Source organism: Pseudophryne corroboree, chromosome 4 (assembly GCF_028390025.1).
Source record: "Pseudophryne corroboree isolate aPseCor3 chromosome 4, aPseCor3.hap2, whole genome shotgun sequence".
Taxonomy (NCBI): Eukaryota; Metazoa; Chordata; class Amphibia; order Anura; family Myobatrachidae; genus Pseudophryne; species Pseudophryne corroboree.
In genome coordinates this window covers 228,417,888-228,489,976 of record NC_086447.1, presented here as the reverse complement: position 1 = coordinate 228,489,976, position 72,089 = coordinate 228,417,888, and the positions used below count along the sequence as shown (strand labels likewise).

Below are 72,089 nucleotides of genomic sequence, written 5' to 3'. Positions count from 1 at the left end.
GCCTGGTTCTGGAACATCAAAGATGGCTCATCCTCGGGGATTTCAATGCATGGGTGGATGATGAGCTCTCACGCCTTGGCCAAGACCTCCTGTGCATAATGAATGGTCTGGGCTTCACACAGGTCATTCCTTCTGCCACACATAAAAGTGGTCACACTCTCGATCTTGTCTTTCAGATTGGATTAGAAGTCACTGCCCTAAAAATAAACCCAGTCATCTGGTCAGACCACTACTCCATTTGGTTCTCAGTTGCAACCCCTCAAATAAGATCTCTGCCCGTGGAGTTGACCAGGTATCGTCCAAGGAGGGGTATGACTTCCCAGGATCTTGCAGCAAATCTGGATCTCTCTGCTATACTGGGTGCCTGTGAAGATCCCTGTTCCCTAGTCCATTATTATAATAGGGATGTTATGGCTGCAATTGATATTATCGCCCCTGTGCGTATAAGACCTCGTAAACCACAACGTCAACTCCATGGTTCGACAACAGTGTTAGTGAGCTCAAGAAAAGGGGGCGTAGATTGGAAAGACGATGGAGGAAGACTAACCTAGTGGATGACAAATTAAAACTAATAAAGCATAACAAAGAATATCAATCGACAATCACTGGTAAGAAATCACAGTTCCTGTCAAATGAGATCACAGCAGCAAACAATAGGCCAGCTCAACTTTTGTGCACAGTGGAGATGCTTTGCAAGCCAGCATGCCTGCAGACTGATGAAACCCTCTCCCAGGCAAGATGCAACGAGTTTGCACACTTCTTTGCAGATAAAATATCCACCATCTGGGCTGGAATCTCCACAGTGCCATCAAAGGAGTGCCAAACTACAAAGCCTGCCAATATAAGCTACCTGCCTTCATGGACAAGCTTTGACCCAGTGGATGTAAAGGACACTGCTGAAATTGCTCGGATTTTGCGTCCCACCACCTGTGATCTGGACCCGGCCTCAACCAAGCTTCTAATGGGTTGTATGGATATAATTGGTCCTGTCTTTGCAAAAATTGTTCAATGCTCTTTGCAGACAGGCATTTTTCCTGGACCCCTAAAGGAAGCAATTGTTAGACCGCTTCTTAAAAAACCTAATTTAGATCCCGACTGCATGACCAACTACAGACCGGTATCAAACCTTCCTTTCCTAGGAAAGGTTATTGAGAAAGTTGTTGCAAATCAACTGGAAACCCGCCTGACAACCCATGATATTTAAGATCCATTCCAATCAGGATTCAGGAGAAGACATAGCACTGAAACAGCCCTGGTGTGTGTGTTAAATGATCTTCTGATGGCAAGAGACAGAGGTGACTGTTCAATATTTTTCCTTCTGGATCTCTCGGCAGCATTTGATACCGTGGACCATGGTCTTCTGATTGAGCGACTGATACATTTCTGTGGTCTGGATGGCACAGTCCTAAGCTGGTACAAATCATTTCTCACAGGCAGGTCACAGAGAGTATCATCTGGATTATACTCATTACCACCAGTGCCATTGCCATGTGGTGTCCCACAAGGTTCTATACTATCCTCCATGCTTTTTGCAGTATATATGCTCCCATTGGGCGAAATAATCAGGCGCCATGTCCTGGTCTACCACTGCTATGCAGATGAAACACAACTGTACTTGTCCTTTGCTCCGGTCACTGATAACCCAATAGCAACCCTAAATGGGTGTCTAGCTGAGCACCAGTTGGCTGTGACTGAACCCAGATAAAACATAGGTCATTATGATACGACAGCAACATCAAAGGACAAGACTGCAGCATAACCAACCAACTGGACTTACACTCGGGGATTCTGAATTACAGACCAGTGATACAGCCACTGTCGCACACAGTATATAGGCATGCCACATATCAGTGTAATCAGAAGAAGCTGCTTGTGCATCCTAGTCACATAGCAATGCAAATAAGATGCATTTTTATCAAAAATAGGCACCTAACTTTAGCAGAGCTGCCAGCTGACTCACGCCAGGCATCTCCTGCTGCATGGCGCATTGAGGCAAGATGTATGAGGACACATCTGTATCCAAACAGAGGCAGAGGTCACAGTGTTAGCAGCTATGTAAGTGCTGCGTGTGTGATCGGGTTGGTTGTGCAATAGTGTTCGGCATATGTGTAAGGCGCATTATGTGTCATGTGTATAAATGCATTAATAATGTGCGGCAAATGTGTAAGGGGCACTGTGTGTGTCATTATGTGTATAAGGGCATTAATAATGTGTAACATATGTGTAAGGGGCATTATGTGTGTCATTATGTATATAAGGGCACTACAAATGTGCGGCATATGTGTAAGGGACATTATGTGTATAGGCATTAATAAAGGTTGGTATTATGTGTAAGACGCATTATGTTTATAAGGACATTAATAACATGTGTCATATGTGTAAGGGGCATTACTGTTTGGTGTTATGTGTATAAATGCATTACTAATGTATTTCATTATGTGTATAAGTTGCTGTACTGTGTAACGTACCGTATATAAAGGGCAATACTATGTGGTCTAATGTGAATAAAGAGCAATATGGTGTGGTGTGATGAGAATAATGAGCAATTCAGTGTGATGTTATGTGACTAAGGGGCCCTACTCTCAGGAGTAACGTATATAAGGTAAAGTGGTACTATTGTGTGATGTAACATGAATTAGGGACACTATCACATGATAAATTGTGAATAAAGTTGCACTACTGTGTGGCGTAATTTGAATTGTGTGGCCACACTATTGTGTGGCCATGCCACTAGCGGTGGTGCTAGGGGGCACCAGCCAAAATCTTGCCTAGGGCATCACATTTGTTAGGGCCGGCTCTATTCCTATTCAAAAATAATAACACATAATAATAATAATTCATATCCATAATAATAACAATAATAATAATAATTTGAGATTAGTACAAAGGATAGTAGATATAAAGATAAAAATATGCGACTCAAAATGACATTTGATATTGAGCTCAAAATATTAGGCACAAGACGAGCTATTGGTAATAATGTCAAATAACTGTGTACCAAGAAAAATCCATAAATAGAAACTTTATCATATCATTATATAACTATGAACTACAGATAAATTAACCAGAGGTTTTATATATATATATATATATATATATATATATATATATATTGGAAAAAAAAAGGAATTAAGACCACTTAATTGCGCTATAATCTGATAGCTCAAACCACTGAGAAATACCCCCTGTCAGAAGAAGTACTACACATAGAATAGGCAAAGAAAAGGGTTCTCTTGGGAGCTTGACCACCACAGATATCTTATATTATAAAATCATTTATTAAAACAACATGTTATATATATACTTCCATAACATGAATAACAGGATCACACATGTCACTTGAGTAATACATTCATTTGTAATAATCTATTGCAAGATGTTTTCAATCATTCGGTGAAGTACTTATTCCTCAACACGAATAAGCATGTATGATCTATTCACCAATTCATGGAAACGCACAATCGTTGAAACCCAACGTGTTTCGTCCATTAGGACTTCATCAGGGGTGCACATCTGGGTGGGTCACAAAAAAATATATATCAAATGTCATCCCTTACAATAACATCAAACACATACATTTATTTTTCCATATATTTCATGTTCATGAAACCATTTCATTATTAGAATAAAAACAGATACATCATATGAAATATACAAAAGAAGGGGTAAAAAGGAAGAAAACGAGGAGAACATCGGAGGAGGAGAGAACATAAGGAGGTGAAAGTAAGGGTCGGAACCCTACTGAGCAGGTCAACTACAAGTGCCAAATTAGAGACCAATGTGCTGATATTCACTTGTATTTTTTATCATATAACTATACTGTTCAGTAGACATAGATTAATACACGATTCGCACAATGACTGTAAAAATAGCATCTGGTTCAAGTAATATTTAGTTGGTTGAATGAATTGTACATACCAAAGAATGGCTTCACCAAAAGAAAAACAAACAGAGCATGAACTCGCTGAGAGTGTGTTCCTACAAATTAGAATTATACTCCCATTAGAATGAAAAAATGTCTTAAATATGGAACATCGTTCTATTAGAGGTGATTCTTAACAGATATAGTGGTGGCCCCAATAAATAGACTAGTATTGCGATGTTCATAATCTTAAAACGTCATTAAATAAACCACTAGTCAATTTTCAATGGATTCTCCCACTATTGCTGAGGTGTGTCTCCATTACAAAAAGTCATATGTGGTGAATTATTACAATTTAAATCAAACCATATCCATATTGCATCTACATATACATACATATGGAAGTTTATAAAGGACCATGCTGAAAGGATAGACTGTTCCCAATTTGAAATCTACTATGACGGTTCATATGTGGCCAAACACCAGGCTCCTCTACTACATATATATAAGACCTTAATTTTAGGGTATGTGCTCTCATTTATGAGGATATTGATCTACCCAAAATTAATAATTAAGACAGCATAAGCTCACCTGTAGATACTAATAGACCATCAAATTATGGATGTTGGCCAAATTAAATCAGTAGTACATCCGTGTGTTTCCTATAGGATTATGGAATGCTTAATTAGATACTAACAATAGGCCACCTCCAGTATAATAACAACTTAAACTAGGGAATGTGGCAACCGGATTATTTTGGCAAAAAAAATCATAAAAACATTGTTGATAATTTAAGAGACAAGCTCACCTTCCAAAAACTCCTGTTTGGACTTCACAAATATAAAAGGGCAATTCTGATGGAATCAAAAAGTATTATCCGATCAAACCCTATAAAAATGGGATATCTTAGTTGGAAATAGGACATGTCTAATACAATTAGAGACTGGATGGAATAGGGCATTTACCTGGCGTGTTGTCTCAAGGTCCAGAATTGCCCTTTTATATTTGTGAAGTCCAAACAGGAGTTTTTGGAAGGTGGCTTGAATAAAAAATAACATTGTCTGTGAAACCCCTTACATTATTAATTAGAATTCCGGCACGGGAAAAAGCCATCCCCTTGGTGTAGAATAACCAGTGAACTGTCAATATTGGTAGAATAGAAACCAAATGTATAAATCTGACTGCATGGTTGAGAGGAAGAATGTTATATTTCAATGGTTTTAAGAATATCCAAGATGGATACAATAAAGAATGAAACCACAGGTAGAAATGTATATGTACATCCTTTATTAATGCCTGGCAGTGAATAATTAAACAATCACAATGAAAACAGACAAAACTATAAAAGAGCAAGGGGGACTATGACAGCGGTCATAGATTAGAAATGCATGTTAAGGCACACTCTTCTCTTTCTTTTATCACTCTATACGTTTTTAATATTTCACAGTGTTTCAAAATAATAAAATTTTAAAGCATATCAATAAACAATTATGTTAAAAAGTGTAAAAGGTCTTTAGTGCACCTACGCAAGTACTTACCTTGTCTTGTGTTTGTGTTTATGGTTTTATTGGGGTAGTGGGTAGCACCTCATAAAAAAATAAACCTAGGGATTATAATTTGCCTTAGAGAAACCATGTATATTGATGAGAATAAGACCTCATATTTCAAAACATCATTAAACCTACTGGTGCTGTATTATTCATGATTGTGTTAGACAGACACATATGTATAGAAAAAAAATAATAATAAAAAAAAAATATATATATATATATATATATATATACCCAGTTTTAGAGCAATGGGGGTAATTCAGGCCTGATCGCTAGGCTGCATTTTTCGCATAGCGGGTGATCAGGTCCAAACTGCACATGCGTATGTACCGCAATGCGCAGGCACTTTGCACGGGTACAAATCAGATCGTTGTTCAATGTTGGGTTTGTGCGAAAGATCCGTTCGCACGGGCGATTGCAAGGAGATTGACAGGAAGAAGGTGTCAACTGACCGTTTTCAGGGAGTGTCCGGAAAAATAAGAGGTGTCCATGCGTTTGCAGGGAGGGTTCCTGACGTCAATTCCGGTCACGGACGGGCTGATGTGATCTCAGCGGCTTAGTAAATCCTGGGTTGCGCAGAGACTGTACAAAATGTTTTTGTAAGGCCCTGCTACACATGTGTTCGCACACTTGCACAGCTAAAATACACTCCCCCTGTAGGCAGCGACTATCTGATCGCAGCAGTGCAAAAATCGCTTGCTAGTGATCAGGTCTGAATTAGGCCCAATGTGCTGATATCTGTGGTGTGCAATGACATAAACATTTTCCGATATGTATAATGTTTACAGATTAATATGATTTTATTGCCAGGGGCTCATGGCTGATGGGCGCATCAGGAGACACAGTTGTCAGACACTCTGGCCAGAATATTGGAAACATCCATCACTTAAATATTAAAATTGGATAGCTTAGTTACCAGTGTACAACAGCAAGGCACCTAACTCTAGCAATATGAATATACAGCATGCATGAGTATTTGAGCAGGTGTCTTCAGTATTTCTTTATTCGTCTATATTTGTAATCACTTATTGCTTAAAACTGAGTAAGAGAATCATTTGAAGAGAAAACATTGCATATAATCTGATTCCGTCTTAACATCCAGAAGCTTTTTAGTCATAGTGCGAGTTTCTCAGGCCAGATCATTGTACTTACAGTGACTGGAGCAAACAAAAGTGCTTTGTCAGCAATTCCAGTTTTCTTTGAAAGTAAATGTTCTCAAAGGAATGCTGAGGTTACCAGCTGTACAGTGTCACATCAACCAATGCAAAATAAACCAACCCAACCACAGATTATATATGCCCTGACCTTTCTTGTTATTGAGGTTATATAGTTAAATGAAACACGTGTTTTGCAGAAGAACACGTGTATAAGTGGCAGCACTCCTGGGAAATGCCTGCTAGACTGTGGAGACTCAGGGGAGGATATAACTGCTTACAATATAGTGGCAGATACAGCCACTTTGTTATGAAAATAAGAAATTCTAAGAAATGGTTTCGAATAAGAACGTACTGAGGAAATTGGTGATGAATCGTGTTTGGCACAAGGACGCCAGATATGCGGTCTGATTCAGAGATGGACACAATGTCAGTGTCAGATGCTTCTGCCTTGAAGGTCATTTATTCCTGGCGGCAGCGCCACGGGCTAACATTAGCAGCTCCGTAGCACAGAGACCCACACTCGCTAATGTATGTGCGTGCAACTCGGACCCTGGCCCTCATTCCGAGTTGTTCGCTCGGTAAAAATCTTCGCATCGCAGCGATTTTCCGCTTAATGCGCATGCGCAATGTCCGCACTGCGACTGCGCCAAGTAAATTTGCTACGCACTTAGTAATTTTACTCACGGCTTTTTCATCGGTCTGGCGATCGTAATGTGATTGACAGGAAATGGGTGTTACTGGGCGGAAACAGGCCGTTTTATGAGCGTGTGGGAAAAAACGCTACCGTTTCCTGAAAAAACGCAGGAGTGGCCGGAGAAACGGAGGAGAGTCTGTGCGAACGCTGGGTGTGTTTGTGACGTCAAACCAGGAACGACAAGCACTGAACTGATCGCAGATGCCGAGTAAGTCTGAAGCTACTCAGAAACTGCTACGAGGTGTGTAATCGCAATATTGCGATTACTTCGTTCGCAATTTTAAGATGCTAAGATTCACTCCCAGTAGGCGGCGGCTTAGCGTGAGCAACTCTGCTAAAATCGCCTTGCGAGCTAACAACTCGGAATGACCTCCCCTATACGCAACATTGGGAAGACCGACTGTAAGCATATACATTTGGGGGAGTTAATGGGGAGTGGCAGCAAAAAAAACACAGGCACATTTTGCCAATTTTTGGGGCATATATATGCTGTCAGCTGCAGTATTGTACGTAGAGAAACATGGCGCCAGTGTCGCTACTGCCGCAGCCAGTCTGTGCAGCCATAGGTCCTGGGCCGGTTCTAGCCCTTTTTGCGCCCCGGGCGGGAAATGGGGCCATGGCTTCATACAGGGGGCGTGGTCAGTTACGCCCCCTGTACAGTAGAGTAGCGAAGCTGAAATGCTGTGCGGTGCGCGATGATGTCATCGCGCACCGTACAGCAAAGGTCCTCTCCACAAAGGGAAACTAGACGCGTAACGTCTAGTTCCCTTCACAGCGGGACCAGCGGGGGACACAGCGGGCAGCGGGGGGCACAGCAGTAGCGGATCTTGCCATGGTGCCTGTATGACCTCCCTACAACACTTGGGCATGCTCCTGATGAGGTGGCGGATGGTCTCCTGAAGGATCTCCTCCCAGACCTGGACTAAAGCATCCGCCAACTCCTGGACAGTCTGTGGTGCAACGTGGCGTTGGTGGATGGAGCGAGACATGATGTCCCAGATGTGCTCAATTGGATTCAAATCTGGGGAACGGGCGGGCCAGTCCATAGCATCAATGCCTTAGTCTTGCAGGAACTGCTGACACACTCCAGCCACATGAGGTCTAGCATTGTCTTGCATTAGGAGGAACCCAGGGCCAACCGCACCAGCATATGGTCTCAAAAGGGGTCTGAGAATCTCATCTTGGTACCTAATGGCAGTCAGGCTACCTCTGGCGAGCACATGGAGGGCTGTGCGGCCCCCCAAAGAAATGCCACCCTACACCATTACTGACCCACTGCCAAACCGGTCATGCTGGAGGATGTTGCAGGCAGCAGAAGGTTCTCCTTGGCGTCTCCAGACTCTGTCACGTCTGTCACATGTGCTCAGTGAGAACCTGCTTTCATCTGTGAAGAGCACAGGGCGCCAGTGGCGAATTTGCCAATCTTGGTGTTCTCTGGCAAATGCCAAATGTTCTGCACGGTGTTGGGCTGTAAGCACAACCCCCACCTGTGGACGTCGGGCCCTCATACCACCCTCATGGAGTCTGTTTCTGATCGTTTGAGTAGACACATGCACATTTGTGGCTTGCTAGAGGTCATTTTGCAGGGCTCTGGCAGTGCTCCTCCTGTTCCTCCTTGCACAAAGGTGGAGGTAGCGGTCCTGCTGCTGGGTTGTTGCCCTCCTAAGGCCTCCTCCACGTCTCCTGATGTACTGGCCTGTCTCCTGGTAGCGCCTCCAGGCTCTGGACACTACGCTGACAGACACAGCAAACCTTCTTGCCACAGCTCGCATTGATGTGCCATCCTGGATGAGCTGCACTACCTGAGCCACTTGTGTGGGTTGTAGGGAGGTCATACAGGCACGTGAAGGCCACACACACTACTGAGCCTCATTGTGACTTGTTTTAAGGACATTACATCAAAGTTGGATCAGCCTGTAGTGTGTGTTTCCACTTTAATTTTGAGTGTGACTCCAAATCCAGACCTCCATGTGTTAATAAATTTGATTTCCATTGATAATTTTTGTGTGATTTTGTTGTCAGCACATTCAACTATGTAAAGAACAAAGTATTTAATAAGAATATTTCATTCATTCAGATCTAGGATGTGTTATTTTAGTGTTCCCTTTATTTTTTTGAGCAGTGTATATTCAGTCAGACTCCATTTTGCTATGCACAGTACCCAGCCATTAACATTCAATCTTAACTCATATTAGAAATGGACTCCTCACATCTGATTAGTCGCTATGGGTTACAGCACATTTGTGCATATTACACTCTCTTATTGACGGTTACCCATACTCCATATAATGACAAACACAAGAACTCAGAAGCAGCAATTCTTAAATAAATAAATAAATAAATAAATAAAGCCTGGAAAGCAGCCTTCGGACAATAATTTCCTTTCTCATGTTAGTCAGCTTAAACCTTGTAACTTTGATCTGGTTTTAATGATGTGCGGGAACTGTTCCTGTGAGAAAAAAAGAATGTTCATGTCTGCTTGCTGCAGTTTTACTGACGTGTCACATGTCTTTTACAGTGACCCTCTATTTCGCTGCACTCCAACCTTGGGCAAGCTACGTCTATCACAAAGAAAATAGGACAATGACGTTTCAAATGTCAAAATAGTGCTTATATTATATTGTAAGAGAGACGCACTGAAAGTCTTTTATTAGCTTGTTCCAGCTGTAATGGGCAAAGTTCTGTAAATCTCCCAAAATAAATAATGTAAGTGAAGTATAATTTCTCTTAGGTGGTTACATAATCCATGTGAACTGTAAAATGATATTATGGGAATTACAAAGCATCAACAAATGCTACAGTTATTCATTCCGTAACCAGCACGTTTCCATTCTGATACAGTACATTGCTCTGATTGAAATGTTTTCTCTGTCTTTATAATAGCATGTCTTCCAAAGCTGGACATTTGTTATATAGGGTGTAATATACTAGACTGACATTCATTTATAATGTCGATGTAGGAATGCTGTCATGGTTACATAGTTACGTAGTTACATATAGTTACATAGTTAGTGAGGTTGAAAAAGGCAAAAATGCCCATCGAGTTCAACCTGTATCCGTATTAAGCAGTGCACATTATAATGCACCAACCAAAATAATGGTTTTGTACCTTTTGACAACTATATTTCATATCACTCCCATATACATAATGTCAATATGTTAAATGCTATAGCCTAGGATGCCTTTTACAGCTAGAAAACTGTCCAATCCGTTTTTAAATGGATTTACAGGGTCTGCCATTGTTACCTTCTCCGGTGAGGAGTTCCAAATCCTTATTGCCCTTACAGTGAGTATGGAACTTTCTCTCCTCTAGTCTCAGTGAGTCCCCATGTGTCCTATACAGAGTTTTAGTATTAAACAAATCCTCTGCTAACTCTTTGTATTGACCCTTTACATATTTGAAGATATTAATAATGTCTCCTCTTAGTCTCCTCTTTTCACAGGAATACAAATTTAACCTTGTAAGCCTTTCCTCATACTCCAGTGTCTCTAACCCAGGCTTTTTCAACCAGGGTGCCGTGGCACACTAGTGTGCCGCAACCAGTTGCAAGGTGTGCCGCGGAGCCAGAGCAGCTTCATGCACCTTCAGAGTGAACTGTTGGCCCGGGCTCTTCTTAGAGGATCAGTCGTGCTCCGGCCATGACGTATGCCTTGAAGACGCGGCGGTGTGATTTCATAGGTCATGGATGCCGCTTCTCACCACCCAGCCAGCCCACCCACCTGCACACACATCTTCCAGTTCTTCCTGCATACACAGCTTTCCTTGCCCACCCACATCCACACCTGCCTGACCGCCCACTACTCAGTATTCGCAGCACTCCACTATGAACAACCCCCGCCACTGAGGGACAGGGAGGAGGACAGGTGACCGGTAGGGGCTAATATTTGCTATTTTTTTTCTCCTGTGTGGGAACAATAGGATTTATGTGGGGAGAATAAGGATTTATGGATTTATGGGGGAACAATGTGAATAATTCATGTGGGGAGCAATAGGATTTATGTAGGGAACAATATGATTTATATGGGGAGCAATGTGATTGTTTTTTCTGTGTAGGCCAATATATGTGTGGATTTTTATTTTACTACGAGGGCCAATGTGTGTTTTTTTGTTTTTTTCTGTGGGGAACTGATGGTGTGCCTTGGCAATTTTAAAATATTGTTCGGTGTGCCGCGAGTAAAAAAAAAGGTTGAAAATCAGTGCTCTAACCCTTTAATCAGTTTAGTAGCGTGCCTTTGAACTCTTTCGAGCTCCCCGATATCTTTTTTATAATATGGTGCCCAAAATTGAACACAATATTCCAGATGCGGACGAACCAATGATTTATACAGAGGGAGGTTTACATCCACGTCCATGACTCAATACCCCGTTTTCTGCATGCAAGGACTTTGCTTGCCTTCTTTGCTGCATTTTGACATTGTGTACTGTTATTAAGCCTATTATCTATGAGCACCCCCAAATCTTTTTCCACCACAGTTACCCCTATCTTTTCCCCATTTAGAGTGTAGGATGCAAGTTTGTTTCTAAACCCAAAGTGAATAACTTTGCATTTATCAATATTGAATCTTATTTTCAAGTTTAAATAAGTCATTTTGTAAAGACTCCACATCGATTTCTGAATGAATTACCTTACACAGTTTAGTATCATCTGCAAAGATTTACACTGTGCTTTCCAGGCCTATTTCTAGATCATTAATAAATATATTAAACAGTAGCGGGCCAATTACAGACCTTTGTGGTATTCCGCTGACTACTGGTGCCCAGCTGGAGAACATCCCATTGACTACTACTCATTGTACCCTGTTATCCAGCCAATTTCCTATTCATGTACAAATAGTATTTCCTAGTCTGAGTTCCCTTAATTTGATGATCAGTCTCTTGTGAGGCACTGTATCGAAGGCTTTTGCAAAATCTAAAAGATCACAACCACTGTTTTACCTTGGTCAAGATTATCGCTCACTTCCTCGTAGAAGCTAATTAAGTTAGTTTGACACGATCTGTCCCTCACAAACCCATGCTGACTATTGCTAATACACTTAGAATTCCGTAGATAATCCTCAATGCTATCTCTCAAAATTCCTTCCAATATTTTACCCACTATAGAGGTTATACTAACTGGTCGATATTTCCCAGGAAGATTTTTTGATCCCTTTTTAAATAATGCCACTATCTCAGCTATACACCAATCCCTCGGTACCATACCTGATCTAATTGAACTATAGAAAATCAAGCATAAGGCTTTTGCCAGCTGAGCCCTAAGCTCCATAATAACCCTCAGGTGAAAGCCATCTGGGCCCGGTGATTTATTAATCTTTATGTTGATTAGTCTCTCCAGGACTAATTCCTCACTTAAACAAGTATCTAGCCACACATCATTATCGTCTCTGTCGTTATGCACTACTGTCACCGTCTGATCCTCCCTGGTGAATACCGATGACAAAAAATTGTTCACTATATCCGCTTTTATTTTGTCATCGTTTATCAGCACTCCCAGTTCATCTTTTAATGGACCTACATTCTTCTTTTTTAATCTTTTACTATTTATGTATTTGTAAAACTTTTTAGGATTGGCTTTACTCTCTATAGCTATTTGCTTTTTGTTAACAGTTTTAGCTGCTCTAATTACCTTTTTGCACCTTTTATTGCATTTCTTGTAATACTAGAATACCTCCTCCCCTACAATTGAGCACGCCTCTTAATAGCAATTTCTTTTTTTTACCTCCTTATTAAGCCACATTGGTCTGTGTTTAGTACTCCTGCATTTATTGCCCATGGGAATGAATTTGTGAATATTCCTATCAAGCAACCCTTTTAAAGCATCCCACATTTCCAAAGTGTCCTTACCCTGAAACAAAACTTCCCAGTCAATGTTGATTAGTGCCTGCCTTAGCCTATTAAAGTTAGCTTTTCTAAAGTTTAATGTTTTGGTTGATCCCTTATAGCTTTGTTTTTTTAAACTAATGTATAATGAGATCATATAGTGGTCACCGTTTCACCATTTCCCAAGGTCTCACCAACTGTAATGTTTGTTATAATGTCCACAGTATTGGAATAACTAGGTCCAGAAATAACTGCTGACCTAAAGCGTCATGGGTTGACGGGCGGACCGGATCACAGGCGGACCGGAAGCAGAAGCAAGGAGGAGTCAGGGAGCCAGGGAAGCTGTGCCAGGTGGAGTGGAGCAGGCAGCGGGAGATCGCTAGGCCAGAGCCGGATTAAGAGGGGGGTCCCGGGGATAAGTACACCAGGCCCCCTTTTTTCAAAGGGCCCCCACCGCCACCGCCGATCGGAACAGAGATCGGATCTGCGGTATTGCGCTGCACTCACGGGAGCCGGCGCCACACGCAGCGCCAGGGCAGCTCAGCGATTGCTGTCCCTGGCGGCTCTGGCTCCCGGCTCCACTGACTGTCTGCACTGGAGGCTGGCGCCGCACGCAGTTTACTCACGGAAAGGACTAGTTCCCCTTCCGTAGATGTAATCCGGTGACGTCACAGGCCATGTGAGCAGACCATGTGACCAGGGAATGTGACTCTCACACTGCAGCGTTTCTTGGCGCGCACTTCAAAATGAGTTATCTGTTATGACAGGTAACATATTCTCTTCTATAGAGCTGTGGAGCAGAGCAAATTAGGCACATGGAGGGAGCAGGCTGCAGGGGGTGGACGAGGAGGAGCCATTGGAGAGCAGGCAAAGGGATCTAGTCTCTACCGTTTACTCACTGCCAGTGACGGAACTTAGGACAGCTGAGCGACGGCTCAGCTGTCCAATTATGTGAGGAGCAGCAGCCTGCGGCTCAGTCATTGGCTGGGCACGCAGGCTGCACTGAAGGAGGAGGACAGCGCGTTGGAGGCAGCACCCAGCACCCATTCTCGGCCAGCACATAAAAACGTAAGGCTGCATTACAGTATGCACTGAGTTTGAAAATATATACATATATATATATATATATATATATATATATACTGTGTATATATATATATATATATATATATAGATAGATATATATGTGTGTGTGTGTATATAAAAAAAAATATATATATATATATATATATGTATAGACATATTTATCATAGGCGTGCGCACGGGGAGGGGGGGTGCCTGGTGCACACAGGCACCCCCTAATGTCCAGCACCCCCCCTCACACACGCCTTTAGCTGACTCATTGGCGAGCGTGCAGTTTTATTCCTGACTGTGACTACACTGTATGCCCGCACATGCTCTACGCCTGCCAGCACTGACAGCCCGCTCTCTACGGCCATCAATCCGCACAGACTTCCTGCACGCAGAGACATCCCGCTATCTACGGCCGCTCGCTACACCCGCCCACTCCCGCTCTCTACACCCGCGCCCGTCATCCACCTGATCCTTCCCTCTCTACACTCGCCCTCTATGCCCGGTCAGCAGGCCCGGCGACAGACATGCCGCTGCAGGGGCAGTAGAGGGTACATTTGTCAGCAGCACCTGCTGCCGGAATACACATGTGAACAGGACTGCACCCACAAGTAATGTATAATGTGTGTTATATAATGTATTTGGAGGGGCACCATGTGTCACATAATGTGTTTGGGGACACTGTGTATTATATAATGTGTTTGGGCGGTACTATGGGGCGTATGCAGGCCGGGCGGCAGCCGCTTTTTCGCACGTGGCGTAATGTGAATTTTGCCTCATACCGTGTGGCGTAATGTGAATTGCGGCTCATACAGTGTGGCGTAATGTGAATTGCGGCTCATACAGTGTGGCGTAATGTGAATTTTATCTTTTGGTGTGTGGCGCAATGTCAATTTTGGCTCATACTGCGTGGCGTAATGTAAATTTTGGCTCATACCGCGTGGCGTAATGTAAATTTCGGATCATACCGTGTGACGTAATGTGAATATTATCTCTTGCTGTGTGGCAGAATGTAAATTTTGGCTCATACAGTGTGCCATAATGTGAATTTTATCTCATACTGTCTGGCGTAATGTAAATTTTGGCTCATACCATGTGACGTAATGTAACCTAATTGTAATTTTCTTTGTAGTGATTGAAGACGCTATGATTTTAATTTTAAATCTTAGGGCCCCCCTGTCTTAAGTACCCCAGGCCCCCCGAAGCCTTCATCCAGCTCTGCGCTAGGCACCAGCCGGAGCGGAGCAGGCAGTGGTCAGCGTGTAGCTGCTGCCGCTGTTGTCTGTGGTCTGTGTGTGTGAGTGTGTGAGCGGCTGGGAGCAGAGTACAGCGGAGCAGGCAGCAGGGGGATCGCTGCTGCTGCCGCTGTTGTGTGAGTGTGTGGATGCTGGGTGAGCGGCTGCAGGCTACATACAGAGCTGCATGAGTGTATGTGTGTGTGTAGGATTGTGTGAGTGAGAGGGCACTGACGGACCGCTGCTACCGCGGCTTGTGGATTGTGTGTGTGTGTGTGAGGAAGAGGGAAAGGTGTGTGTTGCTGCTGGGTGAGTGACTGGGGGTGTGCTAGTGGGGTAAAAAAAAAAATGTGCGAGTGCTGCTGTAGGGAGAGAGGAGTGAGAGAGTGCTGCCAGGGGAGTGAAAGTGTGTGAGGGCTACTGGTACTGGGAGTGAGTGTGTGCTGCTGCAGCCACAGCCTGCGCAAGTGAGGTCTGCAGTTTATGGATGAAGCAGGAGCCGGAAGCCGAGTGAAAAGGAGGTGCAGAGAGCTGGAGCAACTGCAAGGTGGAGTATCGGTGCCGCAGGAGAGGTCCCACTCAGAAAAGTATTGATTACTTACTTATTGTGTATTGATTGTATTGGCTAGTTGGTTTTTATTTTCTTTATTGTTCTTTTGAAAGGTAATAAGGAGTTAGTTTTTCTAATTGATGGGAGGGGCCGTGATTGAGAGTCTCACTCGGTGCGTGTCATGCAAGATGTATGTGCACCTGGAGCAGCCGACCCAGGGCGAATACATATGCGCGAGATGTGAGCGAACGGTTGCCCTGGAAGCCCAGGTAACTGATCTAGAGCAGACCGTTACGCAACTGAGGGATATTCACAATCTTGAGCGAAGTTTAGATAGAACGGTGGAGGAGTTGCAGCAGGGGTCACTGGTAGACGAGGATAATCAGGTAGGCAGTTGGGTTATTGTTAGAAGGAAGAAAAAGAGGGGGAGGCACGACATCTCGGATCTATCATACCCTTACAAATTTGCCCGATTGGACGAAGATTCGGTGGATGAGAGCGACGAAATGACGGAGCCGGAGGAGACTGCTCCCTCTAGCAACCAGAGGAGTGGTCCCTCTGGCTCAAATAGGATGAAAGCTAGAGAGGCGCCTAGGTAGATGGTGGTGGTAGGGGACTCTATCATCAGGAAGGCAGATAGGGCAATCTGCTACCGGGATCGTGATTGCCGTATAAAGGGGTACATTTACTAAGCAGTGATAAGAACAGAGAAGTGAGCCAGTGGAGAAATTTCCCCATCAACCAATCAGCAGCTCTGTATCATTTTATAGTATGCAAATTACAGATGTTACTTCAGTGCTGATTGGTTGCCATGGGCAACTTCTCCACTGGCTTACTTCTCTGCTCTTATCACTGCTTAGTAAATGTCCCCCATAGTCTGTTGTCTCCCGGGTGCTTGGGTATGGCACATCGCGGACCGGGTAGATAGATTGTTGGGAGGGGATGGTAAAGACCCGGCGATCTTGGTGCATGTTGGCACCAACGACAAAGTTAGTGGTAGGTGGGATGTCCTTAAAAAGATTATAGGGACTTAGGCCGGAAACTAAAAAAAAGGACATCTAAGATAATTTTCTCTGAAATATTTCCAATGCCACGCGCTATCCCAGGGAGACAGAGGGAGATTAGGGAGGTAAATGTGTGGCTCAGAGACTGGTGTAGGAAAGAGGGGTTTGTGTTCTTGGAACACTGGGCAGACTTTTCAGTCGGGCACCATCTTTTTTCTCGTGACGGATTGCACCTGAATGAGGAAGGGGCTGCGGTGCTGGGGGGAGGGATGGTTAGTAGATTGGAGGAGCTTTTAAACTAGGAGCCTGGGGGGAGGGTTTCACTAGAAACTATGGGTCATGCAGCGAGAACAGTAGGGATGGTGGTAGTGAGATAAAAGGGGTGGAGAAGGGGGGAGGGAAAGTGCAGCTGGTAAGGGTATTTACATGGGTTCTAATAAGGGTATTAAGAAAGGTATTGCCAAAGCATTAAATAATAATAATTATGTGTCATCATTACAGCCTAGAGAAAATGATGTACGGGACTTAAGGGAAAATACTTATGTCAGTGCGGTGAATTTAGATGGGAACATTGGGTTGATGAAAGAGAAAAGTAAGGTGGGCAAAATTATGTATGGTGGGGTTGGAGAGGGAATGAGAAGGACAGTCTGTATCAGTAACTCTAGGGATGCACTAGTAAACCAGGATGGGATATCTTTAAAAAAACAAACGAATAAAGGAACCGATAAACTAAAATGTATGCTTACAAACGCAAGAAGTCTAGCAGGTAAAATGGGGGAATTGGAATTGTTAGCATCAAAGGTTGAGTGTGCCATTATAGGCATTACGGAAACATGGTGGGACGACTCTCACGACTGGGTTGCAAACTTGGAGGGGTATTCTCTTTTCAGGAGGAACAGGGCAAACAAAATAGGAGGTGTATGTCTTCATGTTAAACCATCACTTAAACCATACTTAAAGGAGGTTATCTATGAGGAGACTGGCGATAATGTTGGGTCACTATGGGTTGAAATCTCAAGTGGGAGTATTGATGCAAAAAAACTAGTCATAGGCACGTGCTACAATCAGCCGGATATTAGCATACATGAGGAAGAACAACTCTTGCAGCAAATCAAAATGGCTGCGGGCAGGGCCGATGCTAGGGTGTTCGGCGCCCCCCTGCAAACGATAAATTTGCACCCTCTCATACATAATAAATGGACAGGCGTGCACTACAAAAAGGGTGTGGTATCACAAGAAGGGGCGTGGCCACACAATAGTACCCCCAATTCAAATTACGGCACACCGTAGCACAATCTTATTACAACGCACATAGTGCCCATAATTCATGTTGTGCCACATAGTAGTGTACCTTATTCATGTTACCAGACACAGTAGTACCCCTCATACACGTAATGCCCACAGTAGTAGTGCCACACATAACACCGACAGTAGTAGTGCAACACATAATGGCCACAGTAATAGTGCCCCTTACACTTATGTCCACAGGAGGGAAGAGGGGGGGAGTGCAGTACTTACACAGAAGATTTCAGAGAGACTGAAGAGCTGTGGCCGCCAGGGCCATATTTACAGCAGAGTAGGCCCCCAGGCAAATGGCACCCTACCGGCGGTGGTTGTGTGGGAGGGGGAAGGGGTCTGCTACTGGCGCTGTGAAGTCTGTGGGAGGTGAGGGGGGGTACTATTGGTGGCAGTGGCAGTGATGTTCGGGGGGGGTAGTTGAATGTGTGGAAAATGCATAGAACAAAACATGTTATTAACCTTTATTAAAGTTTTTAATGTGCAGTATCAGTTTGTGGAACCTTTAAATCAGTTTCCCTTAAGTCTCCCCGGCGCTCATGTAAACAGGGGTAGCGGCAATCCATACTTAAACCAATGAATATATAACTCACAGGTGAATGGTGCTCAGTCTCTCCCATGTAAGTGTCTGGCAGCAGCACAGCGGCTGTTCACTCCTATTCGAAGCGCCTGGGAGCCGATGGTTGTAGCAGTGGGATTTTTTTCCGACTGCTACTGTTCGGTGCACCTAGTTCCGGGATCTGTGGCTGTGGATGGAGACGTCCTCTGCGGGGGCAGCGCAGAGCCAGATTAAGGCTACAGGGGGCACGGGGCACTTCAGACAATGGGGCCCCTAACAATGGGGCAGGCAGATAACTTTTATATATATATATATATATATATAGCGGTCGAAATGGGAATTTTGAAGTGAGGGTGTGAAAAATTTAAAGGGGTATAGTGTCCACTCCGGGGTGTACTGTTGCGCATGTCACAGGTGCGCACGTCAAAGGCATGCGCGCTGAAAAAGGGATGTGTCCTCAAGGACTGGATGAGAGGGAGGACACGGTGGAGGAAGGACTGAGGAGGATGGGGGCAGTGGGTGGGAGGAGGACATAATAAGGAGAGGGACAGAGGAAGGGGGGGATGCAGGGTGGGAGAGGGACATATTGTGGGGGATTGGGAGGGTTGCAGGGTGGGAGAGGGGCACCAGGTGAGAGGGGGGATGCAGGGTGTGAATAGGACATATTGGGGAGAGGGAAAGAGGAAGACGGGGACAGAGTATGGGAGAGGGACACCAGGTGAGCCGGGGGTGTGCAGGTTGGGAGAGGACGCAGGGTGAGAGGGGGTGTGCAGGTTGGGAGAGGACACAGGGTGAGATGGGGGTGTGCAGGGTGGGAGAGGACGCAGGGTGAGAGAGGGTTGTGCAGGGTGGGAGAGGACGCAGGGTGAGAGGGAGTTGTGCAGGGTAGGAAAGGACGCAGGGTGAGAGGGGTTGTGCTGTGCAGGGTGGGAGAGGACGCAGGGTGAGAGGGGGGTGCAGGCTGGGAGAGGACGTAGGGTGATAGAGGGGTGTACAGGATGAGAGGTGGTTGTGCTGTGCAGGGTGGGAGAGGACGCAAGGTGAGAGGGGGTGTGTGCAGGGTGGGAGAGGACACAGGGTGATAGAGGGGTGTGCAGCGTGGGAGAGGATGCAGGATGAGAGGGGGGGTGCAGGGTGAGAAGGGACGCAGGGTGAGAGAGGGGTACACAGGGTGAAAGAGGGCTCAGGGTGAGAGGGGGGTGTGCAGGGTGGGTGAGGTTGCACAGTGAGAGGGGGGTGTGCAGGGTGGGAGAGGACACAGGGTGATAGAGAGGTGTGCAGGGTGGGAGAGGACGCAGGATGAGAAGAGGGGACGCAGGGTGAGAGGAGGGTGTGCAGGGTGGGTGAGGATGCAAGGTGAGAGGGGGGTGTAGGGTGGGAGAGGAACATATTTGATGATTTAGATTCAACAATAAAGGCCTACCAGTGGGCGCACTGCGTGGCTCCAGCGGCGACAGGAACCAGGTGCAACCCACGTGGGAGCCCGGGAGCAGGGACAGGAACCGGGTACTCACCATATGGGATCCTAGTGGCAGCAGGGTCGAGTGCCGAGCACATCGCACGTGGGCACCCGGCGGAGCTCCGGCAGGGACAGGAGCAGAATCTATAAGTGCAGCAGACTGGCCACTTCCTCCACCTCCTGCTGCACTCAGCTGCCCTGTCCTGTCTTCTATGCGGTGCTGGCGGCTACAAGTTTGCATGCCAGTGCCATGAGGATCCAGGAGCGCTGCAGATCAGGTCGGAAGATCCGACCTGTGGCGGCTGACAGGGGTCCTTTTAGACAGGGGGTCTGGGGTACTTACCCCCAGGACCCCCCTTAATTCGGCTCGGCAGCGCACTTCAAGCTGATGACGCTGCTGCTAAAGGGAAGAGGGAGTCTGCCACGATGGATGAGATGTCCCGTGTGTGGGCAGCGCACTTCAAGCTGCCAGCGCCGGCACTGCTGAAGGTGCAGGGGAGGACGGAGAGAGTAAGGAGGGAGCCAGAGGGTCCTGAACAGAAGCCAGTAGCAAAAGCAGAGTATTCAGCAGTGTGGGGAGAGCGCCTCTTCAGGATCTGCTGCAGGATCTGCTGAGCAGGTTGCGCCAGCTCTGGCTGCGGGATTGGGGGACATCCTTGTGATTGGGGATTTTAATTACCCGGATATAAACTGGAGTAACGATTCATGTGCTAAAGCGAGGGGCAACAGGTTCTTAAAATATGTTAAAGGATCACTACTTGTCTCAATTAGTCAAGGACCCAACTAGGGGTAAAACTACCCTGGATCTAGTAATTACTAATAATGTGGACATTATATCAAACACTAAAGTTGGGGCGACTTTGGGTAACAGTGATCATTATATGATCACATTCGACATCAGTTTCAGGAAACATAGCTACAGGGGTTCCACCAAACCTTTTAACTTTATGAAGGCTAATTTCAGTATTTCAGTATTTAGATGTGCACTTAACAACATAGAGTGGGAGGTTCTGTTTAATAACAAGAACACTTCGGAAATGTGGGATGTTTTAAAAGGGTTGCTGGATAGCAATATTCATAAATTTATTCCCATGGGCAGTAAACGCATAAGTATTAAACTCAAACCTATGTTGCTTAACAAGAAGGTTAAGGCAGAAATGGATTTAAAAAAAAGCGGGCTTTCAAAGCATTTAAATCTAATGGAAAGGAGGAGTCTTTAAAGTATTACAAGGAATGTAATAAGAAATGCAAAAAAGCAATAAGAGCAGCTAAAATGGAAAATGAAAAGCAAATCGCTATAGAGAGTAAAACCAATCCTAAACAGTTTTTTAAACACATAAACGGTAAAAGGTTAAAAAAGGAGAGTATAGGTCCATTAAAGATGAATTAGGAGAATTGATAAATGATGACGAAATAAAAGTGGAAATACTCAACAAATTCTTTTCATCAATATTCACCAAAGAAGAACTGATGGTGGGAGTAGAGCATAACAATTGTGGCAGTAATGATTCATGGTTAGATACTTGTTTAAGCGAAGAAGTAGCCCGGGAGAGACTAAGCAAAATTAAGATTAATAAATCACCTGGTCCTGATGGACTTCACCCGAGGGTTCTTATGGAGCTTAGTTCACAACTAGCACGACCCCTATACTTGATTTTCAATAGTTCAATTAGATCAGGCATGGTACCGAAGGATTGGCGTATAGCTGAGGTAGTGCCATTATTTAAAAAGGGATCCAAAAATCTTCTGCGAAACTACAGACCAGTTAGTTTGACATCTATAGTGGGGAAAACATTGGAAGGAATTTTAAAGGACAGCATACAGGAGTATCTACAGTCCGCTACATTTATTAGCAAGAACCAGCATGGGTTTGTGAGGGACAGGTCATGTCAGACTAACTTAATTAGCTTCTACGAGGAACTGAGCAATAATCTTGATCAAGGAAAAGCAGTGGATGTGGTCTTCCTAGATTTTGCAAAAGCCTTCGATACAGTTCCTCACAGGAGACTGATGATCAAATTAAAGGAGCTTGGCCTTGGAAAAACTATTTGTACATGGATAAGCAACTGGTTGGATAGCAGGGCACAGCGAGTAGTGGTCAACGGGAAGTCCTCAACCTGATCCCCAGTAGTCAGCGGAATACCACAAGGGTCCGTACTCGGACCACTACTGTTCAACATATTTATCAATTACTTAGAAATAGTCCTGGAAAGCACAGTGTCAATCTTTGCAGATGATACTAAACTGTGTAAGGTAATTAACTCAGAATTGGATGTGGAGTCCTTGCAGAATGATCTATCTAAACTTGAACTCTGGGTGTCTAAATGGAAAATGAGGTTCAATACAGACAAATGCAAGGTTATACATTTCGGGACTAAAAACAAACTCGCAACCTACATATTAAATGAGGAACGCCTAGGGGAAACAGTTGGAAAAAGATTTTGGGGTACTCATTGATAATAGGCTTAATAACCATACACAATGTCAAAACGCAGTAAAGAAGGCAAGTAAGGTGCTAGCGTGCATAAAAAGGGGAATTGAGACAAGGGACTCGGATGTAATCCTGACGCTGTATAAATCATTGGTACGTCCGCACCTGGAATATTGTGTTCAGTTTTGGGCACCATTGTATAAAAAAGACATCAGTGAACTCGAAAGGGTTCAAAGGCGAGCTACTAAATTGATTAAAGACCTAGAGGGACTGGATTATAAGGAAAGGCTTTCTAGGTTGAATATGTATACACTAGAAAAGAGGCGCCTAAGAGGAGATATTATTAATATCTTCAAATATGTAAAGGGACATCACAAACAATTATCAGAGGAATTATTTATTAAAAGAACACAGTTTAGGACACGTGGGCACTCGCTGCGGCTGGAGGAGAGAAAGTTCCGAACGCAACGGAGGAAAGGGTTCTTCACTGTTAGGGCAATCAGGATGTGGAATTCACTGCCAGGGAAGGTGGTAATGGCGGACTCTATAACTGGATTTAAAAAAGGAATGGATACATTTCTGAATGAAAATGATATCCAAGGTTCTAATACTTAAAATATCAACGTTGTTAATCTCTGGGTAACATGAGTTATAGTAGCTAACTAGTCATAAAACATTATTCAGCGAGTATGTAGAATCATCACAACTTAATACAGGTTGAACACGATGGGCAATTTGCCTCTATTCAACCTCAATTAGTATGTTACTATGTTATGTTACAGAATATTTTTTCCTCTGGTTGGATCCTCAACTAATTGAGACAATTACTGATCCTTTAATGTGTTTAGAAACCTGCTGCTCCTAGATTTTACACACAAATCGTTTCTCCAATTTATATCAGGATAATTGAAATCCCCAATCACTAGGATGTCCCCCATTCCTGCAGCTTTTTCAGTTTGCTGCCAGAGTTGTTTCTCATCCTGTACGCTAATAACCGGTTGTTTGTAGCACGTGCCAATGACTAGTTTTTTTGCTTCAATCCCCCCGCTTGCATTCACAACCCATAGTGATTCCACGTCAACTCCAGTCCCCTCGTAAAAAACATCTAATATTTGTAGAGGCAGAGAAACATGTTTTTACCACTTTAAAATACCAGCTGGTGCAGGGGCGTTTTCAGAGAGGAGGAGGCCTGTGTGCAGTCTCCTTATGGGCTCCTTCATCTCTAGATTGCATCGCTCTTGATTCTGGGCACTAGAGTCCCTAGAGACCCTAGCGCTGTCCCAGAGTCTAGTGCACATACACATGTTGCTTTGGCCATTTTCACAATGCTTTGGCCATTTTCACAATGACTTTCCTATTGCGTATGAGCGAAACACCGGGAAAATGGCCACCACATAATTTTCCTAGTGATTTCAACATGGGACTCCAGATGGTATGTATTGAAAAAATGGGTGCAAGGTGTGAGGTGTGGGCCCCACTGGACCCCGGGGGCCCATATGCACTGCACACACTGCACCCATTATAAATACACCAGTGAGCTGGTGATTTGTCATGTTCTTGAGTAGTTTTTATCAGAAAGCCTGGACTTTGGGCCTGATTCAGATCTGATTGCTGCTGTGCGTTTTCGCACAGCGGGCGATCAGCTATTAACTGCACATGCATATGCACCGCAATGCGCACGCGCGTCGGCAAACAACAACAGGCATCGCAGGTCAGCGTCAGGCTGGTGCAAAAATTCTAATCGCACAACCATTTGCATGTTGATTGACAGGAGGAAGCTGTTTATGGGCGGTAACTGACCGTTTTCTGGGAGTGTCAGGGAAAACGCAGGTGTTCCCAAGTGTTTTCAGAGAGGGTGTGTTGCGTCAGGTCCAGCCCCGATCATCCCATTCTGATCACACTGTAGTAGTAGTCCTGGGCTGAGCAGAGACTGCAAATACGGGGCAAATCATTGAATGGTGAGTGTGGTGCGAAGGGATTTGCAGCTGTCCGCTGACTGAGGGTTTTTTTAGCAGCTCGGCATACACATGCGATCGCACACTTGCACAGCTAAAATACACTCCTCTTGGGTGGCAACTATCTGATCGCAGGACAACAATTTTAGCAGCCCAGCGATCAGGTCTGAATCACCCTCAGTGTCCCTCAATATGGCTATACATTAATACTGCAATCGTGACTGAGAGAAACCAGTTGCTATAACACTGCACTGACTCCTGACTAAAGGATGTAGTAAACTGTTATAAAGCATTATAAAATCCTAATTTTTAGGAAAAATCACCAGAACTTGCTCTTGCATCCCATCAGCAACCTACAGTGTGGTCTAATGTGAATAAAGAGCAATATGGTGTGGTGTAATGTGAATAAGGAGCAATTCAGTGTGATGTAATGTGAAAAAGGGGTACTACTGTGAGGAGTAATGTATATACAGTAAGGTAAAGTGGTACTACTGTGTGATGTAATGTGAATAAGGCAGAGGCGTCACTCACCTCTGTGATACCCGGTGCGGCAGCGAGGATAAAGGGGGTGGGGCTTCATTGGAATGGGCGTGGCTTAAATAGAGGGGCGGGGCTTCGCGGGCGGGACCCGTTTTTAGACAATTGCAGGCACGCAAAGGGGGCGGGGCTTCGCGTCCCGACACCCGTTTTTTTATCACTGGGGGGTGTGGGAGGTGAGGGCTGACTCTCGGGAGGTGCTGTACCTGCAGTGCTGGCTCCTACAAAGTGACAGGAGCCGAGTGCTGCACATAATATAACAGTGCAGCACTCGGCTTCTGTCACTCTGCAGGAGCCGGTATTTTGGTGTCACCCCTCGGCGGGTGACACCCGGGAGCGGGCCGCACCCCCCGCACCCCCCTTGTGACGCCACTGGAATAAGGTATACTATCGCATGATAAAATGTGAATAAAGTTGCACTATTGTTTGGCATAATTTGAATTGGGGGTACTATTGTGTGGCCATGCCCCTTCCCAGCAAGAACACTCCCCTTTTTGGGCTGTGCGCAGAATGTGTGTACTGTTCCTATTTAAAATATGGAGGGTAGGAACACCAAAATGAGGACTGCTATGGGCTGAGGGATGATGGTGCTGGGAAAGGGGTGCAGGGTCAGAGGCGGAACTAGCGGTGGTGCTTGGGGGCCCCTACCAAAATCTTGCCTAGGGCATCATATTGGTTAGGGCTAGCTCTGACCTCTGTGATGGGCGGCTTGTGCGCCACCATAGATGCCGTAAGCTGCCCAGTGGTGGGAGAGAATTCCGATGTTGTGTCCTCGGACGCAACTTGGATGACTAGTGCAGCAGCAGGCATCTGAATGTAATATATGTCTCCTGCTGCATCATCATACAGCACTATCACTGCTGCTTCCAAGGAAATGTTATGCCACATGCGCAGGTCTCCAGGAACATGGCACCCACCATCACACATGCAGGGATCCGCGTTATCTAGTTTTCACTGAATTCTGTAAAACAGCTTTGGTTAGAGGCTAAGAAGATCTTGAGATACCTAACATGACCACATCTGAATTACCTCTCATGAAAGATCAAAACGCATACTGTAGCTATCAAACATCACATTAGAGAACTTGTTGAGAATGAGTAAATTACAGTGAACTACAGTATATAATCAGTGAGCAAAATATTGCTGATATACTCACTGAAGGATTTACATCCCAAGCAGTTAGTAAATTTTGTGAAAAATGTGGACTATTATTGCTGGATGCTTTTATTATGTTATAGTAAGTTTGGAGAAAGTTTGAGATTTAGAAACAAGAGACATCTCTAAGCAAGGGGAGTGTTGACATGTATATAAATGGTTAATTACTACAAGCTGTCTTTAACTGAGTGTTATTGTGCATGACCCGTAAGCCACAAAAACATCATGAGATGAATGTAATACGGTGCGAGAAGCTGGAGGTGCGGGAGTTTGTGCGAGAATGCCAGGCCGGTTTTGCCTTGTGAAAGGGGTGGCGACTTGTGGCACCCCAGTTTTCACCAGTCTGAAGGGGGCGTGCCCAGCACTCTTGGAGATGCTGGGCTGGCCTCAGGCTCTCTCTGCACTGTGCAGAGTAGCAGTTGTATAGCTTCCCCCCAACTTTTCCACATCGCAGAATACTGCGGCCCATGAGTGGGACATGGGACAGATAAAAGAAAAATGGGACTGTCCGGTTGAAGGCAAGACAGTTGGGATGTATGTTACTAAACTCCAATTTCACCACAAGTTTTAATGTGATATGCTGTATGTAATGTGCAGTTTGTAAAGCATTCAATTTACTTAAATCAAAGACATACAGATCACCTGAAACAAAACCACAGGGCCTCATGCTGCATTTGTCAGAACTCAGCAAATGCTTACAGGTAGTGTTGGATTGGGCATGAAGGGCCCACCGGGAAAGTGCAGTGCTAGAGGCCAGAAGAGGATTTACCACAAGGCAACCAAGGCCTTCCTTAGGGCCCTGTGGGATCCAGGAGGGCCCGTTGATATCGCTATATGGAAGGCATTTCTGTTGGACCAAGACCTCCACTGACTGAAGATATATAAATATGCCATTATACTCTATTTTAAGTACTACTGTGTATTGACGATGGGGGTCTGACTGCTACAATCAGTAGGGCACTGATATATAAGCAATACAGTCACACTGACTGAAGAGGGTAATAATGGGTATTGTAAAATGCTGATATAAAATGCAGTCAGTGAGTGGACATGGTGCACTCAGTGAAGGGGGAAAGTAATATACTGTAATAGAGGTGGAAAAGCAACAAATAATGTAAGGGGCATGAATCAGGAAGGAAAATGTAGTGCTGTGGATTGTTTGAGGGAGGGGGGACCCAAATCTGTATCTTGCTTAGGGCCCCATGAGGTCTAAATCTGCCTCTGATAGAGGCCCATGCTTAGGGTATATATCCTGCCCTCTCCCCCTGCCTGGTGGATGTCAGCTCTGTGGCATATATCCTGCCCTCTCCCCCTGCCTGGCGGATGTCAGCTCTGTCAGCTCTGTGGCTTGATGGTGACTTGTGGCCATAAGATCTACAGTATAACAACTACAGCTGAACAACTTTTTTTGACAAAAACTTTTTCCACAATGGTTTGAAACATTTTGATAGACCATAATGTTAAAACGTCTTTAACAAGGAAAAGATTTACATAATAACGTTATTATGATCTTGTGATATTTTAAGAACAGGTTTATAGAATAAACTAAAAAAGCTAGCCTCCAGGATGTGCAACAGAAAGAAATCCTGTTGTGTTTGTATGGAAAGTTCATTGAAGCAGGATCTGTTATTCTTTATAGAGTCAAGGTTGTTCTTTACGAGGCAAAAATGATGAAACATCAGCCAAACTTTCCTGCAGTTCACACGCCTCCAGAACCATCTTACTCTCCTACAGTATATCAATTCAGTAAACTTGCTTTGAATTATCTAGAAATATACAGTATTGCAGGGACATGCTGACTTTCATACAGTATGGAGCCATAGCACAGTATCTATTCTTTATGTAGCATCCCCCATATATCACCTTATGCTACCTGAGTAATTCTATGTAGACATGACGTGTAAACATGACAATACACAGTTTTCTGGTGGGAATCAGCTGTGCTTGGGCAGAGTTACACAGGCTACCTCAAGCCTTTCTGCACTAACATAGTAATGCATACTGGATATACTATATACAGTACATATACTGCAGATGCATACGTGGTTTGCAGAACCAGCCTACCTGCTTGCCCTTTGACCTGGATATTACCTGGCAGTCAGTGTTGTAGATGTAGCTGCCAGTGCTGTAGCTGTAGCTGCCCGTTACCTGGCAGTCAGTGCTGTAGCTTAGGCCATTGGCGTTTTTATAATGGGTGTAATGAGTGCGGTGCACACGGGCCCTGGGGGGCCCACACTGCACCCATATTAATATTTACCTTTCCAGTGTACATCATCGGGTACTGCGGTCACAGTGGAAATCTCCGCCAAAATACCCGCTGCGCATGCGCAGTAGCCAAATTGGTCTCCGGATCATGGTGGAAGCCATGTTTCCAGAGACCTGCAAATGCGCAGTAGACTCCGACACAATGCTGGAGTCTACAGCACCGTACAGAGGAGGGGGGCCACCCGGAGATGCACACAGGCCCCCTCCTCTGATGAAACACCCCTGGCTTAGGCCCCCATTTATCAAGCCTTGGAGAGTGATAAATAGCACAGTGATAAAGTTCCAACTAACCAGCTCCTAACTGCCATGTTACAGGCTGTGTTTAAAAAAATGACAGTTTGGAGCTGATTGTCTGGTACTTTATCACCGTGCAATTAATCGCTTTTCAAGGCTTGATACATGTGGGTCTTAGTCTGGTGTTAGCATAGCTTCAGTCTCCTGTCTTTCTTCCTTGATTCACTGTAATCTACATGGTATTAAAAGAGGGCAGTGAATGGTCAGGGCCTCAGCCGAATCGATTATCTTGTTTCCAATGAGTTTATTACATACACATGGTTGCAGTTCAGCAAGGAGTGGTGCATGTACTGCTATGAGGGGATGGAAGACAAGACAAAGAAGGTACAAGCTTCCACTCTCCAAAATCTTGCTGGTGCTGATAAAATCAATGCTTTCATTTTTGGAGATGGAGAGGACAGAGATGATCTTGAGGTGTAAACAGCAAGCCTTGATGATCTGTCTCCCGGTAGACAATGTCATCATGGATAGATACATATTTAACAAAGCTGTGAAAGACCCTGCTGAATGCATTCAGTTCAATGTGGGAAGGCTAAAATTGTTAGCACTAAATGTGATTATACTGCATGAACTCATATCAGACAGAAGAGTATGTGGCAAACAGTGGCATACAGTATGTAACAGCACCACAGGTCTCTACCTGATATGGAAAAGGTACTGACTTTAGAACCCACCATTCACATATGCAGGCTACATGAATATTCTAACAAAAATGTACAAGATTTCAAGAGGGAACGTATGCGTCATGCATACACCGTCAAGCACCATCACAACAGCACTGTTGTCTGAATGCTCCAAGGGGGTTATTCAGAGATGGTCGCAGATTTTGCTATCGCAGCAAAATCTGTGACAATACTACTCACATGCTAGGGGCCGCCCAGTACAGGGCAAGGGTGCCCACATGTGTGGCTCTCTCCCCATTGTCATGTCAACCTTTTGAACTATCTGCCTTTTACATGTCGACATTTTGACCCTGTCAGCCTAATGTATGTCTACCATTTGTGGTAGACCTATTGACTGAAAACCTTTTTAGTTTAGCTCTATAGTCCAGATAGCATATTGTACATTTTCTTGTACTTTTTATATTGAAGTGTTTGTGATTTCATTGTAATTGATTTTCTGTACGACACTATGGACACTTTACAGACATTTTTATACTAGAATGTGATTTGTTTATTAAATAACTTTGTTTCCTCTGCTAATCAACAAAATGAGAATTAAAGCAAACAATTATCCCCAATGTACTTACTCTATTCTTGGAGCTGCAAGTACAAGTTAGGAAAATGATAACCATCAAGCACTTTTAGACCTTTATAGCTACTACCTGGTGTTTTAGGAAATTTGCACTTACAATAGTGTCATGAATATCATTCCAAGCATTTTCACGCTTTGATAGTTGCCAAGATTCATTATTTGGGGTCCCTGGACTACTGTAACTTTCTAGCTCTCCAGTCAAACAAACACAGCAATTACTATGACTATTACAGTATCTCAGACAATTCCCTTAGCTCAGCCAATTTCATTGACTTCCTATAATCAATCATATAATAAAAAAACTTCAGGCTTCGAGGATGGGCATTAATTAATGAGTTGATTAAATACTGATGAAACTTAAGAAGCTAAGAAGAATAATTATATCTATTCAAACAGAAAAAAACACTAAGTTAATTGATCCTCGAGGCTAGAAATTAGGGAACAAAACTACATAATTTATGTGAGATTGATAAATGCTTCATCTAATATATTTCACTGTATTTATTACGTTTCAGATTGAATTTCATTGGCTCTATGGAGTTTAATTTTTATTTTAAATGAGAACTGTTGGTGTAATTTATGCAATGTAGATATATCTTTTATAGAACACAACAAATTGTCAGATTGTAAGGTGATTTAATGATATATATATAAAGAATTATTTTTCTGTGTGGAATAAAAGTCAATCAGCAAGCAAAATCAATTGTTGACAAAGTAATTATATCAGTTCAAAGCTATTGATAATCAAATAGAACATTCAAAACCTGTATACAACATATATAGTGTCTCTAGAGCTCATGAAACATTTCAGAAAAGTAAAGAGGCGTTTGATCCTGTGCCTACTATATTGCACTATATCCACACATTGGCCATGAAATATTAGAGCACAGGTGTACAAAAAAACACAAGTCTTTGGGTAAATACAACAAGGCCAGTGCTATAATTAATCCGTCATGGAAAAAATAAGCACAGAGGCTCTTCCTGCAAATCATAAACTAGAAAATCAATTTTGCCAACATATATAAATGAGGGACGCAGCTAGTGGTCCCTTACTTTACCACCATGTGGGCTATACTCATTTTTGTGAGTATTGCAGCAGTTTCTGCTGAACCTCGAAGCTTTAACGGGTAAGAAATACATTTTTTTTTATTGTTCCCAGTAAATAAAACAACATTTGCAAGTACTATATGTAATTTTTTTTTTTTTTTTTATTTTAAGGGAGAAAGTTTTTCGAGTGATTCCACAGAATGCTGAACACATACAGCTCCTGAAATCCATTGCGGAAAATGCTAAAGTATGATGATTTGAATTACTTTGACTTAATTAAGTGTTGTGCTATAGATTATTAAATCAGTATGTTTAATCAGTTTTAGCTTATACACAAGCCTGTTGGTGAACTGCTGCACATATGGACTTATTACATCAGTGGCCATAATCAGTATCTTGAAATATTTCATAATCATCCTGAGATATATAGTAGTCACCCTGAGATATATAGTAGTCAGAACCTTCATCAATAGAATGACTATACCACTTATTCATTACTTACACATTCAGTGGTCTTCATGATCCTCAGGGAGTCCTTATTATCATCCAACAAAGGCCATTAGTCTTAGCCAGCTACTATCAATGGTCCTTAGATGTCTACTGATAAAATATGTTTCTATTGGTCCATAGTCATCATGCAGCCAGTGATTGTAATATACACTTGATGATTAGGATGATGATTGTCATACTGTAATCATCAGTTATTGGCCATGGTCATCATTCGACTAGTGATCACGAACCAAAGCCAACTTATGGCCACTAGACTCCTCCACTAGACTAAAAGCAAACAGATTGTGCAACACATTTTATTTCCCATTGCATTGAAATCAGAGCTCCATACTGTGTTTTGCATTTGTGTCTCTGTGGAAACTAGTCATATCTAGCTTAGTGGTCTATTTACTAAGCCTTGGATGGAGGTAAAGTGGATGGAAATAAAGTGCCAGCCAATCAGCTCCTAACTGTCATTTTTCAAACACAGCCCGTATCATGGCAGTTAGGAGCTGATTGGCTGGGACTTTATCTCCATCCACTTTATCTCCATCTAAAGCTTAGTAAATAGACCCCTTAGAGTGGTAACCAGCTTGGAATGAAACACACCACTGGCCCACAAATGGAATTATATATTATAGAGAGTATCATCTTCTATTTGATTCACGTTGATTATCATTGTAAATTAGTAAAGTGAGTCATAGATAAGTCATATTTTTCAGTGACATGATCAAGGTAAAACATAAAAACATAAACTCTTAAAATGTTGCACAATTCACATTATTCTGTCTATTCCTAAACTATAAAATCTAATAGAAAATGCTCCTTCCTGTGTATAATAGATGACATATGATTTAATCATACCCATTACTTTTATTTTAATAAGGGTGGTTCTATACATAAATTGGAACTAAAATATACTTTGAATGCTCAAACATACACCATACCATATGCACATGACTCCACTATTTGCGCATACATTGTGAGGTTTTATGTAGTCTACGCTACACACTGGTGTAATCTGAATGAGAGCTACACCAGTGCGTAGTGAAAATACACAAAACTGCTCTGAGCATGCCCAGAAAATGTGGCACCATGCAAATGGTCACATGCACACGCCATCTAGAATGGGCTTTATAGAGCAATACTGACTCTTTCCTCCAGGCAAGCTTTTCTCAGATCTGCATATGTTTAAGAGGTTTTTACATCAGGGACTGATCAGGGATAAAGAGTGGAATGAAGGCCTGCTCCTGGTTACGTGATAAGTGAACAATTGGGCACATTTGAAGTCAGGAAACTTGTAAATAATTATAAAGTGACTTTCTGTGCTATAAGTATAAATAACTTTCATATCCAAGGTAACAAAGCTTTTGCTGTATGCCAACACTAAAATAATGCTTAATGTACAAAAAATATTACTGATGTTTTGTATCTATCTTGTGTGCACTTGTGTTTGTGTTTTTGTAGAATACCTACAGTAGATGGTTTTCTGAGTCTTCATTGTGCTTGCAGTGTTTTATTTAAAATTAAACTCTATTGTTTTAACCTTCATGCTTTCATCTTTATGTCTACTGGACTGTTCTTTCATCTGAATTCTAAATCAGACTTCAAGCTTTTCTGTCCTTGTATATAATATAATAATTCACTAAGCAACACCGATGTCTTTTAATTCAGGGTTTGCTGATATGAAAACATCAGTTCTGGGAATGTGAAGGGGGAATATGTCATTTGTTAATTATCTCCTTTTCTGTAGGAGTCAGTCATTGATCAGTGGGTGGGGAAAGGATATCATGCTATATACTTTCTCCATTCCTAAAGATGTGTATACCATACTACCCACAGATAATAAACATGGATTTAGGGAGATATGTACTAAGCAGTGATAAAAGTGGAGAGGTGAGCCAGTGGAGAAGATGCCCATGGCAACCAATCAGCTGCTCTGTATACTTTTATAGTATGCAAATTATAAATGTTACGTCAATGCTGATTGGTTGCCATGTGCAACTTCTCCACTGGCTCACTTCTCCACTTGTATCACTGCTTAGTACATGTCCCCATATGTTACAGATAAGTTCACCCAGGCTCCGGTGTTTATTGTGCACATGTAGCAGTAATACATTTTTCCGGACAGTGCAAATGAAGTAAAAATGACAGAGAAGAAGAAAAGAGGAGTGCTGTTACAAGTCACAGATGTCAGCCATTCATATATAATAAATAAATCACAATTAGGCAAATTGCAGATTAATTAGTAGTAGTTTTGTAGTTTGTCTAAAATCTACAAACATGCAAGAATATAATATTAAAAAATACAACATGCTGAAAAACAAATAAGAGAAAGAAACATTGGGGGCGGGATGTAATGAAGTCCATCGGCTGTGCTGTATGTTGGCCGAACTCTGTGTTATTTAAAAGGGGCAATAATTTACAAAGCATGGTTTAGTCTTGTAAATAATTGCCCCTTAAAAAAAAGTCAGCGTTCGTCCAGCATCCTGCACAGCTGCTGAACTAGGACTTCATTACATCCCACCCTGTATCTTATAAACGGTTTAGCCGTTATACTCTGTAAGGTTGGAGATGGCTATTAGTTTTGCAAAGCTGTATGCAAACTGATGACATTAAATATTTTGAAAATAGGAATTACTGATCCTCAAATAGAAAAATGAGCCAAGTTGTTCAAAGAAGCGGCCTCCATTAGCGATATTACTCCAATTACTCTTTCTGCTGGTTTAGGGTTTTAAAACATTTCAAAGGGGGCAGATAAACAGATGTAGATGGTGAAATGTTATATACTTTTAACTCTTTAGTGATTTTACATATAGAGTTTAGTATATGCAGCAGTTGTTTATCTTCTCAGCCGCTAATTTTCTATCTCTATTGTAGCTTGACTTCTGGCGTCCTGATTCCGTAGACCTGGTAGCACAAGGCAAACAAGCTGACTTCCGTGCTGAGAGCCACGTTTCCTATGATGTTCAGGCCCTGATTGAGCAAAGTGGAATGCCCTATGAGTAAGATGAGCGTTGGAGCTAATAGTATCTAAAAGGCATACTTTAAGTGACATACACATATGCTATGCTGATAGAAGATAAATGTAGTGATTTTCTAATGCTAATGCTGAGATGGCCTTACAGTTTCTGTGTAATATAAAAAAACATTTATGCCCATATGCAAAGTGGAAACATCTCCAGATGCATCCATGTCTGTACATGAATGATATGTCAACGTTTACATTGAGCGCAACACCCAAATAGATATTAAGCACAGGAAACTTAATAACATTTGTTTTGCGAAACACATTTTTGCTATTAGATTTGATTGAAAAAAAATCCCTAACACATCAAGTATATGAATGATAGTAGCAAAAAAAAAAAAAAAAAATGTATTCTACACAAAGTCATATAACGTAAGCACATGCAATGAAGATAACTTCAGAGGTAACACTGCAGTCAGGTAATTAGAGGTGTCTAGAGAGATATCTATCATCAACAGTGTGTATCTGCCCCAGTTCAAGGTGGGTACACACTATTAGATATATCTGCAGATCAATTGATCTGCAGATATATCTATGTACGGATCATACACACAGCCCGATCCGTCGGGGGACTGACGTCATGAGCGCCCGCCCAGTTCACCTGTCAATCACCGCCGGCCACCGCAGCATGTGTACGGGCGGTCGGACGACCGCCCCGTACACACACAGCGACGCGCCAATATATCGTTAGATATATTGGCTGTCGGCTGTGCTGCGCGGCCGATGCGATACGTCTGTGAACGACGGAGTTCACAGACGTATCGCCCGTACACACTGGCCGACGGTCCCGCGATGTATCGGCCGTTCAAGAGAACGGACGATACATCGACCAGTGTGTACGGGCCTTAGGCACCTGCAAGTGATACAGGTACTGCAGTGTGCACCCTTTTTTTCAATACTCCCCTCTCCGATCTGGTTACAGGTAAACACTAGTGACATAGGGGGATACTCTTTATACAGGCCAGGACCTGTTGGAGGGGCCCAGTGGTGTCTGCCCCCCCCCCCCCACACCACCACCCTCCATTGCAGTAACAGGCAGCAACACGGTACTTCCATCAGAGAGAAAGAAGTGACTGTTGCTACAACAGCCTCTCTCCCAGGCCTCGCACTGCTGCAGCAACAGTCAGCCCTCTCTTTCCCTGTGTGATGTGCGGTGGCAGAGAGGGGAGCGATCAAACTCAACACCCCACTACCCCTCATCCACCCATGGCTGACCACTAACCAAAGCCCACCCTGTGCCCGCACCTCCCCAAGTTGGCCACACACCCTCAGAATACCAGGGCCTGGCAAGCTGTCAGCGGCCCTGGGCATATGCAGTACAATTTAGCTTATTTTATGCTAAGCAACCTCCGCATAAGCCTCTTTGTGATTCAGAGGTGTACGCTTTTATAATAGCGGCTGCTGCATAAATCCACATTTGACCACACAATTGGACATTGCACTTGCCTATGGCAGATGCAGAATGTCAGACTAAAGGTGGCCGCTGGTGCCAGTGCAACTGACACTGACAAGCCAGCGACTTGTCCATGCTTTGTAGCCACCCCCCAGTTAGAACACAGAAATGTCCATCAAAATTGTATGGATGTGCTCACAATTTTGATCTGCATCTCTGTGTGGTAGCCAATGGGACGCATGCATAGTGCAGCACAGATGCATGCTCAGAGGGAAACCGTCACACAATTGCATCCGTTGCCCATCCCTGCATCCACCTCTGAATCATCCCCTTTATGTTTACTTACTCTGACTATACTGTGCTTTTTAAGTAAATCAAAACTGGTAACTGTGAAGAGAATGTGTTTCTGCTTTAGACAAAACCAACCAAAAGAGGATTACTGGATCTATTTATTACTGAGAACCCAACCACAGCGATAAGCATATATTTTTTTAATGTTCAATATAAAATCCATTACAGAATCTCCAGCATGTGCAGTATTTAAACAGCTTTTGCCAAAACTCACCCTCTGCATTTACTTCAAGCTTATCGTCATGTGGTAGCATACTGTACTTGATGATTCATTCATCATGGTAGGCCTAATGATGATAAATGGCATCATTATGATAAAAAAAAGAAAAACTTTGAAAATAATATGTTGCTAAATAAAATTCTGTCATCCAAAAATATATCCTCTGCTAAACCCACAGCCAGCATTAGGCTATGGGTAACCAGGCACTAGTTTTACAAGTATAATTTTACCAGCAGTTTATGGGGTTGGGTTTGCTGGGATAGGTAGGGCCAACAAAAAAAAAACTGATTTCTCTACTTGTACTATTTATTAATTTTTATTATTTATTATTAAGTAGAAGGCACAGGTGGTAAGAGGATCCTTAGTGTTTTCAGCATAACAATGGGGCAGATGTATTAGCCTGGAGAAGGCATAAGGAAGTGATAAACCAGTGATAAGTGCAAGGTGATAAAAGCACCAGCCAATCAGCTCCAATATGCAAATTGACAGTTAGGAGCTGACTGGCTGGTGTGTTTATCACCTTGCATTTATCACTGGTTTATCACTTCCTTATGCCTTCTCCAGGTTAATACATCTGCCCCAATGTTTGTTCTGGGAGAAAAAATATCAGCCCAATTTCCCTAGGAAACAAGGGGTCTTCTACACAGTGAGTTTCACTGTTACAGTCAGGGCCGATGCTCAGTGCCCCCCTGCAAACTATCAAATTACACCCTCCCATACTTAATAAAGGGATAGTGCTCACCTTCAATGTGCACTGCAAAAAAGGGATGTAGTCTCGTAAGGAAAGGACATTGTCACACAATCGTACTCCTAATTCAAATAACGCAATATAGTATCACAATCTTATTCACATTACATTGCATGTTACACATAATGCCCTCAGTAGTAGTGCCCCTTATACACATAATGCCCTCAGTAGTAGTGCCCCTTATACACATGATGCCCACAGTAGTAGTGCCCCTTATACACATAATGCCCACAGTAGTAGTGCCCCTTATACACATAATGCCCACAGTAGTAGTGCCCCTTATACACATAATGCCCACAGTAGTAGTGCCCCTTATACACATAATGCCCTCAGTAGTAGTGCCCCTTATACACATAATGCCCTCAGTAGTAGTGCCCTTTATACACATAATTCACACAATAGTAGTACCCTTTATACACAAAATGCCCACAGTAGTAGTGCCCTTTACACATAATGCCACAGTAGTAGTGCCCTTTACACATAATGCCACAGTAGTAGTGCACCTTATACACATAATACCCACAGTAGTAGTGCCCTTTACACATAATGCCACAGTAGTAGTGCACCTTATACACATAATACCCACAGTAGTAGTGGTCCTTACATATAATACCCACAGTGGTGCCCTTACACATAATATCCACAGGAGGGGAGAGTAGAAAGGGGGGTGGGTGTGGTGCTGAAGATTGAAGTGCATGCCACTGCTGTCTGTCATACAGGTGCAGTGGGGTGAATAGGTGAGGGGGAGAGGGGAGGGAGAGACCTGACTCTGGAGATCAATAGGCAGACTGGAGACAGAAGATCTGTCCTTCACGCTGTCAGTGCTGCTGCCTGTCATACAGTTTGACAGACGCAGCAGCAGCTGGTGGTAACAGCAGACAGCAGCAAGGTAGCAGAGTGGGGAGAGTGAATTTACAGCCCGGCAACTCTCTGCTTTGCAAACTCTGCTGAGTGTGTTGCACCAGCCCTGGTTATAGTGTCTCCAGCCCCAGCCTGTCATAGCCTAGTGCTTGTGGTGACTTTTGCAGTGTAACCCAACATTATTCATCCCCCTGCCATTACCACTACCATATCAGCCTCTAAGCACTAGTACTGCTATCACATCTAATATGGGGTCAATGTTGAAGATGAGGCATATGTATGTAATAGGGTCTGAGTTTACTGAAGGTGCGGGAAGCCAGCTTATCTCTGAGGTTTTTTTAAAGTACCAATAATTTACAATGCAAAACCATGCCTTGTACATGGTTGCCGCTTTTAAAAACCTCTGAGATCGGCTGGGATTCCACACCTCCGGTAAAGTCATACCCCATTACATATGCCCTGATGTTGTTCAACTTTAAATTAGCCCATTTGCGTCCTTTTAGAAATTGATTAAACTTATGTTCTGCTTTCCCCAAAGAATTATAATTGATGATCTGCAGGATGCCCTGGAAAAGCAGCGTGATAGCAATATCCGTGCAGTACACAGCTATGAGAAGTACAATGACATTGATACGGTATGATTATCTACCACAGATCTTACTATATATTAGAAATCATTGTGGTGTGCACTAACACCAACTTTGCCCCACAGATAAATGCTTGGTCTGCTAACATTGCTGCTCAGAACCCAGGAATTGTGTCCCGTTCCCAGCTTGGAACTTCATATCAGGGTCGTCCTATTTACTTGCTCAAGGTAATTTAACCCACAACTATTTCAGCAATTACATCAAGATAATCTGAATATTTATCAGCCTGACAAATAGCTTCTAATCTGCCATCTAACTGCACTTTACTGAGAAGGAAATGTATGTGACCGGGCACAGTGATTGATGCATTCATTAGCTGCACCCATGCAGATAGATACTGTAGAAGCATTGTACAGCTGTGATCAGTGTCATCTGTATTTTATGTGTTTGGTCTTGCTGTTCATAGGAATACCTAAAGTTTCTTCTTAGATTTCTGCGCCATTTGTCTACGTGGCCTCAGGGTTATGGCTAAATTTGAGTGGGCTGTGTGTGTGTGTGTGTGTGTGTGTGTGTGTGTGTGTGTGTGTGTGTGTGTGTGTGTGTATATATATATATATATATATACTCGTATATATAAAATGTAAACAATATGTTTATAACCAACTATATTTGCACTTAGTTTTGTTTCTGAGAATATGATCATCCTGTTTAATGTGTCTATTGTGTCTAATATTAGAAATTATTAATAGCTGTTCTCCTTATACTGAAGTTAGGGAAGAGTGGAACAAACAAAAAGGCGATATTTATCGACTGTGGATTCCATGCAAGAGAATGGGTCAGTCCTGCATTCTGCCAGTGGTTTGTTAGGGAGGTAAGTAACATTTTATTTTAACATTTGCTGGTGCTCTGTAATCACTTTGCTTTGTGTGATCAGGACATACAGAATACAGACATACTGTAATTGTGTCTATAAATATGTTTACTACAAATAAACAAGGCTAGCCTTTATCAATTTGGTGCCCTAGGCATGATTTTGCCTTGAGTTCCCTAACAGATAATCCCACCACCAAGCACCCATCACCCCTCACCCAGCACAGCACAGTTCATAGAACAGCACCCATCACACCTTACCCAGCTCAGCACCCATCAGCCTTCACCCAGCACAGCAGCAGCAATTATAACCCCTCACCCAGCAAGACACCCACCACAGCACCCATCACCGCTTATCCAGCACAGCTCTCATCACCCAGCACAGTAAGCTTCACCCCCTCAACCAAAACACAACCCCTTACCCAGCACCCCTCTCAAGCCCAGCAACCCTTACCCAGCACAGCACCCATCACGCTTACCCAGCACAACACCCCTTACCCAGAACCACTCTCCCATCAAAGAACCCCTCTCCTAGCACAGCACCCCTCACGTAGCACAGCATAGATCACAGCAGCTACACCTATCACCCCTCACCCAGCACAGCACTCAGCACTGCTCACCTAGCACAGCATCCCTCACCCAGCACAGCACAGGTCAGAGCACAGCACCCATCATACCTCACCCAGCACAGCACAAATCACCCCTCACCCAGCACAGCACAGATTAAAGCACAGCACCAATCACTCCTCATCCAGCACCCATCACCTTCCACCCAGCACAGAACCCCTCTCCCAGCACAGCAGCAGCACCTATCACCCCTCACCCAGCACAGCACTCAGCACTGCTCACCTAGCACAGCATCCCTCACCCAGCACAGCACAGGTCAGAGCACAGCACCCATCATACCTCACCCAGCACAGCACAAATCACCCCTCACCCAGCACAGCACAGATTAAAGCACAGCACCAATCACTCCTCATCCAGCACCCATCACCTTCCACCCAGCACAGAACCCCTCTCCCAGCACAGCAGCAGCACCTATCACCTCTCACCCAGAAAGGTACCAATCACCCAGCACAGTACAGCACCCATCACCCCTTATCCTGCACAGAACCTCTTACCCAGCACCCATCATCAGCATAGCATTGGTAACAGCAGCTGCACCTATCACCCCTCACCCAGCACAGCACTCAGCACTGCTCACCTCAGAGCCGGCCCTAGCAAATTTGATGCCCTAGGCAAAATTTTGTCTGGTGCCCCCTAGCTCCGCCGCTAGTTCTGCATCTGTACCTGCAACGCTCAGGTAGTGGGGCCCACCGGGGGGTTACCCTGTGGGCCAGTTCAACTCTGCACAATGCCACATAGTAATGACCATAATACATATAATTCCACACAGTAAAGGAACCTTACACATATGCCCCACATTAGTAATGCCCATAATACACATAATGCCACACAGTAATGCACCTTACACATATGCCCCACATTAGTAATGCCCATAATACACATATACTGCCACAGATACTACCACACTTGCTGGTTATACAAAAAGACCAGTATCAAACATGTAGAAACTGTCCATTCTCTTCACTATTCAGTGTGTTTGCTGGTGTCTGTTACTGCATGCCCTTTACTTTATACTGTGGGAGTGATATGCTCTGCCCTCCAGTCTGATGTGTCTGAAAGTCATGCTGCACTGATGTTTCATATAGAAAAGCACAACGCAACTTACTGACCACTTTACAGTGATGGGTGGCAGGGGAATTTTACGGCATGGACTGACTAGGAAATAAAGTGTGGGGAGAACATTGCCCATGTTATGTCCCTGCAGACACCTGGGAATTGCACAGGGATAAGGGACACAGGATAACAGGGTCCCCCTCCCCTATGTGCACAAGCAGTATAGGTGATGTCAGGTTACTGTGAAGCAGTCTTCCAAAATACACATGTGTTATAGAAGCCATCCAGTAATAACCTTATATAGTCAGTGAAAATGTCACAGGTCCAGGAATTGCATTTACTTGGCTTCTGCTGTCTGTCTGAGGTCTCGCAAGTCAGGGGCATTCAAGCATGTCAGAGGAAGTTTAAGGCACAGTGTGCATTTTTTTTACAAATGTAAACAGCAGTGTATACAAGTACTGATTGAATACATTTGGAAAGTAACAGTTAGTTTGCAGACTGTCCCTCCCAGCATGAGATACTGCAGGGACATGCTTGGATGCCCCTAGACATGCTTGGATGCCCTAGGCAAATGCCTAGCCTGCCTATAGCTAAGGCCGGCTCTGGCTCACCTAGCACAGCACCCCTCACCCAGCACAGCACAGGTCACAGCACAGCACCCATCATACCTCACCCAGCACAGCACCCTTCACCCCTCACCGAGCACAGCACAGATTATAGCACAGCACCCATCACACCTCACCCAGCACCTTTCACCCAGCACAGCACCCCTCTCCCAGCACAGCATAAATAACAGCAGCAGAACCTATCACCCCTTACCCAGCAAGGCACCAATCACCCAGCACAGTACAGCACCCATCACCCCTTATCTCGCACAGCACCTCTTACCCAGCACCCCTCATCAGCACAGCACCCAGCACAGCATAGATCACAGTAGCTGCACCTATCCCCCCTCACCCATCACAGTACTCCTCACCCAGCACAGCACCCATCACACATCACCCAGAACTCAGCAACACCACCCCTCACCCAGCACATCATCCCTCTCCCAGCACAGCATAGATCACCACAGCAGCACCTATCACCCCTCACCCAGCACAGCATCCCACTTCTAGCACAGCACCCCTCACCCAGCACAGCAAAGATTCACAGCAGCAACACCTATCACCCCTCAGCCAGCACACCATGCATCACCCAGCACCCCTCACCCAGCACAGCATAGATCCCTGCAACAGCACTTATCACCACTCACCTAGCACACGCCTCACAGCACAGTCAGCACCCATCACTCACAGTACAGGAATACAGCTAAACTTACTTACTTAAGGCTCTTGGTACAGGCAACTGTGGTGGCCCCTGCAACCCCTGTTACTCCTTGTTGTGTGTAGCTGCACTTGGTGGCTGCAGTTCAGCCTGCTGGAGACAGAGTCATGAGGTATGACTTACAAGCTCCGCAAAGCCCCATGCGAGGAGTTGCTGTGACTGGGCATGCACAGCATTCCTCTCCCGGTGATTTTACTGGTAGTGCAGAATGAGATTTTGTGTATGCACAGAAGATGATTCTGACTGATGCCTGATCGGAGCTGGTCTCCAATTGTGGTAGCCGCTTCCATGGTACACCAATCTGCCGCTGGCCCAAGGCTTGGGGTGCCCCTAGGCATTTGCCTATAGTCATCTCTGCTTATAAAACATTAACAAAATCTCAAGAAGAGAGTCATTTTCATTAGAATAGACCCTTATTCAGTTTGATAATGATATTTAGGTACAGTCATTAAATCGTGTATCTGTTCACTATTTTAGGATTATGCAATATCCTTGCACTTGCACACGTGTATGACTGTGTGTGTGTGTGTGTGTGTGTGTGTGTGTGTGTGTGTGTGTGTGTGTGTGTGTGTGTGTGTGTGTGTGTGTGTGTGCGCGCGCGTGCATGTGGTGGGGATAATGGGTTGTATCATCTACTGGGGTAGGACTGATGTGAATGATTATATATTCTGCAGAGAGCTCTGCGTAATATGTAGGTGTCATACAAATATCAAATAAATCTGAAATTAAACAAATAAAATATATTTCACGTCTTCTTGTGGCATATAACATAAATGCTACAGTATCTCTAGTCCTATAGTAAGTCCACAGTAATATATAACAGTAAAGGAAAGACAGTAACAGGGGCATTTCATGGATGACAATATGTATTTGTTTCACTACAGGCTGTTAGCTCTTATGGCACAAATTCAGAATATACTACTCTCCTCAACAACCTGGATATCTATGTTCTCCCAGTCCTGAATGTTGATGGTTACGCATACACCTGGACCACAGTAAGTAGTCTAACACAGCAACATTAGCTGGAGTTACAGTATTGTGTCTGCAGTACAATTCTCTAAATTCAGAAATGTTCTTTATAGAACCGTATGTGGAGAAAGACACGTTCTGCTAACAGTGGCTCCACATGCATTGGAACAGATCCAAACAGAAACTTCAATGCTGGATGGTGCAGTAAGTAGATATCTGTGTTTTCAATGTACAGTATATACAAGAATTCTTAGAAATGAAAAGTGTGCGCAAATAAGTATATTTGAACATGTAGATGTGAATATACAGCCCTTCCGGAAGACTTACAAATCCTATGTATGAGAAGGCAGGTCACGGTTACTTCACATCTTCCATATGGAGAAGTGATAATTATAGAGCTATGACTCCCAATAATGTGCAGGCCAGAAAAACAATGGAGAGCATGTGACTACAGCCCCAGACATCAACATAAAAATAGATATCATGACAGCACGATGATAACCAGCAGACAGCTGGCCATACAGCCGCCCATAAATCATATATATTAAACTTGTATTTATATTTTCTGCACAAAATTATGCAATTGTTCTACGTTTACATATTTAAGGAGATATTGGGGCTAATAATAAAGGGGAGTGTACATGCCCACATGGCACTAGCCACACCCACACAGCACTGGTCACCAAGGGCGTAGCTACCATAGATGCAGGTAGTGCAGCTGCTATGGGGCCCAGAGGCGGGTATAGGTGTCATGCCATCCCTAGACACAATAATATCGGCCACCCTTTTCACCCCCCCACCATTCACAACTACACTCAGCCTCCATGGTCAAAAGCCTTATAATTTGATTAAAGCCCTGGAAATAATTATTGGCACTAATATGATTATACAGCCCATCTTATTATCTTCTGGTGATGGAGATGACCAGTCACACCCACAGGGCATAGGCTGCATCTTCTCTATAGACTCTATAGTAGAAGAGACTTTGGAGTACAGGAGACCCCCAGTACAGGAGACTCTGCAGTACAGGAGACTCTGCAATACTGGTGACACTGCACTACAGGCGACTCTGCAGTAAAGAGAACCCTGCAGTAAAAACACTGCAGTAAAGATAACCTAACTCTATAGTAGAATAAACCCCCAGTACAGGAAACTTGACAGTACAGGAGAACCTCAATACTGTACATTAGACTCTGCAGCACAGGAGACCCCTGTGGTACAGGAGACTCTGTTGTACAGGATACTCCACAATACATGAGACCCCGCAGTACAGGTGACTCTGCAGCTGAGGAGACTCCCCAGAACAAGTGACTCTGCAGTAGAGGAGCCCTCTTCAGCGCCTGTACAGCATCATCATGGGTGGCATCACTCAGGTCCACAGCCTACAGATCAAAAGAGGTGTATATTTGTGCCTGGCTGATAGGCAAATGGAAGAACTGAATAGGAGCAATAAGCAGGCCCCTTCGACCACCAGAATGTATGGCAATGCACCCCTCTCCTTTCCTGGGGTCAGTGTAGTAGAACAACAGTATACATTTTAAAGAATTGTCAGTTAGACCTAAAGCCTGTCCAGGCACCATACTGCTATAGCCCCTGATAGCGGCCCTGATAGTGGGCACAGGATGTATATAGTGGGCATGGGATAGTGAGGGCATTAGATAGCTATGAGGGGGCAGGATGTATGGAGTGGGCATGGGACAGTGAGGGCATTATATAGCTAAGAGGGGGCAGGATGTATGGAGTGGGCATGGGACAGTGAGGGCATTAGAAAGCTATGAGAGGGCAGGACTTGTAGAGTGGTCATCTCTCTGTCTGACACAGCACTTACAGTCTTTACTGTGGGTTCTGCTTTGGTTTACACTGCTCCATTTACCTCTCCCCTTGGTGAAACTCGGCTGCTCCGGGACACAGTGTCAGCTCCTCTTCTTGACAGGGTGGTTGCAATGCAATGACGTCAACTCAGCTCCTGCGGGACACAGTGTCAGCTCCTCTTCTTGACAGGGCGGTTGCAATGCAATGACGTCACGTTTGCGGGAACACGAGCTTCTCTGTGGGAGAAAGAGCTTTTTGCAGGAGGCAGAGCTGTCTGACGGGAGGCAGAGCTGTCTGATGGGAGGCATGGCTTTCTGGAGGGAGTTGTTTGGAGGCCAGCACTCACAGTCACAGATGGACGGGTATCAGAGGTTTTGGCTCTGGGGCCTGCAAACCACATAATGAGGGTAATTCGGACTTGATCATATATGTGCTAAATTTAGCACATTTACGAACACTTTTAAAGACATGCGATGGGACGCCCAGCACAGGGCTAGTCCACCCTGCATGTCTGGCTCTTCCCCCCCCCCCCCCCACACACACACACAGGTACAAAAGCATCGCACGGCGGCAATGCTTTTGTACCTGAAGAGTAGCTCCCTACCAGCGCAGCTCCTGCGTGCTGGTAGGAGCTACCCGTCGCTCTCCGGGTTGCAGCGGCTGCGTGTGACGTCACGCAGCCGCCATGGCCCGCCCCTCGCATGGTCCGGGCACGCCTGCATTGCCCGGACTATGCACCCAAAACGGCGGCCCAACACCGCCGGCCCACCCCCTCCCACCCAGAAAGCACCTCTGCCTGTCAATTAGGGAGAGGCGATCGCTGAGCTGAGATGCCGATCGCATCTCTGGCATGCACCAGCTCACTGCAGCGCCTGCACATGCGCAGTTCATACCTGATCGCCCGCTGTGCGAAAACGCAAAGCATCAATCAGGTCTGAATTAGCCCCAATGTGTCTCCCAACTGTGAGGGATGTGTTTATGCCAGCACAGCAGCGCTCCTGCACCAGCATACCTTCTGCCTGCTGCCCTTCTGTGCCCGGGTGCCCAGCGCCTCCCACAACCTGATCAGCTACTGCTCTGATGCAGCATTGGGGCGCTGCAGTGTCATGCCTTCCCCAGCAGGTGCTGCCCCAAGGCATGTGCATAAAAGGAAATCCAGCACTGATGGGGCTCAGAGCAAAGAGGGGCCCACAATCCCTGTCAAAGTTACATGTGTTATATACATTTTTTTTGTACTGGGTGGTACACATGGGCCCTTACAAACTTTTGCTACAATATATCTAGTTATGACCCTTGACCTGCTTATTGTATTGTGATATAAAATGAACTGGAGTGCATTATAATGTTATATAATATGAGGCACTATAGTGTGGCACAATATGAACTGAGAGCACATAATGTTGCATAATATGAACTGAGGGCACTGTAATGTGGCACAATGAAAAGTGGTGGCACTATAGTGTGGCATAATATGAACTGGGGCACTCTAATGTTGCATAATATGAATTGGGGATACTGTATGTCATACTGTGAATTGGGTGCACTGTGTTACATAATGTGTACTGGCAGCCTTACAATGTGGCATAATGTGAACTAGGGCACTGTTGTGGTTCATATGAACTAGGGCACTACTATGCGGAATAACAATAATATTATAGGCCCAGATTTAAAAAGCCTTGGAAACTGATAAATTGCACGGTGATAAAGTACCAACCAATCAGCTCCTAAATGTGCCTGTAACATGACAGTTAGGAGCTGGTTGGTTGGTACTTTATCACCGTGCAATTTACCACTCTCCAAGGCTTGATACATCTGTGCATAAGGTACTACTATGGTTCATAAAATAAACTAGGGCACTACTATGGGGCATACAATAAAAGTCTGCAGCAGAGAGGTGTCTCTCTAGAAGCATTGTGACAGGGGCTCCTTCAAAATGTTACTATGGGGCCCACAAAGTTCTTGCTATGCCCCTGCTGGTCACACAGTAGACCCTTGATCACTTTCAGCCCCTAGCCCATGTAGCCCTTAGGGGTCTATTTACTAAGCCTTGGATGGAGATAAAGTCGCTGGAGATAAAGCACCAGCCAATCGGCTCCTACCTGCTATGCCACAGGCTGTGTTTGAAAAATGACAGTTACCAGCCGATTGGCTGGTACTTTATCTCCACCGACTTTAACTCCATCCAAGTCTTAGTAAATAGACCCCTAAATCTGGCCTTGACGATGTGCTCATGTGTTTGCACGCCGCCTTATCAAAGTGGGAGGCTCTTTTGGGATCACAATGGCGCTGACGCACACGTCACATGAATAATCTACAAAGTGCCCCAAAGACAGGATACTTAGAGCATGAAACTCAATAACAATATTATGCACTACCGCCCCACCCCAAGAAGTTGCACTGAATTTCATATGTAGCCAATATTGAGTATATTTACAGAGTACTGCTTATTTATGTAAGTACTGTATTTAAAAAAATATATCTATATTTTTATTTCATTTGTTAAGCTGCTGGAGCTTCCACAAGAGCTTGTGACGATACGTACTGTGGCTCTGCCCCCGAATCTGAGAGGGAAACCAAAGCTCTTGCTAACTTTATCCGTAGCAATATTTCTTCTATCAAGGCCTACCTGACCATCCACTCCTATTCTCAGATGTTGCTCTTCCCCTACTCCTACTCATATGCTGTTGCTAAGGATCACAATGAACTGGTGAGTAAATAGAATAGAATATACAGTATTTTCCATTTGGTCAATTATAATGGTTCACTGTTACAGTAACTGGATTACAGTAACTGGAATTGTCATTGGTGCTGCTGACATACCATCTCTCATTGCTGTTTTTCATGGAGCCAAAAAGAAAATGAACAGTATGCAAAATAATCATACATGCAAAACAGGAACTTATAATAAATACTGGCTCCAAAAGCACTTCAGTCATATTATTTATTTGTGCTTAGTTATGACTAGTACATGGGAATGTGTATGATAGATATAGCTTTATGCCCTTCCTCTGTAATTGCTGTCTATAGCTGTCTGTAAGTTTCCCAGTGACATCATACCCCACCCTCACTTACAACTGACTCCGGCCTCTGCCAGAAAAATGGATGACACGATCATGCTGTGTATGGATGTTTGGCGCCAGCACTAAGCACCAGGCTTTAGGGCTGCAAAAAATGAAAGACATGTTCCTTATTCAATGTCTTAATGGTAACAAGCTTCACCCTTACACTGAACACTGACCATTAACATGATGGGACAACAGCTGTCAACTTCACACAACTGTCAGCTTCGTACCTGTGGAGCTGCTGGCTGCTTCTCCACGTTTGTAAGGTACTGGGGTATGGAGCTGGTCTACATTGCCAAGAACAGAAGATGCCACCCACAGTAAGCAACAAATGAAGGGTAGTCTGGAAAAATAGGGGAAGCACCAACAGGATTTTAACTAGGGGCTGCAGGACTGTAGCTCCCATCCCCCCAAGTAAAATCTGCCAACCGCGGGAATAATAGTGGCAGTGACCTCCCATAGGAAGAGCTCCCTTCTAATCATTGCCAGACAGGTAGTCCTAGGAGGGAGTGCTTTCTCCCTCTGGGACTGCCAGTCCCCCTGCGATTTAATTACTAGAGAGAGTGCTTTCCATGGGAAGCCACTCCCCTGCCATAATCTCCCCATGGGACTGCCAGTCCACATGTGATAGCAAAGAGAGTGTTTCCCATTGGAAGCCACTCCCCTGCTATAATGTCAGCCTATCTGGCTTGTAGAGGCTGCAGCTGATGCAGTTTCTAGAAGTCATTCATCAATCACCAGGAGGACAGGGAGGAGTGAAGGCTGCTGACCTCCCCAGTAGACAGGTAACGAGCCGCTGTTGGTTAGAAATAACGGATATGAACACTCATACTGTAATAAGATGCCATATTTTAAACTGCTTAGATTGTTAAACCAAGATATAAAACTAAAAACTAAATGGTTGGCCTGCAAAATCCCGCAACTGACTAAAATTTTTAAAGATATTTAGACAGATATCACACTAATGAATTGTCCACATACTTTTATCTTAGTGATTAAGACTAATAATATAAAGTATTTCAGTGTTTACATTTTCTATCAAAATGCTGATAGTTTGTTTTTCCCATCATCAATGCTTGTTAGCATTGCGCTCCGCTCGCCACCCCTGTCGGGATTGTGTGGTCAGGATTCAGGCATCGGTATTTTCACCGCCGGGATCCCGTCCAGCGGGATTTAGTACTGATCCAGGCTAAAGTATGCAAATTGGTCGATGTTTTCTTACTGCGCATGCATCTAATCTGCACTGCACGCCTGCAGTAATTGAATGGTGATTGTGGTCACAATGAGGGATTAGTCACAAACTGAGTGACAGGTAGAAAGCAACAGGGAGTGGTCGGATAAACGCAGGCATGTCATGGCCATTAAGATGGCCTTTTCTGGGTGTGCATAAATTAGCAGTTGCAATCTCATTTGTTACTGGAGACCCCCCTGCATCCCAGGAGAGCTGCTCAGCCTGTGCATTTTCAGAGGCACTGACCCGATATGTGACGATGGTACCAACGTTTCTGCAGTTGTACACTGTTGGACAGAAATGATGAGATAGCAGTGGGCATCCCTATGGTCAGGTTAGCTTCTACCCATATTAGCAAATAGTCACAATTGAAGACAGCACAAGATTGCAACCATAATCACATCAGCGACCATATCTGAATGCGGCTATTGGGGGTCATTCCGAGTTGATCGCTAGCTGCCGTTGTTCGCAGAGTAGCGATTAGTGAAAAAAATGGCTAATCTGCGCATGCGTATGCACCGCAATGCGCGCGCACGTCGTACGGGTACGAAGTCTTTTGTGGTTTTGCACTGGTTCTAGCGACGATTCCAATCGCACAGCCGAACGCAAGGAGAATGACAGGAAGAGGGCATTTATGGGTGTCAACTGATCGTTTTCTGGGAGTGTTTGGAAAAACGCAGGCGTGGCCGGGCGTTTGCTGGGCGGGTATCTGACATCATTACCGTGTCACTCATTGCAGCAATCATCGCACAGGATAAGTAAGTACAGGGCTGGTCTTGTTTTGCACAAAATGTGTTTGCAAGCGCTCGGCTGCACAGGCGTTCGCACTCCTGCAAAGCGAAAATACACTCCCCCGTGGGCGGCGACTATGCGTTTGCATGGCTGCTAAAAACTGCTAGCGAGCGATCAACTCGGAAATGACTCCCATTGTGCGAACTAACTTTAGCATTTACTACTAACACTGTCAAACTACAACTTCTGGCATAATCAAGATGCATATGCTGCACTGTTATACTGGCAACATTCCTGTTCGTCTCCTGCCGTAAAACTGACACAAATGCTACCATTACAGAAGATGCGGACTCTGAGAGATACACAAAATGCATCTTTAGCTCAAAAAATGCTTCCAACTCTACTTACATCCCTCAGTTTCCTTTTGCCTTCTATGAATACGCACTATAAGATTATCTGTCCAATCTGGCTGGTTGGAACGAAAATCTGGTAATGTCTGAGAGCAAATCACAATCAACCATTTGATCCCAAAAGCCGTAAAATGGACAAATGGTTGTCAGGATAAATTGGTTAAATCAAACAGATTTAACCAATTTGAATATCCATTTTTGTCTGTTTTCCAGTGTTTCGGAGCAAATGGTCAGTTGCCATGTGCTCCCATACTATAGGTTGCCAGATTTCCATTCCAACCAGAAAGATTGGTCACATATTCTTATAGTGTGTAGCTTATGGCATGAATGATTTCTCCTAATATGTTGTTCAGATAGTCTCAGAGTATTCAAGTATCCAAAGATGGAGAAAGCTAAGTGGAATTTGTCACAAGTTTAAAGCACCTTCTAAGATTTTTAATATGAATCTGTTAATAATGCTTATAATAGATGCAGATGGTAAAAACATACTGTACAGTATATTGGAAAGAGTTGATAATTACAAAATAAGTATTATATAGTAATAAGAGTATACTAAAAACAAATAAATGGCAAGAAGTTTAGTTATATTTGTGTGAATTGTTTCCAAACATCACAACGCTGAAATATCATTATCATTATTACTATTTATTAGCAGTTTATATATATATATATATATATATATATATACACATACACATACACGGGTGGATTGAGATGGAAAACCAGCCCCGGAAATTAAGTTTATGGAAGCAGTCCTAATAGGGGTGGGTGCAGTCTAATGATGGGGTGGGATCTGCTGAGGGGATTGAATCCCACCTCATAGGGCCTGCTTGTACGCACTTGCGGCCTTTCTTCTATCTTTTGCTGCAATTGTGTCTGAGACCGGGGGCAGATTGGGAACTAGAAGTGGCCCTGTAATATTTTGGTGAAGTGGTCCGACATGGGCAACACAAGAGATATATCATGAATAGGGACAATGCAGTGTACTGAGTGCAGAGTCGGACTGGGGCGTGTAGGACCCACCGGGGTAATACAATTACAGGGCCCCATGGTTACAGGCTTCGTTAACCATTAGTGCATGGTCTGGGCCCCTTGATAAAGATATATAATAAATACCGCTAGTGCAGGCATGATAATCTACCAGATTAATAGCAGCAATGCACTGTAGAGAAAACACCATAGTCCTGTGCAGTATAAGGTAACATATGTATAATGTATAATTCAAGTGCACAGTCTGGAACCTGATCTCTAGAGGAGGAGGAGGGCCCCCTGCAGTTGCAGGCAGTGGGGCCCACCGGTGGTTTCCCCTGTACCCCTGTGGGCCAGTCCAACCCTGACTGAGCGTGGTGGGCTGCCTGTCATGTGGGGGGTGGGGCCATATGACAACACACAAAACAGGCCCCACAGACATGCTGGCCTACCAGGAATCTTCCTGGTGAGCTGTATGGTCAGTTGGCCAACCCACCCCTTTGTGTGGATAGATAGATAGATAGATAGATAGATAGATAGATAGATAGATAGATAGATAGATAGATAGATAGATAGATAGATAGATAGATAGATTTCTAACAATTTCACCAATGTTTCTTTCAGAATGCAGTTGCTAAGGGAGCAGTTGACGCACTAACTTCATTGTATAAGACTAAATACACCTACGGTGCTGGAGGCACAACAATTTGTAAGTTACTGTATTAATATTATTTCTTATACCAGTTTAAATTGCAGGTTTCAACAACGAGTCTTTCTCTCTTTAGCTCACAACTTTTACTTGCCACACACAGCATACAGTTCTAATTTGTATCTACAGTAAATCAGACAGTAATGGCTATCTATATATAAGGAGACAAATATTTGACTGCATATGAAAGCATGAACTATATATTAGTGATGCAATGAAAAGTTTCATAGAGCCATTTACACAGTGGAGAGATGACCATGGATTTAGGAAGGGTAGCCACTATGGAGCTCAGAGGTGAGGAGGTCTAACAATGCTGGTTCCACATCCTCTCAGAGGCCTCCACACCCACCAACGCATATCCACAGCACTCCCCAGGTCCTCCTGTGCTGCACTCAAATTAAATGTCCTTTTCATAGCAGCTCATGGTCAGCAAAGGGCCCTGAATGATACATCTTCATTGTTAGAAACTTAGAAACATAAAATTTACAGCAGAAAATAACCACTTGGCCATTCTAGTGTTCCCCTTTTTTAACCTTATAATAATCTCAAATCTAGTTGATCCTTAGTTATTTGTAAGGATATCCTTATGTCTATCCCAAGCATGTTTAAATTGCTGTAATATATTAGCCTCCACCACCTCTGATGGGTGTCTATTCCACTTATCTACTACCCTTTCTTTGAAGTAATTTTTCACTCATATTTCCCCTGAACCTCCCCCCTCTAGTTTTAGCGCTTGTCCTCGTGTTCTAATACTTCTCTTCCTTTGAAGAATGTTTCCCTCCTGGACTTTGTTAAAATCCTTAATATATATTTGAAATTTTTTATCATGTCGCCCCTTTCCCTTCTCTGCTCCAATTTCTACATATTGAGATCTTGTACTCTTTCCGGGTATGTTTTGTGATGTAGGCCATGCACTATTTTAGTTGCCCTTCTTTGTATGCTCTGCAATATATTTATATTCTGGAGATATGGGTGGTCATTCCAAGTTGATCGCAGCCAGCAACTTTTTGTTGCTGCTGCTGCTGCGATCAATTAGTCCACGCCTATGGGGGAGTGTATTTTAGCTTAGCAGGGCTGCGATCGCTTGTGCAGCCCTGCTAAGCTAAAAATTTTTTAACCAGAACAAGACTAGCCCTGGACATACTTACCCCGTGCGACGATCTCAGCGATGCTGGGGCCGGCTTTGACGTCAGACATCCGCCCTCCGTTCTGCTGGACACGTCTGTGTTTTCTTCACCACTCCCCAAAAACAGCAAACAACGGTCTGGTGATGACCAGGAACGCCTTCTTTCTGTCAATCTTCTTGCGGGCGCCTCTGAGACCGCTTTCTTCGTTGTCCGCGACGTAACCCGGCGACCCCTGTCGCCGGGCAACGATGCTCATGCGCAGTGCGGCCGCCACACATGCGCATTACAGACCCGTTCGCACTGCAGCAATAAACCGCTGCATGCGAATGGGTCAGACTGACCCCCATGGTCTCCAAAACTGGACACAGTATTCCAGATAACCCATACAGTGGCATTATTACTTTTTCCTTTCTGCTACTGATCCTCTCCCTATGCAGCCAAGCTATATTGCTTACCGGCCTATTGGGTTTTTGAGACCCAAGTGAATGATTTTGCTTTTTTTTTTTTTTTTGCATTAAACTGTAGTTGCCATGCTCTCGGCCATTCCTCTACTCTACCAAGTTCCTCAATCATTTGTTTTACCCTTCCTGGTGTGTCTACCCTGTTGCATACTTTTTTTTCAAACCCATGTGCAATGTCACCAAAAAAGATATTAAAAAGCACTGATCCATGTACAGATCCTTAGGGTACTCCACTGGTAACATTTCCCACCTGTGAATGCAAAGATAACCAGTGGAGTACCCAAGAGAACGCTGAGGCCTTTCCTAAGTTTGGCTATGTTAGCAGGGCTGCATTGTACCATCCCTACATTTTTAAATCATTAAAATGTTGATATTTTTAAAACTTTGGACCTGATTCATGTTTGTAAGTAAGGATAAAAGCAAGAGGAGGAGGCCTGTGTGCAGCCTCCAGGTGGGCCCCCTCCCCTCTAGCTGGCAGTGCTGTGTAGACTCTGGGCACTAGGGTCCCTAGGGGACCATAGCGCTGTTCCAGAGTCCACAGCATATGCACAGATTTTTGGGAAAATGGTGCAGTGGCCATTTTCCCAGTGATTTCCCTACTGCGCACGTGCGAATCACCGGGAAATGGCACCGCACCATTTTTTCAGTGATTTCAGCAGCACTGCTGTTGCTCCGTGAGACTCTGGAGGGTAAGCATTTCAATTAATGGGTGCAGGGTGTGTGGTGTGGGCCCGTGTGCACTGCACACATTGCACCCATTATACAGTAAATACGCCAGTGAGGGGAGCAAATACATTTATATTTTTTCTGTGCAGGGTAAATACTGACTGCTTTTGCATGTAGCCCACAAATGTTAGATAGCTTTATTTTTACACTGCAATTTATATTTCAGTAGGAACACACCCCACCCAAATCTAAATCTCTTTGCACATGTAAAATCTGCCCCACATGCAGTGCGAAAATGGTTTTGCCCAGTTGCTTGCTTTTTTGCTGTACTTACAAACATGAATCAGGCGCTTGATACCCACGATTGACAATTCAAATACAACTGAAAATCAAACATCTTGTTTATGTATTTATTATGTTCAGGTAAATATTTATGTAACTTTGATATTTCTATTACAAAATGTTTTAACTAAAGATTCAAACGTAGTTTTATTAAGTGGTATCTGCTGCATTCGCCGGAGAAAGTAATCCTCTCTTTGCACCACAGACCTAGCTGCCGGAGGCTCCGATGACTGGGCCTATGACGCAGGTGTTAAATACTCCTTCACATTCGAGCTGCGTGACACAGGAAGATATGGCTTTGCTCTCCCCGAATCCCAGATCAAGCCCACATCTGAGGAAACTGTTCTGGCTGTAAAATACATTGCCAACTATGTCCTGAAAAACGCATAATCACATTGTATTAAAATAACAAGTTACAGTATCATGAATCAAACAATGATTGCACATCACCCTTTTTTAATGTTTTCATTTTATTATTTGTTAACTGCCTAGGTTTTAATTACCTGTTGGGAAGAAATAGATGTAAATGACTGATAAGGAAATACAGATAAAATAAAGGCATTAGAATGGAATACAGTGCTTATCCATAAATCATTAAATAGACAGATGTGGCATAGAAGCTTGTATTTTAGCATTATTTTTTTTCCAATTCAGATTGTTTAATATGTTAAACATTATCAAGACTAGTAATCTTACTGTAATCTCTGTGCCAATATCAAAACAGACAGTGATATACAGTAAGGGAGCTTGATCACAGATCTATAAGGTGATACCTTATAGTGGAATCAATCTACTCAAAAAGAAATTCCTGTGCACATACTCTGAGCAACACCTTATTATGCCCCACAGAGTAATGCCCCATTGCACCATATTAAGCCCCAACAGTAATGTCCCGATACCATATTAAGTCCCCACCATAATGCTCCTGACACCATAGTATGCCCCACAGTTTTGCCTGTGACCATATTATGCCCTCACAATTTTAATGCTCTATGCCACAGTATCTGCTTATTGTCAGGGTTTCTGTTCATTGTCAGGGGCTCACGGCTGCCACCACAGGTCTAAGGTCCCAGTGGAGGCCACTCTTCGCACCTGCCCCCTCTCAAACTATTGAAAAGGTCCATCCCAAAATGGGCACCGCCTCCCCTAGCATTTTTAATAACTGTTTCCTCTGTGGTGGTGGCCATTTTGGGAGGGACGTTTTCAATAGTATTCCACATGGAGTACTGTCTGCTGCACTGACTGCATTGCAGGAAGCAGAAGGCAAGTGGCAGGTGAACGGGGGCAGCAAGGCAGTGGCGGGGGCCTGGCTCCAGGGCTGGTTCCAAGGGTACTAGCACCCTACAAGAGAATTTCTAGAGGTCCCCCTCCTCCCAATATGTGTCTGTGGTAATGTGTTATTTGCATGCACTCAATGAAAAGTGGGCATGGCCTCACAAGAGCGTGGTCCCACAACAAGGAGCGTGGCCTGAAAGGGAATACCATTTCTGTTTTTACCAGGGGAGGGTGATGCCTTGGAAAGGTAGAGGGTCACAGGAGAGAGAGGGTGGTAGGGAGATAGTGATGCAGGGGAGAGGTAGGGAACTGTCCCTTACACATAACACCCTCAAAATATTAGTGAACCTTACACATTACACCCACACAGTAGTAGTGCCCATTTTACATTACGCCACAGTTATGCCATACAGTAGTACTCCTTACACGTTACACCACACAGTAGTGCCCCTTATATATTATGTAACACAGTAGTACTCCTTATACACAATATGCCACTTACAATTATACAATTATACAATACAGTAGTATTGCCACTTACACATTAAGCCCACACAGTAGTGGCAGACCTTTGAGACTGGGCACCTGCTTTTTCAGTACAGGATGGTGAAACACTGTCCCTAGCAGCACAGCACACTCTCACTGACTGTCTTGACTCAAAGTACTTCACTGCTGCCTACTACTAGCCTCAGCAGGGATTCAGCACTGAGGCACTGCATAATTAAGGGCCAGTCAGAAAGAAAACGTCAGCGGAAAATCAGTGCGCCAACTGTGGGTGGCACCCCTATTTGGCAGCTCAGGTGGAACATGCCTAGAGCCGGCTCTGCCCACTGTCAGTAGCACTATATTCCGTCTCGAAATGTACTTAGACACACCAACAGGCAGGGCCGGCCCAAGCTTATTTTTTTATGGCAAGTGAATATAGATTTTTGGCAACCCTTGATGGGATAAACCCTTATATTTATCCCCCTATAACTGAACCGCAAAAAAGGGTGTGGTCTCAGTGAAAGGGCATGGCCATACAACAGTAACCACCACATAGTAGCACAATCTTATTAACATTATACCAAACATAGGGGCAGATTTATTAAGTTCGGTGAAGTAATAAAGCGGAAGGTGATAAAGGACCAGCCAGTCAGATCTTAAGCTGAGAGCACGAGCACCTGAGTTTAGTAGAATCTTCCAAAGGCTGTGTGATTGAAGCAGGCAGACAGGGTAACCTCTCACAAGACTCTGGAAATCTACTTGCTGCCACTGGGAGAGCGATTGACTGACAGCACAGCAGGGAGCTGGTAGATCTTTTGCAGTGAAGGCTGCAGGCAGACCTCTGGAAACGGAGGCTATATCAGGACCACTGGAATCACACGGAAATCCACAGAGAAAGCACAGAGCTAGGGTACAGAGTAGCTACAACAAAGCACTGGCCAAGAGTGAAATAAGCCCAGCCTACTTACAGGCAGCACAAACACGGCATTGGCTAACACTTACCCACAGGTGCTCACAGGTGCTGCATTTGGTCTCCAACATGGCCACTTCCTGTACTGCAGACACACAGAGGTGCTTCTGGCCATTCGGTCCCCGCACTCCCAGAACCTGCATCACCTCCACCGCTGACCATGCCGTGTCCCCACATGGCCGCACAGCATCGCGAGCAACCGTGCTGGCAACGGACGGACCCCAGAAGGCGCAACGGTGAGAGATCGGTTCGTGACACACTGGAGATAAGAAGCCTATCCTAAACCATGAAAAACAGACCCACACCATTATACCTCCTCCACCAAACTTCACAGTTGACACAATGCAGTCAGGAAGGTAACGTTCTCCTGGCATCCTCCAAAACTAGACTCACCGATCTGACTGCCAAACAGAGAAGCATGATTCATCGCTCCACAGAACACGTTTCCACTGCTCCACAGTCCAGTGTCGGTGTGCTTTACACAACTCCATCCGATGCTTGGCATTGGACTTGGTGATGTGAGGCTTGCATGCAGCTGATCAGCCATGGAAACCCATTCCATTAAGCTCCTGCTGCACAGTTTTTGTGCTTACATTAATGCCAGTGCAAGTTCGGAACTCTTCAGCTATGGAATCAGCAGAGCATTGGTGACTTTTATGCTCCATGCGCCTTAGAAGCCGTTGACCCTTGCTCTGTGATTTTACATGGTCTTCCCCTTTGTGGCTGAGTTGCTGTTGTTCCTAAACCCTTCTACTTTCTAATAATATCACTTACAGCTGACTGTGGAATATCCAGCAGGGATGAAATTTCATGAACCATTTTATTGCAAAGGTGGCATTTTATCGGGTGGTCTTCAGTATGCCGAATGTCGGGATCCCGGCGCACAGTATACCGGCGCCGGGATCCCAACACCCGGCATACCGACAGCTATTCTCCCTCGTGGGGGTCCATGACCCCCCTGGAGGGAGAATAAAATAGCGTGTAGCGCGCCACCGTGCCCGCAGCGTGGCGAGCGCAGTGAGCCTGCAAGGGGCTCCTTTGCGCTCGCCACACTGTCGGTATGCCGGCGGTCGGGCTCCTGGCGCCAGTATGCTGGTCGCCGGGAGCCCGGCCGCCGGCATACCATACTACACCCCACTTTATCACAGTACCGTGCTTGAAGTTTGTTTACACTGGAAAAGAGGCGACTGAGAGGAGACATTATTAATATTTTTAATTACATTAAGGGACAATACAAGGATTTAGCAAACAATTTGTTTATCAAAAAAACACTACATAGGACACGAGGTCACCCCCTGAGGTTAGAAGAAAAAAAATTCCATACACAACGGAGAAAAGGGTTCTTCACAGTAAGAACAGTAAGATTTGGAATTCTTTGTCAGAGAAGGTAGTAATGGTGGACTCTAGCAATAAGTTTAAAAATGGATTAGATAAATTCCTAGCAGAAAAAAATATCCAAGGATACAGCATTTAATTTAGATAAAAAAAAAAAACATTTATTATACAGGTTGAACTCAATGGACATCTGTCTTTTCTCAACCTCAACAACTATGTAACTAAGTAACTATGTAAGTCACTGAGCTCTTCAGAACACAAATGCTGGCAAAGTGTGTGTGTGTGTGTGTGTGTGTGTGTGTGTGTGTGTGTGTGTGTGTGTGTGTGTGTGTGTGTGTGTGTGTGTGTGTGTACGAGTATATATCTATTTTTATTTAATTGTAATACACAAAAAAGGAGGCACCTTTTTATGATCCAATGGGGCATACTTGTTTACTCTCCCAGTATGTCCGGGAGGCTCCCAAAATTCAGTAAGCTCTCCTGGATTCCTGAGATAATAAAGCAACCTCTGGGTGCTGCACACTTCACTGGTTCAGGGGATTTTAGATGTGATCAACCACAATCACATTTCCAAGACATTATCCTACCGCCCATTGCTGCAAATGCATAATGCAGGGTGGTGCCACAATGATGCAATTTACTGCACCATGCCCCCTGCACCTCCAACCTCTACCTCCCCATCTGGATCTTCTAGGGAGAAGAATTAAAAAGAATCTAAGTATGACTGAATGTCACATTCACTAAATCAGTCCAAATATGTACTGTATCTCAAACAGGGCTGCCATCAGGGAGGGGACTGCTGGGACTGCAGTACCGACAGAGAGGGTGCGTGCTACTGAGCTATGAATCTGTATAGAAATGTCCTCAACAAAATGGCCACCACCATGAAGGAGTAAAAAAAAGTACAATATTGACAAACACATTAGTAACACAATGAATTTAACATAAGTCAGACAGAAGGCACCATTATGTCTGTATAATCATGGCAGACCATGTAGCACACCAGAAAACTCTAGCTGACAGCGGTGAGGCAGGGCTTTGGTATCTATAGGTGTGAGAGGGACATGGCTGTGGTATATGTGTGTGAGAGGGAGGTGGATGGGGCAGGGCTGGGGAATATGGGTGATAGGGAGCTGGCTGGTGCAGGGCTAAGGTGTCTATATGTGTGAGAGGAAGGTGGATGGGGCAGGGTTGGCAATGGCGTATCTACAATGGATGTAGTGTGTACAGTGCACACGGGTGCCCGGGGTACAAATGAAATAATATTGTCTTACACAGGAGGACTATAGGTCCCAACAACCTTCCCCTGCATGCTGGTACTTGGAGAACCAAAAGTACCAGCATGCACGGCATTAAGGCCACTGGTACCTATAGTCCACCTGTAAAAGAAATATTAAAATAAATAAAGTACTCACACTGTATAAAGTTGAAGTTTAATACATACACTCATACTCCACTTGTTCCGGGCAACTGCCAGTCAGGGCCGGTTCCGGGGCTTCTTGCGCCCGGGCGGCATTAGGGGGCGTGGCTTCATACAGGGGGCGTGGTCAGTTACGCCCCCTGTACAGTAGTAGGATGTGCGGTGCGCGATGATGTCATCACGTACCGCACAGCAAAGGTCCTCTCCACGAAGGAAAACTAGACGCTAAGCGTCTAGTTCCCTTCGTGGAGTGGACCTTTGCTGTGCTGTGCGCGATGACGTCAACGCGCACCGCACATCATTACAGTTAAGGTCCTTTCCAGGAAGGGAAACTAGACGCGTAGCGTCTAGTTTCCCTTCACAGGACAGCGGGCAGCGGCAGCGGGGGGCACCACAGCAGCAGCGGATCTTGCCATGGTGCGGTGCCCTCCGGATGGCGCCGGCGCCCTCCGGAAGGCGGCGCCCCGGGCAAAAGTCCTGCTTGCCCGTGGCAAGATCTGCTACTGCTGCCAGTCATAGGTGTTTCTATAATGAGCGCAATGTCTGCAGTGCACAAAGGCTCCTGGGTCCATGGGGGCCCACACCGCACACAACGGCCGCCGCAGCCATTTCCGAGTGATTTGCACATGCGCACTGGAGGTGCATTATGCCAGAGTCTACTGCTGCCGGAGAGGGGCCTGTGACGGAGGCTGCACTCGGGTCCCCTCCTGTCTTAAAACGTCCCTGCGGCCAGTCCTCTTGTCCATGTAGAATCTCACTGCACAGGGCCAATGATAGGGGACACCTTTGCTGGGTCCCAGGATTTTGAGCGGCCCTGAGTCTGGATGGGCCCAAGACACATGAGTGTACCGGTTAAAAAATAAAAAAAAGATTGTCCCGACCCATGCCAGACAAAGTCACGCTATTGGCCTGAATTCAGAAGCACGGCAGAAAGAGCATGTAAGTATGTAACTGGAACAAACCATTTTGGAATGCAAGGGGAGCAAATACTGTACATTTATATTTTTCTGTGCAGGGTAAATACTGGCTGCTTTTGCATGTATGATAAAGGAAGGATTAGGCACCAGCGCAAAGTATATGTCAGTATGGGAGCTGCTGAACACCCTGAGTAGTCCAATCTCAGTATAGAGAAGATCTATAGATTCACAAGGGCAATGGTGGTCTTGGCGTTCACCTGGTGTTGTATGCAACAAGAGAGAGATAGGAAAATGTGTACTGTGATGTTTGATTGTGTTAAATGAACACTGCGTACAATGTAATAAAAATGGAAAGTGGCAGTGTCACTCATTACAGGGCACAATCCAGAGGGTGCCAGGGAATCCTTTAGGGAACCCTTTTGTGTGCATAAGCCACGGGACACTGCCTTCACCTCCTTGTTGTTATACACTGACTTTTATTAATATTTTAGATTTTTTTGTTTTTTTTCCTTGATTTTTGATTTGATTGGACTTCATTGCCCACTCATAACCATAGAAAGCACTGTGACTTCCACCACTTATATGTTAGAATTAGAGATGAGCGGGTTCGGATCTCAGAGAACCGGACCCTACCGAACTTCATGTCTCGAGCCCGGATCTGAGTCAGGCTCGGGTTTTCCCGCCTGACTCAGAAACCCAAACACGGAAAAAACGTCATCATCCCGCTGTCGGATTCACGCGGGATTTGGATTCCATATAAGGAGCCGCGCATCGTGGCCATTTTCACTCCAGTCTCAGAGAGTGTATAGAGAGGACGTGTCCTTAGTGTTCAGTGGTTCAGTGTCTGTGTGGGGGCGGGAAAGTGGGGTGGCAAGTGTTGTGCTGCTCAGTCCAGTCCAGTGTAGTCACTCAGTGTATTGTGCTGCATCAGTCCAGCCAGTCACAGTGTTGGTGTTCTCTGCTGCCATATATCCAGTGTAGCTGTATAAAGTGGTGCTGTGTTGTGTTGTCCAGTCCAGTGTAGTCAGTGTATTGTGCTGCATCAGTCCAGCCATTCACAGTGTTGGTGTTCTCTGCTGCCATATATCCAGTGTAGCTGTATAAAGTGGTGCTGTGTTGTGCAGACCAGCCAAGTGTCGTCAGTGTATTGTGCTGCATCAGTCCAGCCAGTCACAGTGTTAGTGTTCTCTGCTGCCATATATCCAGTGTAGCTGTATAAAGTGGTGCTGTGTTGTGCAGACCAGCCAAGTGTCGTCAGTGTATTGTGCTGCATCAGTCCAGCCAGTCACAGTGTTGGTGTTCTCTGCTGCCATATATCCAGTATAATTCTAAAAACAGGTGATCTCAACTTGCGCTTACAATAAAATAGTGACAGCCAGTGATATCAAAGGAGCCTTCACCAAAAACCCGAAACAAAACCACAGAGTGAAACAGATGATATCAGACGGCGCTACTATTCATAATATACTTAATACAACCATTTGCGTAGATCGTATTTTAAAGGGCCTCCCAAATCTGAAATTCAGAGGGAGAACAAATAATGGTGCAGTAAAATAGATAGAGTAAAGCAGATGTTAATTTTTTTATTGGTCCCACTCACAGTCAAGCAAATGGGTTATTTGCATATCATCCAGACATGGATTAGGCGTCTTCAATCTTTGAGTCTCCTTCTTTATCACTAAAACTTTAAATGAACATATATATTGCAATACCGTTTTCTTAAAAACACATATTTTTAATACCAAAAGGTGCTCACATAGATAAAATGAAAATAGGCATATCACCAAGGGTAAACCTCCCCAGAGACCGTCGCACAGTCCAGAACGCCACCAGATGTCTTTGTGGTAAAAAGAAAGTCCCTCCAAAGTTCCAGAAACCACTGAAAGAAAGTCTTTTAAAGCACTGGATACTGCAAGGTCTGCCGCTGGATGAGTCCAAAGGTGAAGTCCCCGTTCTGCTTAAACGCGTTTTCGGACGTCAATGTCCTTCCTCAGAAGCATGGGGGCTAGCTTGCCTGTGTCTCCTTTTATACCCCTCACCAGATTCCAAATTAGCGCCACCTGGCGCTATTTCCGGTATTTCCGTCATTTCCGGAAGTGCGTCACCGGAAGTGACGCGCATGCGTTCCATACGCGATGACTTCCTTCCTGTTTGCGTTCCACCGTCCATACATCGGTGGTTCTCAATAAAACATTGATAAAAAACACATTTTAGACATTGCAAATGCAGTTCATTTTTATATTACTTATTAATTAACAGTATGTGGAGGAAAAAATAAATTTTAATAATAGAATGACTTTGAAAGGAGAGATTTGAGAATGGATTCATTAGAGAAAAACGGAAGAGATTCATAAATGGTTCAAAGGAACCATTAACTCAAAGTCACTGTTTAGACCCTGTGGCAGCAGCGTTCCTAGACTATGTATCCAGCGAATCTCTGCCCTGGTTAGGCAGGTGTCTATATCCCTATATATAATAAACCGCATTGACACTCTATTCCATATATTATGTTTTTGGAGTTACATGTTATGAATTCGTTGATTTTATATTTAACGTCTTTTACTGTAAATTCTTTGATTTTACTTACTCCTTTCGTTACCTTGCACATATTACACATGGCACACCTATAGAATCCCTGTGAGCGAATACTGCTCCTTTTAGGTGGTTCTATAGCACTTAGAGATGAGCGGGTTCGGTTTCTCTGAATCCGAACCCGCCAGAACTTCATGTTTTTTTTCACGGGTCCGAGCGACTCGGATCTTCCCGCCTTGCTCGGTTAACCCGAGCGCGCCCGAACGTCATCATGACGCTGTCGGATTCTCGCGAGGCTCGGATTCTATCGCGAGACTCGGATTCTATATAAGGAGCCGCGCGTCGCCGCCATTTTCACACGTGCATTGAGATTGATAGGGAGAGGACGTGGCTGGCGTCCTCTCCGTTTAGAATAGATTAGAGAGACACTTGATTTACTAATTTTGGGGAGCATTAGGAGTACTCAGTACAGTGCAGAGTTTTGCTGATAGTGACCAGTGACCACCAGTTTTATTTATAATCCGTTCTCTGCCTGAAAAAAGCGATACACAGCACACAGTGACTCAGTCACATACCATATCTGTGTGCACTGCTCAGGCTCAGGCCAGTGTGCTGCATCATCTATTATCTATATATAAATAATATTATATATATCTGTCTGACTGCTCAGCTCACACAGCTTATAATTGTGGGGGAGACTGGGGAGCACTACTGCAGTGCCAGTTATAGGTTATAGCAGGAGCCAGGAGTACATAATATATTATATAGTGAGTGACCACCAGACACACAGTGCAGTTTATTTAATATATCCGTTCTCTGCCTGAAAAAAGCGATACACACAGTGACTCAGTCAGTCACATACCATATCTGTGTGCACTGCTCAGGCTCAGGCCAGTGTGCTGCATCATCTATATATATTATATATCTGTCTGACTGCTCAGCTCACACAGCTTATAATTGTGGGGGAGACTGGGGAGCACTACTGCAGTGCCAGTTATAGGTTATAGCAGGAGCCAGGAGTACATAATATTATATTAAAATTAAACAGTGCACACTTTTGCTGCAGGAGTGCCACTGCCAGTGTGACTAGTGACCAGTGACCTGACCACCAGTATATATAATATTAGTAGTATACTATCTCTTTATCAACCAGTCTATATTAGCAGCAGACACAGTACAGTGCGGTAGTTCACGGCTGTGGCTACCTCTGTGTCGGCACTCGGCAGCCCGTCCATAATTGTATATACCACCTAACCGTGGTTTTTTTTTCTTTCTTTATACATACATACTAGTTACGAGTAGAGATGAGCGGGTTCGGTTTCTCTGAATCCGAACCCGCCAGAACTTCATGTTTTTTTTCACGAGTCCGAGCGACTCGGATCTTCCCGCCTTGCTCGGTTAACCCGAGCGCGCCCGAACGTCATCATGACGCTGTCGGATTCTCGCGAGGCTCGGATTCTATCGCGAGACTCGGATTCTATATAAGGAGCCGCGCGTCGCCGCCATTTTCACACGTGCATTGAGATTGATAGGGAGAGGACGTGGCTGGCGTCCTCTCCGTTTAGACACTTGATTTACTAATTTTGGGGAGCATTAGGAGTACTCAGTAGTGTACAGTGCAGAGTTTTGCTGATAGTGACCAGTGACCACCACTTTTATTTATAATCCGTTCTCTGCCTGAAAAAAGCGATACACAGCACACAGTGACTCAGTCACATACATACCATATCTGTGTGCACTGCTCAGGCTCAGGCCAGTGTGCTGCATCATCTATATATATTATATATCTGTCTGACTGCTCAGCTCACACAGCTTATAATTGTGGGGGAGACTGGGGAGCACTACTGCAGTGCCAGTTATAGGTTATAGCAGGAGCCAGGAGTACATAATATTATATTAAAATTAAACAGTGCACACTTTTGCTGCAGGAGTGCCACTGCCAGTGTGACTTGTGACCAGTGACCTGACCACCAGTATATAATATTAGTAGTATACTATCTCTTTATCAACCAGTCTATATTAGCAGCAGACACAGTACAGTGCGGTAGTTCACGGCTGTGGCTACCTCTGTGTCGGCACTCGGCAGCCCGTCCATAATTGTATATACCAGTGACCTAACCGTGGTTTTTTTTTCTTTCTTTATACATACATACTAGTTACGAGTATACTATCTCTTTATCAACCAGTCTATATATTAGCAGCAGACACAGTACAGTGCGGTAGTTCACGGCTGTGGCTACCTCTGTGTCGGCACTCGGCAGCCCGTCCATAATTGTATATACCAGTGACCTAACCGTGGTTTTTTTTTCTTTCTTTATACATACATACTAGTTACGAGTATACTATCTCTTTATCAACCAGTCTATATATTAGCAGCAGACACAGTACAGTGCGGTAGTTCACGGCTGTGGCTACCTCTGTGTCGGCACTCGGCAGCCCGTCCATAATTGTATATACCACCTAACCGTGGTTTTTTTTTCTTTCTTTATACATACATACTAGTTACGAGTATACTATCTCTTTATCAACCAGTCTATATATTAGCACCAGACACAGTACAGTGCGGTAGTTCACGGCTGTGGCTACCTCTGTGTCGGCACTCCGCAGCCCGTCCATAATTGTATATACCAGTGACCTAACCGTGGTTTTTTTTTCTTTCTTTATACATACATACTAGTTACGAGTATACTATCTCTTTATCAACCAGTCTATATATTAGCAGCAGACACAGTACAGTGCGGTAGTTCACGGCTGTGGCTACCTCTGTGTCGGCACTCGGCATCCCGTCTATAATTGTATATACCAGTGACCTAACCGTGGTTTTTTTTTCTTTCTTTATACATACATACTAGTTACGAGTATACTATCTCTTTATCAACCAGTCTATATATTAGCAGCAGACACAGTACAGTGCGGTAGTTCACGGCTGTGGCTACCTCTGTGTCGGCACTCGGCAGCCCGTCCATAATTGTATATACCAGTGACCTAACCGTGGTTTTTTTTTCTTTCTTTATACATACATACTAGTTACGAGTATACTATCTCTTTATCAACCAGTCTATATATTAGCAGCAGACACAGTACAGTGCGGTAGTTCACGGCTGTGGCTACCTCTGTGTCGGCACTCGGCAGCCCGTCCATAATTGTATATACCAGTGACCTAACCGTGGTTTTTTTTTCTTTCTTTATACATACATACTAGTTACGAGTATACTATCTCTTTATCAACCAGTCTATATATTAGCAGCAGACACAGTACAGTGCGGTAGTTCACGGCTGTGGCTACCTCTGTGTCGGCACTCGGCAGCCCGTCCATAATTGTATATACCAGTGACCTAACCGTGGTTTTTTTTTCTTTCTTTATACATACATACTAGTTACGAGTATACTATCTCTTTATCAACCAGTCTATATATTAGCAGCAGACACAGTACAGTGCGGTAGTTCACGGCTGTGGCTACCTCTGTGTTGGCACTCGGCAGCCCGTCCATAATTGTATATACCAGTGACCTAACCGTGGTTTTTTTTTCTTTCTTTATACATACATACTAGTTACGAGTATACTATCTCTTTATCAACCAGTCTATATATTAGCAGCAGACACAGTACAGTGCGGTAGTTCACGGCTGTGGCTACCTCTGTGTCGGCACTCGGCAGCCCGTCCATAATTGTATATACCACCTAACCGTGGTTTTTTTTTCTTTCTTTATACATACATACTAGTTACGAGTATACTATCTCTTTATCAACCAGTCTATATATTAGCAGCAGACACAGTACAGTGCGGTAGTTCACGGCTGTGGCTACCTCTGTGTCGGCACTCGGCAGCCCGTCCATAATTGTATATACCACCTAACCGTGGTTTTTTTTTCTTTCTTTATACATACATACTAGTTACGAGTATACTATCTCTTTATCAACCAGTCTATATATTAGCAGCAGACACAGTACAGTGCGGTAGTTCACGGCTGTGGCTACCTCTGTGTCGGCACTCGGCAGCCCGTCCATAATTGTATACTAGTATCCAATCCATCCATCTCCATTGTTTACCTGAGGTGCCTTTTAGTTGTGCCTATTAAAATATGGAGAACAAAAATGTTGAGGTTCCAAAATTAGGGAAAGATCAAGATCCACTTCCACCTCGTGCTGAAGCTGCTGCCACTAGTCATGGCCGAGACGATGAAATGCCAGCAACGTCGTCTGCCAAGGCCGATGCCCAATGGCATAGTACAGAGCATGTCAAAACCAAAACACCAAATATCAGTAAAAAAAGGACTCCAAAACCTAAAATAAAATTGTCGGAGGAGAAGCGTAAACTTGCCAATATGCCATTTACCACACGGAGTGGCAAGGAACGGCTGAGGCCCTGGCCTATGTTCATGGCTAGTGGTTCAGCTTCACATGAGGATGGAAGCACTCAGCCTCTCGCTAGAAAACTGAAAAGACTCAAGCTGGCAAAAGCACCGCAAAGAACTGTGCGTTCTTTGAAATCCCAAATCCACAAGGAGAGTCCAATTGTGTCGGTTGCGATGCCTGACCTTCCCAACACTGGACGTGAAGAGCATGCGCCTTCCACCATTTGCACGCCCCCTGCAAGTGCTGGAAGGAGCACCCGCAGTCCAGTTCCTGATAGTCAGATTGAAGATGTCAGTGTTGAAGTACACCAGGATGAGGAGGATATGGGTGTTGCTGGCGCTGGGGAGGAAATTGACCAGGAGGATTCTGATGGTGAGGTGGTTTGTTTAAGTCAGGCACCCGGGGAGACACCTGTTGTCCGTGGGAGGAATATGGCCGTTGACATGCCAGGTGAAAATACCAAAAAAATCAGCTCTTCGGTGTGGAGGTATTTCACCAGAAATGCGGACAACAGGTGTCAAGCCGTGTGTTCCCTTTGTCAAGCTGTAATAAGTAGGGGTAAGGACGTTAACCACCTCGGAACATCCTCCCTTATACGTCACCTGCAGCGCATTCATAATAAGTCAGTGACAAGTTCAAAAACTTTGGGTGACAGCGGAAGCAGTCCACTGACCAGTAAATCCCTTCCTCTTGTAACCAAGCTCACGCAAACCACCCCACCAACTCCCTCAGTGTCAATTTCCTCCTTCCCCAGGAATGCCAATAGTCCTGCAGGCCATGTCACTGGCAAGTCTGACGAGTCCTCTCCTGCCTGGGATTCCTCCGATGCATCCTTGCGTGTAACGCCTACTGCTGCTGGCGCTGCTGTTGTTGCCGCTGGGAGTCGATGGTCATCCCAGAGGGGAAGTCGTAAGCCCACTTGTACTACTTCCAGTAAGCAATTGACTGTTCAACAGTCCTTTGCGAGGAAGATGAAATATCACAGCAGTCATCCTACTGCAAAGCGGATAACTGAGTCCTTGACAACTATATTGGTGTTAGACGTGCGTCCGGTATCCGCCGTTAGTTCACAGGGAACTAGACAATTTATTGAGGCAGTGTGCCCCCGTTACCAAATACCATCTAGGTTCCACTTCTCTAGGCAGGCGATACCGAGAATGTACACGGACGTCAGAAAAAGACTCACCAGTCTCCTAAAAAATGCAGTTGTACCCAATGTCCACTTAACCACGGACATGTGGACAAGTGGAGCAGGGCAGGGTCAGGACTATATGACTGTGACAGCCCACTGGGTAGATGTATGGACTCCCGCCGCAAGAACAGCAGCGGCGGCACCAGTAGCAGCATCTCGCAAACGCCAACTCTTTCCTAGGCAGGCTACGCTTTGTATCACCGCTTTCCAGAATACGCACACAGCTGAAAACCTCTTACGGCAACTGAGGAAGATCATCGCGGAATGGCTTACCCCAATTGGACTCTCCTGTGGATTTGTGGCATCGGACAACGCCAGCAATATTGTGTGTGCATTAAATATGGGCAAATTCCAGCACGTCCCATGTTTTGCACATACCTTGAATTTGGTGGTGCAGAATTTTTTAAAAAACGACAGGGGCGTGCAAGAGATGCTGTCGGTGGCCAGAAAAATTGCGGGACACTTTCGGCGTACAGGCACCACGTACAGAAGACTGGAGCACCACCAAAAACTACTGAACCTGCCCTGCCATCATCTGAAGCAAGAAGTGGTAACGAGGTGGAATTCAACCCTCTATATGCTTCAGAGGTTGGAGGAGCAGCAAAAGGCCATTCAAGCCTATACAATTGAGCACGATATAGGAGATGGAATGCACCTGTCTCAAGTGCAGTGGAGAATGATTTCAACGTTGTGCAAGGTTCTGATGCCCTTTGAACTTGCCACACGTGAAGTCAGTTCAGACACTGCCAGCCTGAGTCAGGTCATTCCCCTCATCAGGCTTTTGCAGAAGAAGCTGGAGGCATTGAAGAAGGAGCTAAAAGGGAGCGATTCCGCTAGGCATGTGGGACTTGTGGATGCAGCCCTTAATTCGCTTAACAAGGATTCACGGGTGGTCAATCTGTTGAAATCAGAGCACTACATTTTGGCCACCGTGCTCGATCCTAGATTTAAAGCCTACCTTGGATCTCTCTTTCCGGCAGACACAGGTCTGCTGGGGTTGAAAGACCTGCTGGTGACAAAATTGTCAAGTCAAGCGGAACGCGACCTGTCAACATCTCCTCCTTCACATTCTCCCGCAACTGGGGGTGCGAGGAAAAGGCTCAGAATTCCGAGCCCACCCGCTGGCGGTGATGCAGGGCAGTCTGGAGCGACTGCTGATGCTGACATCTGGTCCGGACTGAAGGACCTGACAACGATTACGGACATGTCGTCTACTGTCACTGCATATGATTCTCTCAACATTGATAGAATGGTGGAGGATTATATGAGTGACCGCATCCAAGTAGGCACGTCACACAGTCCGTACTTATACTGGCAGGAAAAAGAGGCAATTTGGAGGCCCTTGCACAAACTGGCTTTATTCTACCTAAGTTGCCCTCCCACAAGTGTGTACTCCGAAAGAGTGTTTAGTGCCGCCGCTCACCTTGTCAGCAATCGGCGTACGAGGTTACATCCAGAAAATGTGGAGAAGATGATGTTCATTAAAATGAATTATAATCAATTCCTCCGCGGAGACATTGACCAGCAGCAATTGCCTCCACAAAGTACACAGGGAGCTGAGATGGTGGATTCCAGTGGGGACGAATTGATAATCTGTGAGGAGGGGGATGTACACGGTGATATATCGGAGGGTGAAGATGAGGTGGACATCTTGCCTCTGTAGAGCCAGTTTGTGCAAGGAGAGATTAATTGCTTCTTTTTTGGGGGGGGTCCAAACCAACCCGTCATATCAGTCACAGTCGTGTGGCAGACCCTGTCACTGAAATGATGGGTTGGTTAAAGTGTGCATGTCCTGTTTTGTTTATACAACATAAGGGTGGGTGGGAGGGCCCAAGGATAATTCCATCTTGCACCTCTTTTTTATTTTCTTTTTCTTTGCATCATGTGCTGATTGGGGAGGGTTTTTTGGAAGGGACATCCTGCGTGACACTGCAGTGCCACTCCTAGATGGGCCCGGTGTTTGTGTCGGCCACTAGGGTCGCTAATCTTACTCACACAGCTACCTCATTGCGCCTCTTTTTTTCTTTGCGTCATGTGCTGTTTGGGGAGGGTTTTTTGGAAGGGACATCCTGCGTGACACTGCAGTGCCACTCCTAGATGTGCCCGGTGTTTGTGTCGGCCACTAGGGTCGCTAATCTTACTCACACAGCTACCTCATTGCGCCTCTTTTTTTCTTTGCGTCATGTGCTGTTTGGGGAGGGTTTTTTGGAAGGGACATCCTGCGTGACACTGCAGTGCCACTCCTAGATGGGCCCGGTGTTTGTGTCGGCCACTAGGGTCGCTTATCTTACTCACACAGCGACCTCGGTGCAAATTTTAGGACTAAAAATAATATTGTGAGGTGTGAGGTATTCAGAATAGACTGAAAATGAG

General features: G+C 44.6%; 1 protein-coding gene across 1 annotated transcript; it reads left to right on the top strand.

Annotated features, from left to right (window-relative positions):
• Positions 1-34,608: 34,608 nt before the first annotated feature.
• Positions 34,609-55,825, top strand: LOC134909264 (carboxypeptidase B-like). The gene is made up of 9 exons (XM_063915962.1): positions 34,609-34,687; positions 38,822-38,918; positions 38,996-39,097; positions 39,640-39,741; positions 43,628-43,738; positions 43,826-43,916; positions 48,029-48,231; positions 52,553-52,637; positions 55,439-55,825. The coding sequence occupies exons 1-9, from the start codon at positions 34,677-34,679 to the stop codon at positions 55,621-55,623; spliced, it is 987 nt and encodes a 328-aa protein (XP_063772032.1). The 5' UTR covers positions 34,609-34,676; the 3' UTR covers positions 55,624-55,825.
• Positions 55,826-72,089: the final 16,264 nt, after the last annotated feature.

Coding starts and splice junctions, on each gene's coding strand:
- LOC134909264 (XM_063915962.1), top strand. Junction 38,919..38,995: donor AGTACAATGACATTGATACG/GTATGATTATCT, acceptor TTTGCCCCACAG/ATAAATGCTTGGTCTGCTAA. Junction 43,917..48,028: donor CTTCAATGCTGGATGGTGCA/GTAAGTAGATAT, acceptor TCATTTGTTAAG/CTGCTGGAGCTTCCACAAGA.